The sequence below is a fragment of the Salmo salar genome, chromosome ssa17 (genome assembly GCF_905237065.1).
Source record: "Salmo salar chromosome ssa17, Ssal_v3.1, whole genome shotgun sequence".
In the NCBI taxonomy this organism is placed as follows: Eukaryota; Metazoa; Chordata; class Actinopteri; order Salmoniformes; family Salmonidae; genus Salmo; species Salmo salar.
The window spans coordinates 349,176-404,031 of NC_059458.1; the positions used below are offsets into that span (position 1 = coordinate 349,176).

General features: G+C 41.4%; 1 protein-coding gene across 1 annotated transcript; it reads left to right on the forward strand.

Annotated features, from left to right (window-relative positions):
* The first annotated feature begins 9,802 nt into the window (after nucleotides 1–9,802).
* Nucleotides 9,803–49,743, forward strand: LOC123728112 (CD44 antigen). Its single transcript, XM_045698697.1, has 8 exons — nucleotides 9,803–10,182; nucleotides 24,437–24,608; nucleotides 26,372–26,511; nucleotides 26,710–26,808; nucleotides 41,979–42,530; nucleotides 46,136–46,225; nucleotides 46,997–47,075; nucleotides 47,531–49,743. The coding sequence occupies exons 1-8, from the start codon at nucleotides 10,116–10,118 to the stop codon at nucleotides 47,742–47,744; spliced, it is 1,413 nt and encodes a 470-aa protein (XP_045554653.1). The 5' UTR covers nucleotides 9,803–10,115; the 3' UTR covers nucleotides 47,745–49,743.
* The last annotated feature ends 5,113 nt before the right edge of the window (nucleotides 49,744–54,856 follow it).

Below are 54,856 nucleotides of genomic sequence, written 5' to 3' on the forward strand. Positions count from 1 at the left end.
TTACAATAAATGTGGCCTCAGGATATGTGGTTTCCAGTTTGCATAGAGTCCAGTGTAGTTCTTTGAGGGCCGTTGTGGTATTGGCTTGAGGGGGGAATATACACGGATGTGACTATAACCAAAGAGAATTCTCTTGGGAGGTAATACGGTCAGCATTTGATTGTGAAGCATAGGACTTGAGTTTCTGTATGTTATCACAATCACACCATGAGTAGTTAATCATGAAACACACCCCCGCTCTTCTTCTTCCCGGGGAGATATCTTTATTCATGTCTGCGCGATGAACTGAGAACCCAACTGGCTGTATGGACTCAGACAGTATATCCCGAGAGAGCCGTGTTTCCGTGAAAGAGTATGTTACAATCCCTGATGTCTCTCTGGAAGGAAATCCTCGCCCTGCGCTCGTCAACTTTATTATCCAGAGACTGAACATTAGTGAGTAATATACTTGGGAGTGGTGGGTGGTGTGCGCACCTCCTTAGTCGGACTAGAAGTCCAATCCGAATACCTCTTCTCCGCCGGCAGTGTTTTGGATCAGCCTCTGGAATCAGTCAAATTGCCTTGGGGGGTAAGTACAAAGGATCCATTTTGGGAAAGTCGTATTCCTGGTCTTAATGCTGGTGAGTTACCGCTGCTCTGATATCCAAAAGTTATTTCCGGCTGTATGCAAAAACCCAACAAAAATTCTGGGCTAATAATATAAGAAATAACACAATTTTCAAAAATACTGTAAAGTTGCTTAGGAGCTAGAAGACTATCTGTCGGCGCCATCTTGGTCTACACCTGTTGTATTCGCCGCATGTGACAAATACAATTTGATTTGATTGGATCTTTAGTGACCACAGAGAGTCAGGACACCCGTTTAACGTCCCACCCAAAAGACGGTACCCTACACAAGGCAATGTCTCCAATCACTGCCCTGGGTCATTGGGATATTATATATATATTTTTAGACCAGAGGAAATAGTGCCTCCTACTGGCCCTCCAACACCACTTAATTTCAACCAATTACAACAGTCTTTTGTAGTAAAAGACACGTCACAGCCTAAAGGTCAGTCTACAGATGTTCACATTCATGCCTCCACCCACATGAAGAAATACTGCAGTATACTATGGTATAAATAGTATAGTATTCACTGAATACTATAGTATTTATTGTAGTATACTGTAGTATAATGTAGTGTTTACACTATAGTGTAAATACTGTAGTAAAAGAACTGTAAAGGAATATCTAGTCAGTTGTACAACTGAATGCATTCAACTGAAATGTGTCTATCTCATTTAACTCATCCCCTCTATAGTAATTAATGTTGTTTTTGTGCAGATTGTAGTATATTGTAGTATTTGGTGTAGTGTTTTTGTAGTATTCAGTAGTATTTACAGTAGGGTTTTTGCAGATGTAACTGTAATATTTACTATAACAATTTTGTTTTATAATATTTGACATAGATACTGTGTGGATGCTTTCGCCTTCTTTTCTATAACCTGTAGGGAACACTATATATGGTCAATACTTAGCATGTAGGTTTTCTTGGCACAAATTGCGATATGGGGGAGGGAAATGGGCAACATATATTTTAATGAAATACTGTAGTATTAAAAAAAATGTACTGTTAATGCATACATTACTAGTGTTTTGTTTGCAGATAAAACTGTAGTATATACTATACTACAACATTTTATAGTGCGTACTACACTTTTTTATTTTGTTATTGAACCTTTATTTAACTAGTAAGTTAGTTAAGAACAAAGTCTTATTTACAATGACGGCCTAACCCGTCTAAACCTGCATGACGCTTAGCCAATTGTGCGCCGCCCTATGGGACTCCCCCAACCATGGACGGATGTGAACCAGGGACTGTAGTGACACCTCTTGCACTGAGATGCAGTGCCTTAATAAACCACTGCGCCACTCGGAAGCCCACGATCGAGGGATGTAGGGAGGGGAATGGTCAGACTACAGTGTCTTGCGAAATATTCACCGCCCTTGGCATTTTTCCTATTTTGTTTTCTTATAACCTGGAATTAAAATAGATTTTTGGGGGGGTTTGTATCATTTGATTTACACAACATGCCTACCACTTTGAAGATGCAAAATATTTTTTATTGTGAAACAAACAAGAAATAAGATTTAAGTGTGCATAACTATTCACCCCCCCAAAGTCAATACTTTGTAGAGCCACCTTTTGCAGCAATTACAGCTGCAAGTCTCTTGGGGTATGTCTCTATAAGATTGCCACATCTAGCCACTGGGATTGTTGCCCATTCTTCAAGGCAAAACTGCTCCAGCTCCTTCAAGTAGGGTGGGTTCCGCTGGTGTTACAGCAATCTTTAAGTCATACCACAGATTCTCAATTGGATTGAGGTATGGGCTTTGACTAGGCAATTCCAAGACATTTAAATGTTTCCCCTTAAACCACTCAAGTGTTGCTTTAGCAGAATACTTAGGGTCGTTGTCCTGCTGGAAGGTAAACCTCTGTCCCAGTCTCAAATCTCTGGAAGACTGAAACAGGTTTCCCTCAAGAATTTCCCTGTATTTAGTGCCATCCATCATTCATTCAATTCTGACCAGTTTCCCAGACCCTGTAGATGAAAAACTTCCCCACAGCATGATGCTGCCACCACTATGCTTCACTGGGATGGTATTCTCGGGGTGATGAGAGGTGTTGGGTTTGCGCCAGACAAAGTGTTTTCCTTGATGGCCAAAAAGCTCAATTTTAGTCTCATCTGACCAGAGTACCTTCTTCCATATGTTTTGGGAGTCTCCCACACTCCTTTTGGCGAACACCAAATGTGTTTGCTTATTTCTTTTTTTAAATTCTGATTAATGCCCTCCTTGCCTGTTCCGTGAGTTTTGGTGGGCGGTCCTCTCTTGGCAGGTTTGTTGTGGTGCCATATTCTTTCCATTTTTTAATAATGGATTTAATGGTGCTCCGTGGGATGTTCTGATCTGTATTTCTCCACAACTTTGTCCCTAACCTGTTTTTGAGAGCTCCTTGGTCTTCATGGTGTCGCTTGCTTGGTGGTACCCCTTGCTTAGTGGTGTTACAGACTCTGAGACCTTTCAGAACAGGTGTATATATACTGAGATCATGTTACAGATCATGTGACACTTAGATTGCACACAGGTGTACTTTATTGAACTAATTATGTGACTTCTGAAGGTAATTGGTTGCACCAGATCTTATTTAGGGGCTTCATACCAAAGGGAGTGAATACGTATGCACGCACCACCATTTTATTTATTTTTTTGAAGCAGGTAATTCTTTTAATTTCACTTCACCAATTTGGAATTTTTTATGTATGTCCATTACACGAAATCCAAATAAAAATCAATTTAAATTACAGGTTGTAATGAAGCAAAATAGGAAAAACACCAAGGGGGATGAATACTTTGCAAGGCACTGTATATGGAAATGAAATATTGTAGTATTTATTATAGTTTTTGCGGATTGTAGTATTTTTACATTCCTATAGTGTTTTGTTTGTGTATATTACTGTATATAGTATTTTACAGTATACTACAACATTCTACAGTCAGTGTGCAAAACATAAGGAATACCTGCCCTTTCCATGACATAGACTGACCAGGTGAATCCAGGTGAAAGCTATGAACCCTTTATTGAAGTCACCTGTTAAATCCACTTCAATCAGTGTAAATGGAGGGGAGGAGACAGAATAAAGAAGGATTTTTATGCCTGGATTTTACTTAAACACATTTACTTGAGGAACAGTGCAGATGCAAAGTTGGGTAACAGAATGACAGTAAAATCTCCTAGTTTTTTATGTGACTACCTTTTCCCAAAACTTTGTTAAACATCTATTCCGAATTCAAATTGAAAGATATCTGCAGATACAGATGTAGGATCTTAATTTGAGCCAGTTTGCTACAGCAGGAAAATAATCCTGCAGAAAAACAGAAATGTGAATTATTACATGGATTGTAATTACTGGAACTTTTTGTAGGGGTCGATTACATTTTTTTAAATTGCAGTCATTCTTCAAAGTAGCCACCCTCTGCCTTGATGACAGCTTGCACACTTTTGGCAATCTCTCAACCAGCTTCACCTGGAATGCTTTTCCAACAGTCTTGAAGGAATTCCCACATATGCTGAGTACTTGTTGGCACCTTTTCCTTCACTCTGCAGTCCAACTCATCCCAAACCATCTCAATTGGCCAGGTTATCTGATACTGCACTCCATCACTCACCTTCTTTGTCATATAGCCCTTCCACAGCTTGGATGTGTGTTTTGGGTCATTGTCCTGTTGAAAAACAAATGATAGTCCCACTAAGCGCAAACCAGATGGGATGGCGTATCGCTGCAGAATGCTGTGGTAGCCATGCTGGTTAAGTGTTCCTTTGAATTCTAAATAAATCGCAGACAGTGACACTAGCAAAGCATCCCCCACACCATCACACCTCCTCCATGCTTCATGTGGGAACCTCACATGCAGAGATCATCCGCTAAACTACTCTGCGTCTCACAAAGACGGCGGTTGGAACCAAAAATCTCAAATTTGGACTCATTAGACCAAAGGACAGATTTCCACCGGTCTAATGTTAATTGCTTGTGTTTCTTGGCCCAAGCAAGTCTCTTCTTCTTATTGGTGTCCTTTAGTAGTGGTTTCTTTACAGCAATTCGACCATGAAGGCCTGATTCACGCAGTCTCCTCTGAACAGTTGATGTTGAGATGTGTCTGTTACTTGAACTCTTTGAAGCATTTATTTGGGTTGAACTTTCTGAGGCTGGTAACTCTAATGAACGTATCTTCTGCAGCAGAGGTAACTCTGGGTCTTCCTTTCCTGTGTCGGTCCTCATGAGAGCCAGTTTCATCATAGCGCTTGATGGTTTTTGTGACTGCACTTATGTCTTGAAGTAATGATGGACTTTCATTTATCTTTGCTTATTTGAGCTGTTTTTGCCATAATATGGACTTGGTCTTTTACCAAATAGGGCTATTTTCTGTATACCACCCTTACCATGTCACAACACAACTGATTGGCTCAAGAAGGAAAGAAATTCCACAAATTAACTTTTAACAAGGCACACCTGTTAATTGAAATGCATTCCAGGTGACTACCTCATGAAGCTGGTTGAGAGAATGCCAAGAGTTTGCAAAGCTGTCATCAAGGCACTTTGAAGAATCTAAAATCAAAAATGTATTTTGATTTGTTTAACACTTTTTTGGTTACAACATGATTCCATATGTGTTATTTCATTGTTTTGATGTCTTCACTATTGTTCTACAATGTAGAAAATAGTAAAAATTAAGGAAAAGCCTTGAGTGAGTAGGTGTGTCCAAACCTTTGACTGGTACTGTATACATACTTAAGCTAATAAGGCCCGGGGTGGTGTGGTATATGGCCAATATACCACGGCTATGGGCTGTTCTTATGAACGAGGGAACGTGGGGTGCCTCGATACAGCCCTTAGCCGTGGTATATTGGCCATATATCACAAACCCCAGAGGTGCCTTATTGCTATTATAAGCTGGTTACAAACGTAATTAGAGCAGTAAAAATAAATGTTTGTCTTACCCGTGGTATACTGTCTGATACACCACGGCTGTCAGCCAATCACCATTCAGGGCTCGAACCACCCAGTTTATAGATACATTTCAAAAGAATATTATTATATATAATTTTCCCATCACCCTACCACCCCTCCCCTAAATGGAGAAAACTAATGGACAACAACACTTTGGCTTCTACTTCCATCCTATACAGTACCTACTTTACGTACACAATGTATTTTACAATAGTTATCTTATTTCTTTTTGTTCATCCTTCAACTTCCATCAACCCCTTCCATCTATCTCTGAAGACCATCAAGTTTGATTTCTATTTTGCAATATCTTTTTGCACCTGTGCTGTTTCACAAAAGTTCTGAACACATATATATATATATATATAAAAACAACAAGATAAGTAATGTAAAATATTCTGTGTCTGTACAAATATATATATATATATATATATATGTTCAGAACTTTTGTGAAACAGCACAGGTGCAAAAAGATATGGCAAAATAGAAATCTAGTAATGTACTATATTTATATATATATATATATATATATATATATATATATGTTCAGAACTTTTGTGAAACAGCACAGGTGCAAAAAGATATGGCAAAATAGAAATCTAGTAATGTACAATATATATATATATATATATATATATATATATATATATATATATATATATATATATATATATATATATTGTACAGACACAGAATATTTTACATTACTTATCTTGTTGTTTTTAATCCCACCCTTCAGCTCCACTCAACCCCTCCTTTTTAGTAGGCTCCTTTTCCATCTGTGTGACAAGAAATCAAAGCCTTATTCAAACTCTTTGTTATGGCAAGCCTAAATAACTTCAGGAGAAAAAATGTGCTTAACAAGTCACATAAGTTGCATGGACTTTCTCTGTGTGCAATAAGTGTTTAACATTACTTTTTAATGGCTACCTCATCTCTGTACCCCACAAATACAATTATATGTAAGTTGAGCAGTGAATTTGAAACACAGATTCAACCAGGGAGGTTTTCCAATGCCTCAGAAAAAGGGCACTTATTGGTAGATGGGTAAAAATAAAAAAAGCAGACATTGAATATCCCTTTGAGCATGGTGAAGTTATTAATTACACTTTGGATGTTGTATTACAATACAACCACGTCTTTACAAAGACACAGGCGCCCTTCCTAAATCAAATGCCAGAGGGGAAGGAAACCACTCAGGGATTTCACCATGAGGCCAATGGTTACAGTTACTTAGTTTAATAGCCTTCTAGCCGTCTAATTTAATAGCCGTCATAGGAGTTATACTGAAAAAAATGTGGCAAAGGGATGAACTTTTTTGTCCTGAATAGAAAGTGTTATGTTTAAGGCAAATCCAATACAACACATTACTGAGTAACTCTCTCCATATTTTCAAACATAGTGGTGGCTGCATCATGTTATGGGTATGCTTGTAATCGTTAAGGACTGGAGAGTTTTTCAAGATAAAAAAGAAACTGAATGAAGTTAAGCACAGGAAAAATCCTAGAGGAAAACCTGGTTCAGTCTGCTTTCCACCAGACACTGGGAGATTAATTCACTTTTCAACAGGACAATAACCTAAAACACAAGGCCAAATCTACACTGGAGTTCCTTACCAAGAACACAGTGAATGTTCCTGAATGGCCAAGTTACAGTTTTGACTTAAATCTACTTGAAACTCTATTGCAAGACCAGAAAATGGTTGCCTAGCAGTGATCAACAAATAAATTGACAGAGCTTTAAGAATTTTAAAAACAATAATGGGCAACAGCAATCCAGGTGTGGGAAGCTCTTCGAGACTTACCCAGAAAGACTCACAGCTGTAATAGATACAAAGTATTGACTCAGGGGTGTAAATACTGATGTAAATTAGATATTTCTGCATTTCACTTTCAAGAAAAGCAAAGATTTCTATAAACATGTTTTCAGTTTTCATTATGTGGTATGGTGTGTAGACGGGTGATAAATAAAATCAATTTAATCCATGTTGAATTCAGGCTGTAATACAACAAAATGTGGAATAAATCAAAGGGTATTAATACTTTCTGAAGGCACTGTATTCACCGTGTATTGCTTTACACAATCCTGACTGTTTTACTGTTAGCATGTCAAAACTTTATCTTTTTACACAGCAAATACCTAGAGGGTGATTTGCCATTCACAACACTCCCACGCTGTTTCCTCTCACTGTAACAAGGCCAATCCTCTAGAGCTGCCTATACCCTTCTCTACCCTTCTCTACCAACCAATCACATCGAGATGGTGGGAGTTACAGCCATATTTCTCTGTACCATCATATTTTATTTGGTGTGATAAAGATAAACCATAACAATGCTCTCTTTATCTCTCCCTTAATGAACTGAACACGGTGGTTTATTTCTCACTTGTTCACTCTATTACCTCACATTGATAGATTATGTATTGTATATAGGATAAACGAATAGAGATATAACAAATCATAACTCCCCTAAAATGCTAACCTCCCCTGTTATTGGTAATGGTGAGAGATTAGCATGTTTTGGGGGCATGATCTTTGTGCATCTGTAACTTTCTCACTCAACATAATTCACGATTCAGTAATAATTATCTGTAATCATGGAGGCATCCACATTAATGTAGAAATGTTCAGAAACATATTATATTCTTATTTTCAATAAAAATGACTCCAAAATGACACAATACATTATTTACCATTAATTTCTATTGGGCACAACATAATCTGAAACACAACCAAAACAAACTGCAAATGCATCCAACACGTTTGTGAGTCACAAGCTTGATGTAGTCATTGTATGCTAGGAATATGGGACCAAATACTAAACATTTTACTATATTTAATACACTATAAGTACATTTGTACCAACACGTATGACACATTCAAATGGGTCGTCTAGATACATAATGTGCATTCATTTCTAAAAAGATATCTATGAAAATACCCTCAAATTAAAGGTGACATTCTGTACTGTCGCCACATATAAAACATTTGATCTCGAATACAAAGTTCTGTAGTATAGAGCCAAATTAAACATTTTATTTTCACTGTCCAAATAAATACACAGGGGAATGTACCTCATATGAATGAAGAATCACATTTTCAAGGTGTTTCACATAACCTACCCTATATACACGTGTTTAGTTTATTATCCTGAAAGGTGCTATGGATTACTGGAAATTATCGGCTGGGCCATCAGCTGGGCTTTTACAGCATTCTCTATACGTGTTTGGTTGAGAAGCAGAAAACAAGACAACTACAATAGGCCTCCATCTTTCATGTTGTTGACCTGCTGTAGGTACTTACTTGGCAATGTACAAAGATTTTGCCAGAGTACTTTCCTTTAGAACTGAAAGGACCAAGGACTTGAACATGAACAAAGATTTTGTCTGATTTCTTATCTTTAGACCTGAAAGGACCTGTGTCTTTTCAGTTGGAAGCTAAATATGAACATAGTGTTAATATAACTCCCATTGACAGCTTCTTTAATCATGGCATGGATGCCATCTAAATTCTATCTAACATGAGGTCAAAGCTATTTTTGGCCCTTCACAGCTGAGACTTGAGCTGGAACAAATCTTCATGAACATCAATGTAGTTTCCCTTCATGCTTATGTAGTCAGTCAGTTCATGGTTCTGTCTCATTAGGCTCTCCTTGAATTTTCATTGACCACTGATCTATAGGACTTAGCTAGGTGAAAGCAATATGAATATGGCTGAAATACCTCCAGTTCACCTACCAGTGAAAAGAGACTAGGATAGGTATTAGCTTGAGACAAAGCCCATGGTAAGAGTAGAAGTGATCTATATTTAATCCGATGACATAGTGGCAATCAATGTATCATTGTGGTTGTTGAGATTGGAGGGGGGGGGTTTAGATTTTTTTTGGAGAGAGGGAAGGAAAAGGATATTAATTGAAAGCAGAGCAGGGAGAAAACAAAAGACCAGATGCGCTCTCAGCAACTGTTGCTGTCATAGACAGAATGAGAGAAAGGTAGAACAGGGAGAGAAGGGGGAGAGGAAAGGGGATAGTTAGCAAAACACAAGAGAGGGGCACCTTCCAAGCTAATAAAAAACTGAAGAAGCAGACAGTGACAGGAAAGAGAAAAAAGAGCGATTGAGAGAAAAAATGGAGAGAGAGGCTGCGCAAGGTAGGGTGGGAGGGAGCAAGAGAGGGAGAGGCAGAAGGGTGTGTACACACATGCACCACCCTCTTCCCCAATCTGCCTGTCACAAGGCTCAGAAAGCCTCTCTCACACAGAATAGAAAAAAGTTGGGCAAAGTCTGTCTCAGCTCCAATAGCTACCAGACACCCACTCCCTTTAGAGGACCGGACTCTCCCTCTCTCTCTTTTTATCTCACACACACACACACACACACACACACACACACACACACACACACACACACACACACACACACACACACACACACACACACACACACACACACATACATACCCCCCCCCCCACACTCACTCCTGACACAGAGAAGATAGGACAACTGGAGAGACCATACACACTTCCTACTCATCCAGTAACTCACCCAGCCATCGCCAGACGCTAAGACCAAGATGTGGACTCTGCTCTTGGGGGTTACCTTTGGATTACTGGCCTCCTCCAGGTTGGAACCGGCTCAAGGTGAGGGTGTGCATCTTGCTCTGCCCAGCAGACACCTCTTTGTCTGTGGCTTTTTTTCTCTGCTTTCAGCCTGGAAACACTCTTCTTTGTTGGTAGATTTTATGGCGAGACAGTATAGTTTTTTTCATTCTCAGCACTTGATGAGCATGTATAGCGTGTGTATGTGTGTATGTGTGTGTGTGTGTAAAAAGAGAGTACGATAGGCTGAGGCAGTGCCTGTGGAATGGATGAGTAGACGCCAGTAAAGCGGTGTGCGCTAGGCTACACTAGCACAGACAGGCTTACGTCTGGCAGTCTGAGACTCATGACAGCACAGACACAAAGGAGAAAGTCTCTCTCTTTCTCTCACATACACGCTCACATACACACTCACCACTGAGTGTGTTAGGGAGGAGAACAATGAGCCCATGCCGGGCAGCTGCTCATTTCTCATGCATTCAGCCGGTTATCTTGGTATTGTATGGCCACTGTAGCCTTCAGAAAGCATCTATCTGCACTTCAATCAATGTGAGGATACGAAAGAGCTCTATTCATTGTCTGACCACAGCTGAGAGCTATACTGCCGTGCTTTTACGCTGCATTTTCTAAGGATATTCATTTATTCCTCTACCTTTCTCTCTCTTTCTCGCTCTCTCTGTTTCTCTCTCGCTGTCTTTCATTTTCTTTGTCTCTCGCTCCCTCATGCTTTCAGTAAGGGCTCTTGATTGGATTTGTGTCTCAGAGCGGCATCTTTCTGACAAGGGGAAGTTGGTGCTGAATCAAACAGGTCTGGGTTAGTCTCGCTCTCTTTGACTTGTCTGGGAGGGATCTCGCTGTGCCTCCTCTCTGGCTCTGTGCCAAAGCACAGCCAGCGTGCAGCTGTAAATCTGACCAGTTTAAAGACAAACAAAGAGGAGCTATAGGGTAGTATGTGTGTGTGTTCACATTTCCCCTGTGTATTCCTACAAGTTTTTGCCTCTTGGTTTAACTTTAGGGAATGAAGGGTTGTATGAAGATGATAGATGTGTGTGTGTGTGTGTGTGTGTGTGTGTGTGTGTGTGTGTGTGTGTGTGTGTGTGTTCACAGTAATTTGGTGTCTGGTGAGTTGAGTCCTGGGGTAGTTACAGCTCATCCTGCCCAGTCTTTGAACCCTAAATGTGCTGCAGTCCAGACATCCATGTAAACCAATAACCCATTAACAAGGCCTCTCCCATGATCGTGGATCCAATCCACATATGGTTCTGTAAATGACCAAAGCAATAGGACCCTGAAATTTGACCTTCAGAAAATACTTGCTCTCCTAGCCCCTGGATAATGCGGCCGTCCAATGGATATACTTTTTCAAAAGCAGTTTTTGCTTTAGACACACTCGCTCACAAACACACATGCACAAAACGACATCCATGCATAATGCTTACGTTACAGAAATATGAGCTTGGCATTAATACGGCTGTTCCCATTGCTGGGTTGTTTGCTCAGGGCGTCTTGGCAGTTGGCCAGCTTCACTCCGCTCCTCAGAGCACGTTAGACAAGGCCTGATTGATCAGATGGCTACAGGTATGCACAGGGCCAGAGCAGGCTGTGTCCGTCCAGGCTGGACACATGCATGCACGCACACACTCCCCACCGAGACCAGCCCATGCCTGTGGCTATATTTGCTCCCCTATCGTATCGACCCCTCCCGTAACTCTGGGTGTCTATTTCATAGGTGAGGGGTGGTGAGGGGTTCCTGTGGACCTGCACTAGGCCCTCACAAAGAGGCCTTGTGCCCATACACACTGGGACTACCGTCACCTGCCATCTGATCTGCATGGGCACTTGTTTGGCCCCTGTCCAATACCCCTCTACCCTCCTATACCCTTCTCTACCCTTCTCTACCAACCAATCACACGTAGGCCTCACAGCCGGCCACCACTAAGTTGAGCCGTTCCTCTCCTCCATCTCTCCCTTTCTCTCCAGTACTTTTGGTGGCCCCTTCTCTCAGTCAGAAGCTGATCGGCATTTAAACTGATCTTAAACGGGGTACCTCGTATTTCAGCACTTCTGTATCTTCAAGAACGCTGTTAAACCTATTAATTATGATTTAAAGCCTCTCTGTGAGTGTCAGGTTCCCGAGTAGCCAGGCTGTACCCCCGCCCCCTTCCTTCTCTTCCCTGCTCATATACACTGAAGTCTTTGTAGCCAAGCGAAAGCTGCTCCAAAGGCCTCTCTCTGAAATGTATACAGATCCTTACTGCATGAGGCAAGCCTGACCATCTGTAATACCCAACCAGACTACATTTTGTATCTGGGACCAATACAGCAGCTAAGTCTATTTTTTCACAGAGATGTCTGTGAGCTTTCACTGCAAGTTGGTAATCATGTAAGTGTTCAGAGGTTAGGATAGACACATGTAAAAGGTTGTATTGTGGATTTATCCACTAAAATGTTCTCTCAATTTTGATGTAAGATTTGGGAGCCTATAAGCTAAAAGTCTTTGAAAGACATAAGGGGGAAAATGAACGGGTCACTGAGCGAGAGATAGAGAAAGGGGGGAAAGAGGGGCAGGAGTTAGCCTTGAGCTAGGCCCATCTCCCGGCTAGCTGAAGAGATCCATCAGACAATTCCTGGGCTTCAATACCTCTTTTGCCAAATGGCCTGGACCCTTTGCTGCCGACCCAGAGCCCCGCCAATCCATCACGACTGGTCTGCCGACGTAACCGTCCGAGGGGGTTTTAACAGGCTCTTCCGTTGCGACGTCCCTCTGAGGCCCATCTGCTAGCCTGCTAGCCCCGGCATGCTAGCTGTCTGAATCGCTGTGCCTCCAGCTCGCCTAGCTACTCACTGGATAATAAGATCACTCGGCTACACATGCCTCTCCCTAATGTCAATATGCTGTGTCTATTGCTGTTTTGGTTAGTGATTTTTGTCTTATTTCACTGTAGAGCCTCCAGCCCTGCTCAATATGCCTTAGCTAGCCCTTTTGTTCCACACCCCCACACATGTGGTGACCTCACTTGGCTTAAATGGTGCCTCTAGAGACAAAACATCTCTCATCGTCACTCAATGCCTAGGCTTACCTCCACTGTACTCACATCCTACCATACCCTTGTCTGTACATTATGCCTTTCTTCAACGCCCAGAAATCTGCTCCTTTTACTCTCTGTTCCAAACGCACTGAACGACCAGTTCTTTTAGCCTTTAGCAGTACTCTTATCCTACTCCTCCTCTGTTCCTCTGGTAATGTAGAGGTTAACCCAGGCCCTGCAGCCAACAGCATCACTCCCATTCCCTAGGCGCTCTCATTTGTTGACTTAAGTAACCATAAAAGCCTTGGTTCCATGCATGTTAACATTAGAAGCCTCCCTAAGTTTGTTTAATTCACTGCATTAGCACACTCTGCCAACCCGGATGTCCTAGCCGTGTCTGAATCCTGGCTTAGGAAAGCCACCAAAGATCCTGCAATTTTCAACCCTAACTATAACATTTTCCAACAAGATAGAACGGCCTAAGGGGACAGAGTTTCAATCTACTGAGGAGATAGCCTGCAGAGTTCTGTCATACTATCCAGGTTGGTGCCCAAACGATTCGAGCTTCTACTTTTAAAAATCCACCTTTCCAGAAACAAGTCTCTCACCATTGCCGCTTGTTATAGACCCCCTTCAGCCCCCAGCTGTGTCCTGGACACCATATGTGAATTGATCGCCGCCCATCTATCTTCAGAGTTCGTACTGTTAGGTGACCTAAACTGGGACATGCTTAACCTCTTATTGCACCCGGCCATCCTACAATCTAAGCTAGATGCCCTCAATCTCACACAAATTATCAAGGATCCTACCAGGTACAACCCTAAATCTGGAACCATGGGCACCCTCTTAGATATCATCCTGACCAACTTGCCCTCTAAATACACCTCTGCTGTCTTGACTTCGGCCATGTCATTTACAAAATAGCCCCAAACACTCTACTCAGCAGCCATCCGTTTTGTCACCAAAGCCCCATATACTACCAACCACTGCGACCTGTACGCTCTCGTTGGCTGGCCTTCGCTTCATAATCGTCGCCAAACACATTGGCTCCAGGTCATCTACAAGACCCTGCTAGGTAAAGTCCCCCCTTATCTCCGCTCACTGGTCACCATAGCAGCACCCACCTGTAGCACGCGCTCCAGCAGGTATATCTCTCTGGTCACCCCTAAAGCCAACTCCTCCTTTGGTCGTCTCTCCTTCTAGTTCTCTGCTGCCAATGACTGGAACGAACTACAAATATCTCTGAAACTGGAAACACTTATCTCCCTCACTAGCTTTAAGCACCAGCTATCAGAGCAGCTCCCAGATCACTGCACCTGTACATAGCCCATCTATAATTTAGCCCAAACTACTACCTCTTCCCCTACTGTATTTATTTATTTTGCTCCTTTGCACCATATTATTTATATTTTAACTTTGAACATTCTTCAAACTACAAATCTACCATTCCAGTGTTTTACTTGCTATACTTTATTTACTTTGCCACCATGGCCTTTTTTGCCTTTACCTCCCTTATCTCACATCATTTACTCACATTGTATATAGTCTTATTTTTTCTACTGCATCATTGATTGTATGTTGTTTTACTCCATGTGTAACTCTGTGTTTTTGTATGTTGTCGAACTGCTTTGCTTTATCTTGGCCAGGTCGCAATTGTAAATGAGAACTTGTTCTCAACTTGCCTACCTGGTTAAATAAAGGTGAAATAAATAAATAAATAAATAAAGAGAGAGATTTTGCAGAAATGTATGGTGACAGTCTATATTTGTGGCTGTGGCGTTGTTTCTCAGAGAGAGTTTAATAAACACATACATCACAGAGAGAGAGAGAGAGGGGGTGTGAGAGGGAGAAAGATAGTAAGAGAGAGATATGCGTCTGAGAAAATCAGACATAGTTGATAAAGAGCAAGCTGTTTGGCTCTCAGGTCTGATAAGATGTAGCTAGACAGAGCACAGACTGCAACTTGACTGATGTTTTGGATGTGAGGCCAGTGTGTCAGTTCGTGTGGTACTCGTGGTGGTGGCTAGTGTATCAGTGTGTGTTGGTTTGGAGACCAGTGTATCAGTGTGTGTTGGTTGGAGGCCAGTCTATCAGTGTGTTTTGGTTTGGAGGCCAGTGTATCAATGTGTGTTGGTTTGGAGGCCAGTGTATCACAATGTGTTGGTTTGGATTCCAGTGTATCAGTGTGTGTTGGTTTGGAGGCCACTGTATCAGTGTGTGTTGGTTTGGAGGCCAGTGTATCATTGAGTGTGGTGTTGGAGGCCAAGAGTATCAGCGTGTATCAGTGTGTGTGGTGTAATGTGCTGTGTATAGCTACAGGAGAGATGAGAGAATAGCCTGTCTGTTCCAGTCAGTGCAGCTGGAGATTCTGGCATGCACTGTGTAAAAGCTCCCCTTTCTCCCAACTAGCAGCCTCTGTATTTCCAGACCCTCTGTGGCCTCTGGCCCTTTCAAGTCCATTAACTGACAATAGCATCTTTTCGAGAGTCACTGCTTTGGAATAGCAGGATCTTGGAGTGACAAAGTTGTGCATGACCACTCTCCCTGCATGCTAATGGTAACACCTCTGACTCATTGGTTACCCTCTCTTTTCAGCCATCTTAATGCTGTGTTCACTTTGATCCACTCTGGGCAGTGTGTGTGCGTGTGCGCATGCGTGCGTGTGTTTTCCTCTAATGCAGAGTTCCATGGTGAACACACAGCTACAGCTACACCTTCCGAGCCCAACCGTCACTAACGGTAAACTAACTTCCTGCTCAACCTCCTCTCTCTGCCAGTACTATCGTATTCACCAAAGTGCTGGGCCAGGCAGTTTTATTGATGCCATAAATGTTAAATGTTCATTTTCAAAATGTGATACGTCATCAGTTAACGTACCGGGTTGATAATTGAACTACTTAAATGCTATGACTCTCTACAACTCTGTGCTGTTGTCAAAGCAGACTGCAGTCAGACAGGTAGAAGATCAAAGCAAATTGTCAGACACACAAGTGGTGAATCATTGAGGCATCGAAACATAGAGCAATGTAAAATACTGTAGGCATTGAGACCATGTTACTCTGGTACACTTACTTGTCAGCAATTTAAAAACATAAAATCTGCATGTGTCTTGTTCCTTTTATAGAGTTCTGTGTTAAAATCTTTAAGTGTGCGTCAGTCTAAGTAACATAATAAAAAAATCCCTTTCAAAATCACCAGCTGGATGGTGTTTCCTCCAACACATTGGAGAGGCTGGCTTCCGGGTTAAGCGAGAAGTGTATCAAGAAGCAGTCAAGCTTGGCAGATTCGTGTTTCGGAGGATGCATGGCTCTCGACCTTCACCTCTCCCGAGTCTGTAATGGAGTTGCAGCGATGGGACAAGACTGAAACTAGCAATTGGATATCACGAAATTAAGGAGAAAAATGGGTAAAAGTTGAGAAAAATCATAATAATAACAATTTGTCTGTTTAATCTAGAGATATGTTTTTTGCATGGGCTGCGTCTCAGTCCAATGCATCTGTTTGTCAGACCATGAGACATTCCGAATATTGACCACCACAAGCCCCACGGGACTAGTCCGAAGTTGGTTTCGCTGATGTGCCAACTTCTGGCTGTAATGTCCGAACGGTTTTGCCAACACACTAGTATGACCACACTATGGAAAGATGAGACTCTCACAAACATGATGGCGTTCTCCATTTTGTGTCACGGGATTCGTCAGAAGGTAAACCATATAAATGAATGGAAGTATAGAGATAGTTTTGTGCCAACAAAAAATAAGAGGTCAAAAGTTACGGGCGGAGTTAAGATGGATGTCAGAGGTATTGCAATGTACTGTAAATATAATTTTAATTCCTCTGTCTGGATATTTCAAGACATAACATATGAGGGTGCAGTGAGATACCCGATGGGTTGGACGATACTCTTCTTATAAAGTATCTTTAAAAAACATATACTTAAACTGGAAATCAACCAATCCTCAGTCATTCACACAATGGAAAGGTCAAATGCTTTATTATTTGAAAATTTCCTTGCCTGTGCAATGGAGAGAAACAAAATTGTGCAGGTTGAGGCCATGTGCAGAAAGTGATAAGGCTGCTGGAGATGGGGTGGGGGCTAGTGGGTCTGGGAAGGTGTGATGTACTGATGTTTGTGTGATGTTGTCAATGGTGGGTGTAGCTGGTGCATGGAAGTCAGGCGCAGGAGAGCAGAGATGAGTGGACAAAGCACTTTACTTAGGCAATCATAATAACAGAACACAACCGCGTCACAAAACAAATGCCCAAAGAACAAGTAAGGCAGCACAAAGTACAAAACCCAAGTACAAAGTACCGGCTGCCATAAAGCACGGGTATAACACAAAACCCGGCGTAAACCAGCCGGAAGCGTGCCAACCTCGACAATAAACAATACCCCACACAGACATGGAGGGAACAGAGGGCTAAATACACATAGTAATGATGATGAAATGAAAACCAGGTGTGCAGGAAAATAAGAAAAAACAAATGGAAAATGAAAGGTGGAGCGGCGATGGCTTGAAGACCGGTGACGCCGCCCGAACAAGGAGAGGGACCGACTTCGGCAGAAGTCGTGACAGATGTAATAATTTGTATGTGTATGTTTTGCATTGTTTTATAAAAGTTAAATACAATCATATAAAATAAATCTAATAATTAAGGGGTTAAATATGTGTCCAAAAAAAACGAAAATATTAAGATGGTCGACACCATCCACAGTAAAACTGTCACGTGGTTGGCGATAGATCCTCTTATAATGAGATACATATGAAATGATAAAACAATACATTGTCGGTGTGTACTTTTGAAGTGACTCAGATGCATATCTGGTATTCCTAAGAGTGAGAATGACTTAATTTTTTAATAAGACAAGATAAGATTTATTACTACTAGCTCATTATCAAATGTATTGAAGGCAATATTCTCATTGCAACACAATCTGCATTGCCAACAGAGCACTTCCCTATTTTCTCTTCTATCACGTGACTTATTTCTTAAACAGCATCTAGATTTAGGCATCCTACCCCTCTGGGTACAGTTGAGCATCATTTTGAATATTGACAGATATAGGATGCTGTTTGAAATTAAGTTACTGGAAGTCATGTCGTGCCTATAGTGGAAGAGTGCTCTGTCAGCCTTGCCATTGATATGGTGATCTCTCTATCCAATCTGTAACAAGTTGCAACAACAAATCCATAAAATAATTGATCATGTTGATTCCTCAAGAATCATAAAATATGATCTAGGTTTACTTAAGAGTCCCCATGCTCTTGAGCCTCCAGTGTTCATCAATTCTCTCTGGAGTAGAGTGATATGTCTGAGAGTTGTGGTGATATATAGAAGTAGAACAGATGTTAAACTGAATAATTCAGTCTGTCCATTGATGTTCAAAGCTGTGTATAACCAAACCCATGAGAAGAGAGAGAGATTGAGGGAGATAGAGAGATGTAGACATTCACTGAGTCGGGCAGCTCAGCCCTGGGGACCTCTCTCTCTCATGGTCCCTCGTGTCCCTATACACTGATCCTCGTGCCCTGTTGCTCTGCCAGTGCCCAACAACCTGGAGACACGAGACTCAACATGATGCTCACTCGCACCTCTTTCACAACTAATGTTTGTGCCTGTCGCCATGGTTATCCTGTGTCAACAAGCATCATGGAAATAGAATAGCCGGGGTGTGATTTCCTGTGTTTGTGTGTGTGTGTGTGTGTGTGTGTGTGTGTGTGTGTGTGTGTGTGTGTGTGTGTGTGTGTGTGTGTGTGTGTGTGTGTGTGTGTGTGTGTGTGTGTGTGTGTGTGTGTGTGTGTGTGTGTTCATGATGTCCATGCTTCTGCAGTCTGTAGATAAAAAGGCCTTACATTCTAAGAAAATGTATTGAATATTTCTATAAATTATATTCTCACTATCTTTACAAACTTCATCAGAACGAGAATATCTATGTTATTTCAAAGTATTCTGAAGGCCCTTCTCTGTAGGCCTCCATACTTTTACATGTCATCAACCTTTGATAGCAGCCAGGTTGTACGTCACCTTGCTGATGAGGCTATTTTCCCTTTACCCAAAGTGTTTCCCACTGCTTGTATAGTCAGAAACACAGAGAAAGAGATAACATTTGACATTTTACGATTTTGGTCTGAGACTGAGAATACATGAGAGTCTTGTAAACAGGTCTGCCGCTCATGACACCTGCTCATGATGCCTGCTAAAGTAAAACTTTAGATAAGTGTGTGAAACTGACCACCGGTCCTGACAAGCGCAAAGGGTCACTACAGAGACAGGGCAGAGACAAGGTCACATGGTAATTCCCACTTGGTTGCCCCTAATCTGTTGTTTCTGTCTCTCATTTCTTTATGTCACAAGACTCTGGATGATTGTCACAGAATAGATTCTCACCCAGATGCAAATGTGCTGTTCAACTAGCAACTGACTGTGGAAAAGTGATTGGAAATCCACCTTAGTGTGTACATGTGAAATCTGATAATGATTAGTGTGTGTGTGTGTGTGTGTGTGTGTGTGTGTGTGTGTGTGTGTGTGTGTGTGTGTGTGTGTGTGTGTGTGTGTGTGTGTGTGTGTGTGTGTGTGTGTGCGCTACATCCTGTTCATTTGCTATTCAAAAAAGTGAAGTTGCCTCTTGTTTGGTTTCACTGACAGAAGATAGTTTCCCAGAACTCTCTGTTCTGTCCAATGAGTTAATCGGTTCCTAGGCAGAACAATGAAACTGTGTACCATCCAACAGTTGAATGTGTAACTATTAGTGATCCATCAATAATCAAACTGTCATCATAAGAGATTAAGGAAATGTACTGAATGCAGAGAGAAGTGTCCAGTTTCTCCTTTTCTCTACTGTGGTTCCCCTAACAGATAACATTGTTGTACTGTAAAATGAGGGACACACCACAGAGAAGAAACCGTATTGTAATTATCCTGTACATCATCTAATTTATTTAAAAGTGTTGTTGTGATTGCCGTTTTTTTAATGGTGTTTAGGAAGGTTTTAACTGTGTTTCTGTGAGTTACAGGTAGAGTCAAGTTACAGTGCCTTCGGAAAATATTCACACCCCTTGATTTTTTCCATATTTTGCTGTTACAGCCTGAATTTAGAATGGATTAAATAGAGATGTGGTGTCACTGGCCTAACAACAAAGTGGAATTATGTTTATTTTTTTATTATTAATTAAAAATGAAAAGCTGACATTTTATGGCAAGCCTTAAAACCTGTTAGGGACAGACGTTCCGCTAGCGGAACGCCTCACCAATATCCAATGGTATAGAGTGGCGCGAATTACAAATACCTCAAAAATGCAAAAACTTCAATTTTTCAAACATATGACTATTTTACACCATTTTAAAGACAAGACTCTCCTTTATCTAACCACATTGTCCGATTTCAAAAAGGCTTTACAACGAAAGCAAAACATTAGATTATGTCAGGAGAGTACCCTCCCAAAAATAATCACACAGCCATTTTCAAAGCAAGCATATATGTCACAAAACCAAAACCACAGCTAAATGCAGCACTAACCTTTGATGATCTTCATCAGATGACACTCCTAGGACATTATGTTATACAATACATGCATGTTTTGTTCAATCAAGTTCATATTTATATCAAAAACCAGCTTTTTACATTAGCATGTGATGTTCAGAACTAGCATACCCACCGCAAACTTCCGGTGAATTTACTAAATTACTCACGATAAACGTTCACAAAAAACATAACAATTATTTTAAGAATTATAGATACAGAACTCCTTTATGCAATCGCAGTGTCAGATTTTAAAATAGCTTTTCGGTGAAAGCACATTTTACAATATTCTGAGTACATAGCCCGGCCATCACGGCTAGCTAATTTGACCCCCACCAAGTTTGGCCCTCACCAAACTCAGATTTACTATAAGGAAAATTGGATTACCTTTGCTGTTCTTCGTCAGAATGCACTCCCAGGACTTCTACTTCAACAACAAATGTTGTTTTGGTTCGAAATAATCCATAGTTATATCCAAATAGCTCCGTTTTGTTCGTGCGTTCAAGTCACTATCCGAAGGGTGACGCGTCGGCGCATTTCGTGACAATTTTTTTTTAAATGTTCCATTACCGTACTTCGAAGGATGTCAAACGCTGTTTAAAATACATTTTTTATGCTATTTTTCTCGTAAAATAGTGATAATATTCCAACCGGGCGACGTTGTGTTCATTCAAACGCTGAAAGAAAAAATGGAGTCGTCTCGTGCACACGCGCCTCAGTGTCATTGTTCTCAGAAGGACCACTCACAAAAACCCCTGCTGTTTTTCGCCAAGAGACTGGAAAGCTCTCATTCCACTTTCTGGCGCCTTCCTAGAGCCAATGGAAACCTTAGAAAATGTCACGTTACAGCAGAGATGCTGTATTTTTGATAGAGATGCCCTTGAAGGAGAACAAATTGTCAGACAGGGCACTTCCTGTATAGAATCTTCTCAGGTTTTGGCCTGCCATATGAGTTCTGTTATACTCACAGACACCATTCAAACAGTTTTAGAAACTTTAGAGTGTTTTCTATCCAAATCTACTAATTATATGCATATTCTAGTTTTTGTGCAGGAGTAGTAACCAGATTAAATCGGGTATGTTTTTTATCCGGCCGTGAAAATACTGCCCCCTATCCCAAACAGGTTAATACTTTCAGGAGTAATATGTTTCTTAAGAAGTCACATACGTTGCATGGACTCACTGTGTGCAATAATAGTATTTAATTAACATGATTTTTGAATGACTACCTCATCTCTGTACCCCACGCATACAATTATCTGTAATGTCAAGCTGGGAATTTCAAATACAGATTCAATCAGATTCAATTCCACAGTTAAGTTATTAATTCCACTTTGGATGGTGTATCAATACACCTAGTCACTACAAAGATACAAGCGTCCTTCCTAACTCAGTTGCCGGAGAGGAAGGAAACCTCTCAGAGATTTCACCATGAGGCCAATCGTTACAGTTACAGAGTTTAATAGCCATGACAGGACAAACTGAGGATTGGTCAACCACATTGTAGTTACTCAACAATTCTAACTTAAATGACAGAGTGAAAAGAAGGAAGCCTGTACAGAAAAAAAATATTCCAAAGCAGGCATCCTGTTTGCAATAAGGCACTAAAGACAACTTTATGTCCTGAATACAAAGAGTTAGGTTTGGGGTAAAAACACAACACATCACAGCTTCATATTTACAGCTTCATATTTTCAAGCATAGTGATGGCTGCATCATGTTCTGGGTATGCTTGCCATCGGCAAGGTATACAGAATTTTCTATGATAAAAATAAATGCAATAGAGCTAAGCACAGGCTAAATCCTAGAGGAAAACCTGTCTTAGTCTGCTTTCCAACAGATATCGGGAGACAAATTCACCTTTCAGCAGGACAATAACATAAAACACAATGGCAAATATACACTGGAATTGCTTACCAAGATGACATTTAAAAAATAATAATGTGCAAACATTGTGTATAATCCAGGTGTGTAAAGTTCTTAGAGACTTACCAAGAAAGACTCACAGCTGTCATCACTGTCAAAGGTGATTCTAACATGTATTGACTCAGGGGGTTGAATACAGTGGCTTGCAAAAGTATTCACCCCCTTGGCATTTTTCCTATTTATTTTGCCTTACCACCTGGAATTAAAATGGATTTTTAGGGGGGTTGTATCATTTGATTTACTCAATATTCCTACCACATTGAAGATGCTAAATATTTTTTATTGTGAAACAAACCTGAAATTAGAAGAATAAAAATGGAAAACTTGAGTGTGCATAAATATATTTTTTTCTTTAAGTAATGGCTTTTTTTCTGGCCACTCTTCCATAAAGCCCAGCTCTGTGGAAAAAGTCAAGGGGTATGAATACATTCTGAAGGCATTGTGTGTTATAGCCCTGAAGCGACAATGAACAATGACATGACAGATAATTAGAAACTTGTGCTCATGATTTATGGTTGTGTGCATTCGTGCATGTGCGTATGTGTGTGTGTGTTTACTCCAGTGAAACAAAATATTGTGAAACAGAACCATACTGAGGTTAAAAAACGAGTGATATATTACATATATGAGTGATATATTACATGATATCTTACAGCACTTAGTCTGCATCGAAACCATTATGAAATGTAATAACTCATAGGAAAATGTATGAACATGACTAGCTTGAATACATTTGTAAGATGAGTTGTATTCATCTGTATGCTGTCTATTGTCTAGGAGCATAGTCATATGTATGCTGAGTGACACAATGGCAATCAACGACCTCAACAACTTTATAATGGCAGTTAGGGTTATTCAAATGTGCAAAATATGTTTCATTTTACAGTAAAACAGCCTCAAAATAGGCCTCTACAAAGCCTTGTAAAACCAAGCATGAATGAACTGTAAAGAGACTATTACAGGAAACCAGTGAATCTGACTGTAGCAGCTGGCCAGTTGGTATTTATTGAAGTATAGGCTGGGACATGTGTCTGTTTATAGGAAGCGAAACTCAAGAGCACATGCATACTAATTGTATACATGATTTGCATAATCTCTATGTATTGCAATGTGTTGAAAGCTTAAATGTAGGCTTATACAGGTGAAAAAGATAACAAAGACAAAGCTAACAGACATTACTATTTATATAGAGGTACTCAGGTTATGATAGTGCTGGATAAATACAAGTACGTCAGAGCTACAGTGAGGTCACAACTGGTCCCATATTTGTCATTTACTGAGTGATTGAGTGATATACTAGAAGAACTAGCTACTGATTTCAGAGGTATTTCCCAAGACCCCTATTCAACAACGATAAGTGTTAAGAAGTGTTAAGTGTTAAGAAGTTTTAGAAAAGCAACATAATTATGTCAGATTTCTTTTTCTGACGATAGGTGGTTGAAATAACATAATTACAAGGGAACTTGGCTTAACTGTTTTTACATTTTCTTGTAAACCCAAATTTGTGATGGGAACTTTATTGTGAACGCCAACTTAACTGCTAATGCCAGGGGGATATTAATTTGTTTCACCTACCTGTTTTGTTTGTCACCAGTTGGTCTTGTTGCTATGTACGTTGCTAGTGAATGCCTAGTTCTTTTCAGAACATATTGAAAAGTAACCTTTCTTCGTTGTGTTCTTTCATTTTCTTTGACGAAGTCTAAATATTATACAGTTTTTAAAATTCATAGTTACAAAATGTCCGCCATGCAGTCACAGTGTCTCACAGGCTGATTTCCTCAATACTAACCTCTCTCTCACCTTCTCTTCCTTCCCCCAGCTATAATAAAGTCCCGTAGCTGCAGCCATGCTGGAGTGTTCCACGTGGAGGGAGAAGCTCGCTACTCGTTGACCTTTGGCCTGGCCAAGAAACTGTGTGAAAGCCTGGGCGGCACCATCGCCAGCAAGGAACAGGTCACCGAGGCCCACGCCCAAGGCCTAGAGACCTGTAGGTGAGGTCACCCATCCATCTTTATGACTACACAGTGTCCTCTTTGGGACCCACATGATGTGCTTTATCAACGGGTAAATAATTAAATGGATATCAGCAAAAGGACTCCATAAGACTAAGTCACTGTTCCAATATCCACACGAGCGTACCATTTAGAATCAAGCAATGTATTGGATGTGTGTGGTATCCTAGCATGTATATTAAAACGGAAGTGTAAATCTTTCATGTGTTTTTTTATTTGTAGTAGACTACTTACTCATTGAATGACCTACATTAATTAAAACCAAAACGGTAATGGTCAAGAAATTGTATTATTATGTAACATTTTATCATGTTCCTTATCTCAACCTAAACACTTCTAGCAGTTTTGGTTGACTGTGTCAATACTAATAAATGTTTTACTACTTTAGTGTTTAATTACCTATTTAGAAAAGTACAAGGACATAGCAAAAAGCAACAGTCGTGTCGTAGATTACACTGAACAAAAATATAAATGCAACATGTAAAGGGTTGGTCCCATGTTTCGTGAGCTGAAATAAAAGATCCCAGAAATGTCCAATATGCACAAAAAGTTGATTTATCTCTAATTTTGTGCACAAATTTGTTTACATCACTGTTAGTGAGCATTTCTCCTTTGCCAAGATAATCCAACCAGCTGAGGTGTGGAATATCCATAAGCTTATTAAACAGCATGATCATTACACAGGTGCACCTTGTTTTGGGGACAATAAAAGGCCACTCAAAAATTTGCAGTTTTGTCTCACAACACAATGCCACAGATGTCTCAAGTTTTGAGGGAGCGTGCAGTTGGCATGCTGACTGCAGCAATGTCCACCAGAGCTGTTGCCAGAGAATTTAATGTTGTTTTTTCTACCATGAGCCGCGTCCAACCTCGTTTTAGAGAATTTAGCAGTATGTCCAATCGGCCTCACGACCGCAGACCACATGTATGGCGTCGTGTGGGAGAGCGGTTTGCTCATGTCAACGTTGTGAACAGATTGTTCCTTTGGAGCGGTGGGGTTATGGTACAGGCAGGCATAAGCTATGGACAACGAACACATTTGCATTTTTTCGATGTTAAGAGATACCGTGATGAGATCTTGAGGCCCATTGTTGTGCCATTCATCCCCCAAAATAATTTCAGGGCTCCCGAGAGGCGCAGCGGTCTAAGGCACTGCATCTCAGTTCAAGAGGCGTCACTGCAGTCCCTGGTTCGAATCCAGGCTCCATCACATTCGGCCGGGATTGGGAGTCCCATAGGGTGGCGCACAATTGCCCCAGCATTGGCCGGGTTTGGCCGGGGTAGTCCGTCATTGTAAATAAGAATGTGTTCTTAACTGACTTGCCTAGTTAAATAAAGGTTCAATAAAAAATAACCTCATGTTTCAGCATGATAATGCATGGCCCCATGTCCCAGTTCTTCCATGGCCTGTATACTCACCAGACATGTAACCTATTGAACATGTTTGAGATGCTCTCGGTCGACGAGTACGACAGCGTTTTCCACTTCCCGCTAATATCCAGCAACTTTTCACAGACAATAAAGAGGAGTGGTACAACATTCCACAGGCCACAATCAACAGCATGATCAACTCTATGCGAAGGAGATGTATCGCGCAGCATGAGGCAACTAGTGGTCACACCATATAGTGAATGGTTTTCTGATCCATGCCCCTACATTTAAAAAAAAAGTTATCTGTGACCAACAGATGCATATCTGTATTCACAGTCACGTGAAATCCAAATGCTAATATTTGATTTTAGATATGGTTGGATCAGCAACGGAAATACCACCATCCTCAGACAGAAGGCCCATGTTAACTGTGCCAACAACATGACAGGAGTCTTCTTCCACCATGACGCTCCGGACCAACCCTTTGATGCCTTCTGTTTCCATGCATCAGGTGAGTTTTTCTTTTTTCATAGTTCATAGTTCATATTGACCAGGTTTGGCATGAGCTCCTTGAGAGACAATCACTAAAACACTTGTACATCTTAATGATTCTTGCCATTCTTAGAACTTGAACAGTAACATGTGCTGGAGACAATTGCACATTTTTGCTTCATTTCTGATCCTTGATCCCAACCTCTGATTTTGACAGATTTGTCTGTGAAGAACTGTGATTTGGCCATCAACCCTGATTCAACAGGACCAGAGAGTGTTCAGTTGACAGATAAAGACCTTGCTTTTGATGCTGCAGGTCAGTCCCGTCTTTTTCACCATCTACATTATCAACACCACAATCAAGAGAATCAACAAAATCATGACATTTTCCATCTCCTCTGTATTTCATACAGTATGCCAATCTGCAGCTACACTATCTAATAAGTAAGCCCTGTCCGAGCCCATAGGGGCAGGAGCCTCCTGATTCTGTAGCATATGACAGCTTTCTTGTACAAGTCCAATCCCTGGACAGGAGGCTAGTCTGTCACAAGGTTTACACTATCGCTTAAGACCCGTGGATCTTTACAATACTCCCTTTTTGTTTACAAGATCCTACTTTGGAAACTTCTGTCTTATCTAACTTTGCTGTTGAAGTATAGACACCTGCGTTGCCTAACCTGTTCACAGGAGCTCTTGAGGTTCTAAGGGTCTCCACCGAGGTAAGTAAATCTGCTTTTATTATTAACATACCGTACTGCTAGATCAAAATTCTAAATACATTTCATATTGATGTTCTGGTGCCATTCGGGCAAGTTAAAGTATTGATCTGGGAATTATTTGTGGAGGAATTTGATTTTATATAAACTCTGCAAAAAAGAAACGTCCTCTCACTGTCAAGTGTGTTTATTTTCAGCAAACTTAAAACTTTTTAGGGATAGGCGGGACAATTGTAAATCATTGTCATGTCCTGACCAGCAGAGGGAGGTATGGTATCAGTTTTGGGTCAGGATGTGGCAGGTTTTTTGTATGTTAAGGGGTTTGTGTTGGTGATTAGACTCCCAATTGAAGGCAGGTGTGTTGAGTTGCCTTTGATTGGGAGTCTTACATATTGGTGTGTGTTTTTCTTTGGGGTTGTGGGTAGTTGTTTTTGCACTGTGTTTTGTATAGCCTGCAAAACTGTTGCTGTTGTGAGTATCATTTATTGTTTTGTTTTTTCACTGTGGATGCTTTGCGTGTGTCTCATTAACCTGTTTAGGATAGGGGGCAGTATTGACACGGCTGGATAAAAACATACCCGATTTAATCTGGTTACCACTCCTACCCAGTAACTAGAATATGCATATACTTATTACATATGGATAGAAAACACCCTAAATTTTCTAAAACTGTTTGAATGGTGTCTGTGAGTATAACAGAACTCAAATGGCAGGTCAAAACCTGAGAGATTCCTTTACAGGAAGTGGCCTGTCTGACCATTTCTTGAACTTGTTTTCCATCTCTATCATTTACTAAGGATCTCTGCTCTAACGTGACACTTCCCACGTCGTCCATAGGCGCTCAGAGCCCGGGAAAAAACAGAATGTCGTCATTCCAGCCCCAGGCTGAAACACATTATCGCCTTTCTCAAGTGGCCGATCAAGGGACACTGGCTTATGCGCGTGACCCCGACCGCCCCGCCTTTGGGATTTTTTCCTCTGTTTGCCGAAAAGGAGATTCCCTGTCGGAATATTATCGCTTTTCTACGAGAAAAATGTTGTAAAAATTGATTTTAAACAGCGGTTGACATGCTTCGAAGTACGGTAATGGAATACTTAGAATTTTATTGTCACGAATTGCGCCATGCGCGCGACACTTCTTTACTATTTCGGATAGTGTCTGGAACGCATCGAACAAAACGCCGCTATTCGGATATAACGATGGATTATTTTGGACCAAACCAACATTTGTTATTGAAGTAGCAGTCCTGGGTGTGTATTCTGACGAAGACAACAAAAGGTAATCAAACTTTTATAATAGTAAATATGATTATGGTGAGTGCTAAACTTGCCGGGTGTCTAAATAGCGAGCCCGTGATGCCTGGGCTATGTACTTAGAATATTGCAAAATGTGCTTTCACCAAAAAGCTATTTTAAAATCGGACATATCGAGTGCATAGAGGAGGTCTGTATCTATAATTCTTAAAATAATTGTTATGCTTTTTGTGAACGTTTATCGTGAGTAATTTAGTAAAATGTTAGCGAATTCCCCGGAAGTATGCTAGTTCTGAACGTCACATGCTAATGTAAAAAGCTGGTTTTTGATATAAATATGAACTTGATTGAACAAAACATGCATGTATTGTATAACATAATGTCCTAGGGTTGTCATCTGATGAAGATCATCAAAGGTGAGTGCTGCATTTAGCTGTCTTCTGGGTTTTTGTGACATTATATGCTGGCTTGAAAAATGGGTGTCTGATTATTTCTGGCTTGGTACTCTGCTGACATAATCTAATGTTTTGCTTTCGTTGTAAAGCCTTTTTGAAATCGGACAGTGTGGTTAGATTAACGAGAGTCTTGTCTTTAAATGGCTGTAAAATAGTCATATGTTTGAGAAATTGAAGTAATAGGATTTTTAAGGTTTTGAAAATTGCGCCACAGGATAGCAGTGGCTGTTACGTAGGTGGGACGAATTCGTCCCGCCTAGCCTAGAGAGGTTAACCTCTCGACCGACTGCCCGGAGCCGCCAGAGTGGCCCGACTGCCCGGAGCTGCCAGAGTGGCCCGACTGCCCGGAGCTGCCAGAGTGGCCCGACTGCCCAGAGCTGCCAGAGTGGCCCGACTGCCCGGAGCTGCCAGAGTGGCCCGACTGCCCGGACCTGCCAGACTGGCCCTCCTGTCCTCCGGCCCAGCCCGAGTGGCCCGCCTGTCCTCCGGCCACCCCGACTGGCCCGCCTGTCCTCTGGCCCAGCCAGAGTGGCCCGCCTGTCCTCCGGCCCAGCCCGAGTGGCCCGCCTGTCCTCCGGCCCAGCCCGAGTGGCCCGCCTGTCCTCCGGCCCAGCCCGAGTGGCCCGCCTGTCCTCCGGCCCAGCCCGAGTGGCCCGCCTGGCCTCCGGCCCAGCCCGAGTGGCCCTCCTGTCCTCCGGCCCAGCCCGAGTGGCCCTCCTGTCCTCCGGCGTGGCCCTCCTGTCCTCCGGCCCAGCCCGAGTGGCCCGCCTGTCCTCCGAAGTGGCGACGACGAAGGTGGAGCGAGGTCCACGTCCTGCACCTGAGCCACCTCCAGGATAGGTGGGTTGGGGAGGGAGGGTGTAGCACAGTGCCGTCGTTGACGGCAGCCACCCTCCCTTTCCTCCCTTATTGTTTAGGGGTTATTGTTAATTGTTTTTTGGGGGTTACATTTTTTGTTGTATTTTCTGTTGTTAGGTGCATTCCGGGGTCTGCACCTTGAGGGGGGGGTACTGTCACGTCCTGACCAGCAGAGGGAGGTATGGTATCAGTTTTGGGTCAGGATGTGGCAGGTTTATTGAATGTTAAGGGGTTTGTGTTGGTGATTAGACTCCCAATTGAAGGCAGGTGTGTTGAGTTGCCTTTGATTGGGAGTCTTATATAGTGGTGTGTGTTTTTCTTTGGGGTTGTGGGTAGTTGTTTTTGCACTGCGTTTTGTATAGCCTGCAAAACTGTTGCTGTTGTGAGTATCATTTATTGTTTTGTTTTTTCACTGTGGATGCTTTGCGTGTGTCTCATTAACTTCTTGGGGCTATGTGGGATGCTAGCGTGCCACCCGTGGTGCACCCTATCAACAGCAGGTGCATTTCAAGAGCGGCAAATTTGAAACCAAATAAATGTCAAAATTCAAATTTTTCAAACATACAACTATCTTACACCCTTTGAAAGATAAACATCTCCTTAATCTAACCACGTTGTCTGATTTCAAAAAGGTTTTACGGCGAAAGCATAAAGTTAGATTATGTTAGGAGAGTACATTGACAATAGCTGTGTGTAATGTTTTGTCAATTCAAAGACAGGCGTCACCAAAACCATAATACCAGCTAAAATGATGCACTAACCTTTTACAATCTCCATCAGATGACACTCCTAGGACATTATGTTAGACAATGCATGCATTTTTAGTTCTATCAAGTTCATATTTATATCCAAAAACAGCGTTTTACTATTGCATTGATGTTGAGGAAATCGTTTCCCTCCAATAACCGGCAGTCAAATCAGCACCACAAATTAAATAATTAAAATTAGAAAACATTGGTAAAATATTATATTGTCAATTAAAGAATTATAGATTTACATCTCTTGAACGCAATCAACTTGCCAGATTTAAAAATAACCTTACTGGGAAATCACACTTTGCAATAATCTGAGCACTGCGCCCAGAAAAATACGTGTTGCGATACAGACTAGACGTCATGTTGGGGAGATCTAAAATCGAAAATACTATGTAAATAATCCATTACCTTTGATTCTCTTCATCAGATGTCACTTCCAGGTATCACAGGTCCATAACGAATGTAGTTTTGTTCAAAAAAGCTCATCATTTATGTCCAAAAATCTCCGTCTTGTTAGCACATGATCTAAGCCAGCCGGACTTCTCGTCATGAACGAGGGGAAAAAATATATTTACGTTCGTTCAAACATGTCAAACGTTGTATAGCATAAATCATTAGGGCCTTTTTTAACCAGAACATGAATAATATTCAAGGTGGACGAATGCATACTCTTTTATAACGTATTGGAACGAGGGTACCCAACATGAACTCGCGCGCCAGGTGTCTAATGGGCCATCATCGTTCCATGGCTCTTGTTCGGTCAGATCTCCCTCCAGAAGACTCAAAACACTTTGTAAAGGCTGGTGACATCTAGTGGAAGCAATAGGAAGTGCCAAAATATTCCTCAGCCCCTGTGTTTTTCAATGGGATAGGTTTAAAGGTAATACAACACATCAGGTATCCACTTCCTGTCAGAAAATGTCTCAGGGTTTTGCCTGCCAAATGAGTTCTGTTATACTCACAGACACCATTCAAACAGTTTTAGAAAATGTAGGGTGTTTTCTATCCATATGTAATAAGTATATGCATATTCTAGTTACTGGGTAGGAGTGGTAACCAGATTAAATCGGGTATGTTTTTTTATCCAGCCGTGTCAATACTGCCCCCTAGCCCTAACAGGTTAAAGAATTATAGATTTACATCTCTTGAACGCAATCAACTTGCCAGATTTAAAAATAACCTTACTGGGAAATCACACTTTGCAATAATCTGAGCACTGCGCCCAGAAAAATATGCTTTGCTATACAGACAAACGGCCATGTTGGAGAGATCTAAAATCGAAAATACTATGTAAATAATCCATTACCTTTGATTCTCTTCATCCGATGTCACTTCCAGGAATCCCAGGTCCATAACGAATGTAGTTTTGTTCAAAAAAGCTCATCATTTATATCCAAAAAGCTCCGTGTTGTTAGCACATGATCTAAGCCAGCCGGACTTCTCGTCATGAACGAGGGGAAAAAATATATTTACGTTCGTTCAAACATGTCAAACGTTGTATAGCATAAATCATTAGTGCCTTTTTTAACCAGAACATGAATAGTATTCAAGGTGGACGAATGCATTCTCTTTTAGAACGTATTGGAACGAGGGTACCCAACATGAACTTCGCGCCAGAGTCTAATCGGCCATCACCGTTCCATGGCTCTTGTTCGGTCAGATCTCACAGTAAAAGACTCAAAACACTTTGTAAAGGCTGGTGACATCTAGTGGAAGCAATAGGAAGTGCCAAAACATTAATCAACCCCTGTGTGTTTCAATGGCATAGGCTTAAAGGTAATTCAACACATCAGGTATCCACTTCCTGTCAGAAAATGTCTCAGGGTTTTGCCTGCCAAATGAGTTCTGTTATACTCACAGACACCATTCAAACAGTTTTAGAAACTTTAGGGTGTTTTCTATCCATATATAATAAGTATATGCATATTCTAGTTACTGGGTAGGATTAGTAACCAGATTAAATCGGGTACGTTTTTTATCCAGCCGTGAAAATCCTGCCCCCTAGCCCCAACAGGTTAAAAGAAAATTATTATCCACCACTCTGCTGCATTTTGGTCCTCTCTCCAACACCACGACATAACCTGTGACAATCATGCAGCGTCTTGTGTCACGATCGCAGATTTTAGAAAAACAACAAATGCCGGTACATATAAGTGTCTTATAACTTGTTAATATAACTGCACTGTCCAATTTACAGTAGCTATTACTGCGAAAATCATTTCACTTGATCAACTCTAACATTGTCAAATAAGCACCAATCGGGGTCAAACAAAGCTAGCTAGATAGGCAATGAGCTGGGCTTTACGGGAGTAAACCCTGTATCTGTCACAAAATGTATTCAGAGTTATGAAATCTGGTTGTTTTGCAAATGTTGAACTTATAATATGGCTACTAATACTGGAAAAGCTAAATCAAAGTCCAAGTATACAGATTTTATGATATTCTTGCAGAAATATGTAATATGAATGCAAATATCTTCTCAACGATTTGCCCAAATGTACCTGGGTGACTTCACACTAAATGTCATGTTGTTCGCTCATACTTCAAGTTATCCATCTGAAACTTTGCACATACACTGCTTCCATCTTGTGGACACTATCGAAATTACCAGAGTGATGGCTATAACAGTGACCTTCTCTTGCATTTCAAAGATGGTGGTAAAAAAACACTGGTTGTTTTTTTTTTGTATTTTCTTCTACCATATCTACTGTGTTATATTCTCCTACATTCAATTTCACATTTCCACACACTTTACAGTGTTTCCTTTCAAATGGTACCAAGAATATGCATATCCTTGCTTCAGGGCCTGAGCTACAGGCAGTTAGATTTGGGTATGTAATTTAGGCGAAAATTGAAAAAAAGGGGACTATCCTTAAGAAGTTTTAAGACATTGAGGTCAGTCAATGCGGACATTTCAAGAACTTTGAAAGTTTCAAGTGCTGCCGAAAAAACTATCAAGCGCTATGATAAAACTGGCTCCCACGAAGACCGCCACAAGACCCAGAGTTATCTCTGCTGCAGAGGATAAGTTCATTAGAGTTAACTGCACCTGAGATTGCAGCCCAAATAAATGCTTCACAGAGTTCATGTAACAGACACAACTCAACATTAATTGTTCAGAAGAGAATGTGTGAATCAGGCCTCCATGGTCAAATTGCTGCAAAGAAACCACTACTTTAAAAAAGATATATTTAACCTTTATTTAACCTTTATTTAACTAGGCAAATCAGCTAAGAACAAATTCTTATTTACAATGACGGCCTACACTGGCCAAACACAGACGACTCTGGGTCAATTCTGTGCCGCCCAATGGGCACCTACTAAAGGACGCATATAAGAAGAAGAGACTTGCTTCGGCCAAGAAACACAAGCCATGGACATTGGACCGGTGGAAATCTGTCCATTGGTCTGGAGTCCAAACTAGATATTTTTGTTTCTTTGTGAGACGCAGTGTAGGTGAACAGATAATCTCCGCATGTGTCGTTCCCACCGTGAAGCATGGAGGAGGGGTGTGATGGTGTGGGGATGCTTTGCTTGTGACAGTGTGAGTGATTTATTTAGAATTCAAGGCACACTTAACCAGTATGGCTACCACAGCATTCAGGCAATACTCCATCCCATCTGGTTTGGGCTTAGTGGGACTGTAATTCGTTTTTCAACGCGACAATGACCCAACACCTCCAGGCAGTGTAAGGGCTATTTCCAGGTGACGTTGATTGAGAGAATGCCAAGAGTGTGCAAAGCTGTCATCAAAGCACTCAAATCACTTACTTTTAAGAATCTAAAATATATTTTGATTTGTTTAACACTTTTTGGTTACAACATGATTCCATATGTGTTATCTCATAGTTGTGATGTCTTTACTGTTATTCTACAATGTAGAAAATAGGACAGATAAAGAAAAACCCTTGAATGAGTAGTTGTGTCCAAAGTTTTGACTGGTGCTGTATATATATCAAATCAAAAACAAATTGTATTGTCACATGTGCCGAATACTACAGGTGTAGACCTTAACATGAAATGCTTACTTACAAGCCCTTAAACCCTTAACTAACAATGCAGTTTTAAGAATAATAAGAGTTAAGAAAAATATTAACTAAATAAACAAAAATAAAAGAGCAACAATAAAATAACAATAACGATACTATATACAGGGGGTACCGGTACCGAGTCAATTTGAGGGGGAACAGGTTAGTCAAGTTAATTGAGGGAATCATTCAAGGGAATGATGAACAGAGTAAAGTACAGAGAGATCCTTGATGAAAACCTGCTCCAAAGCACTCAGGACCTCAGACTGGGGTGAAGGATCACCTTTCAACAGGACAACTACCCTAAGCACACAACCAAGACAATGCAGGAGTGGCTTTGGGACAAGTCTCTGAATGTCCTTGAGTGGCCCAGCCAGAGCCCGGACTCGAACCCGATCAAAAATCTCTGGAGAGACCTGAAAATAACTGTGCAGCTACACTCTCCATCCAACCTGACAGAGCTTGAGAGGATCTGCAGAGATGAATGTGAGAAACTCCCCAAATACAGATGTGCCAAGCTTGTACCGTCATACCCAAGAAAAGTCGAGGCTGTAATCACTGCCAAAGGTGCTTCAACAAAGTACTGAGTAAAGGGTCTGAATAATTACTGTATGTAAATGTGATATCTCCTTTTGCTCAGGAAGGAGGTGTGTTCTGTCTCCTAGAGTCTTGTAAACCATGTTGTAATCTGATAGTATTAGAAACCAAAAGCTATTATATTGCTATTAAAATATACAGTTGAAGTCAGAAGTTTACATACACTTAGGTTGGAGTCATTAAAACTCTTTTTTCAACCACTTCACAAATTTCTTGTTAACAAACTATAGTTTTGGCAAGTCGGTTAGGACATCTACCTTGTGCATGACACAAGTAATATTTCCAGCAATTGTTTACAGACAGATTATTTCACTTATAATTCACTGTATCACAATTCCAGTGGGTCAGAAGTTTACATACACTAAGTTGACTGTGCCTTTAAACAGCTTGGAAAATTCCAGAAAATTATGTCATGGCTTTAGAAGCTTCTGATAGGCTAATTGACATCATTTGAGTCAATTGGAGGTGTACCTGTGGATGTATTTCAAGGCCTACCTTTAAACTCAGTGCTTGACATCATGGGAAAATCAAAAGAAATCAGCCAAGACCTCAGAAAAACAATTATAGACCTCCACAAGTCTCGTTCATCCTTTGGAGCAATTTCCAAACACATGAGGGTACCACGTTCATCTGTACAAACAATAGTATGCAAGTATAAACACCATGGGACTACGCAGCCGTCATACTGCTCAGGAAAGAGACGCATTCTGTCTCCTAGAGATGAACGTACTTTTGTGCGAAAAGTGCAAATCAATCCCAGAACAACAGCAAAGGACCTTGTGAAGATGCTGGAGGAAACAGGATCAAAAGTATCTTTATCCACAGTAAAACGATTCCTATATCGACATAACCTGAAAGGCCGCTCAGCAAGGAAGAAACCACTGCTCCAAAACCACCATAAATAAGCCAGACTACGGTTTCCAACTGCACATGGGGACAAAGATCGTTCTTTCTGGAGAAATGTCTTCTGCTCTGATGAAACAAAAATAGAACTGTTTGGTCATAATGACCATCGTTATGTTTGCGGAAAAAGGGGGAGGCTTGCAAGCTGAAGAACACCATCCCAACCGTGAAGCACGGGGGTGGCAGCGTCATGTTGTGGGGAGTTTTGCTGCATGAATTACTGGTGCACTTCACAAAATAGATGGCTTCATGAGGAGGGAAAATGATGTGGATATATTGAAGCAACATCTCAAGACATCAGTCAGGAAGTTAAAACTTGGTTGCAAAAGGGTCTTCCTGACTCTGTTACTCCAGCTCTGTCAGGAGGAATGGGCCAAAATTCACCCCACTTATTGTGGGAAGCTTGTGGAAGGCTACCCAAAATGTTTGACCCAAGTTAAACAATTTAAAGAAAATGCTACCAAATCCTAATGTATGTAAACTTCTGACCCACTGGGAATGTGATGAAAGAAATGAAAGCTGAAAGAAAGGGAATTTTTACTAGGATTAAATGTCAAGAATTGTGAAAAACTGAGTTTAATTGTATTTGGCTAAAGTGTATGTAAACTTCTGTCTTCAACTGTATGTTGACTTGGTGACAGTTATAGTGAGGGAAAAGGTATTTGATCCCCTGCTGATTTTGAACGTTTGCCCACTGACAAAGAAATGATCAGTCTATGATTTTAATGGTAGGTTTATTTAAACAGTGAGAGACAGAATAACAACAAAACAATCCAGAAAAACACATGTCAAAAATTGTATAAATTGTTTGCATTTTAATGAGGGAAATAAGTATTTGACCCCTCTGCAAAACATGACTTAGTACTTGGTGGCAAAAGCCTTGTTGGCAATCACAGAGGTCAGACGTTTCTTGTAGTTGGCCTCCAGGTTTGCACACATCTCAGGAGGGATTTTGTCCCACTCCTCTTTACAGATCTTCTCCAAGTCATTAAGGTTTCGAGGCTGACGTTTGGCAACTCGAACCTTCAGCTCCCCTCCACAGATTTTCTATGGGATTAAGGTCTGGAGACTGGCTAAGCCACTCCAGGACCTTAATGTGCTTCTTTTGAGCCACTCCTTTGTTGCCTTGGCAGTGTGTTTTTGGTCATTGTCATGCTGGAATACCCATCCACGACCCATTTTCAATGCCCTGGCTGAGGGAAGGAGGTTCTCTACCAAGATTTGACGGTACATGGCCCTGTCCATCGTCTCTTTGATGTGGTGAAGTTGTCGTGTCCCCTTAGCAGAAAAACCCCCCAAAGCATAATGTTTCCAACTCCATGTTTGACGGTGGGGATGGTGTTCTTGGTGTCATAGGCAGCATTCCTCCTCCTCCAAACACGGCGAGTTGAGTTGATGCCAAAGAGCTCCATTTTGGTCTCATCTGACCACAACACATTCACCCAGTTGTCCTCTGAATCATTCAGATGTTCATTGGCAAACTTCAGACGGGCATGTATATGTGCTTTCTTGAGCAGGGGGGACCTTGCGGGCGCTGCAGGTTTTCAGTCCTTCACGGCGTAGTGTGTTACCAATTGTTTTCTTGGTGACTATGGTCCCAGCTGCCTTGAGATCATTGACAAGATCCTCCCGTGTAGTTCTGGGCTGATTCCTCACCATTCTCATGATCATTGCAACTCCACGAGGTGAGATCTTGCATGGAGCCCCAGGCCGAGGGAGATTGACAGTTCTTTTGTGTTTCTTCCATTTGCGAATAATCGCACCAACTGTTGTCACCTTCTCACCAAGCTGCTTGGCGATGGTCTTGTAGCCCATTCCAGCCTTGTGTAGGTCTCCAGTCTTGTCCCTGACATCCTTGGAGAGCTCTTTGGTCTTGGCCATGGTGGAGAGTTTGGAATCTGATTGATTGATTGATTCTGTGGACAGGTGTCTTTTATACAGGTAACAAACTGAGATTAGGAGCACTCCCTTTAAGAGTGTGCTCCTAATCTCAGCTCGTTACCTCTATAAAAGACACCTGGGAGCCAGAAATCTTTCTGATTGAGAGGGGGTCAAATACTTATTTCCCTCATTAAAATGCAAATCAATTTCTATCATTTCTGACATGCGTTTTCCTGGATTTTTTGTTGTTATTCTGTCTCTCACTGTTCAAATAAACCTACCATTAAAATTATAGACTGATCATTTCTTTGTTAGTGGGCAAACGTACAAAATCAGCAGGGGATCAAATACTTTTTTCTCTCACTGTATGTTGTATGGGGAGGATGCTACCACACATGACAAGCCCACAAGGTAGGTGTTCACTACAATGAACCAACATAGCCTGACAATCATTGACAAGAAATGCCATAAACTTATTGGGGCTAAACATTAACTTTCCTTGATAGGCCCACTTCACCGTCAGTCCTTCCCTTAGGCAGTTACTAGAGACCATGGAACTGGACTTCCACATGTCAGGAGGCCATTCAACAGCCAAAATGCCATCTGGAAATTGCTGCCGTGCATTGTCCTCATATGTACCTATTTTGCTAACAACAATGGCTGGCCAGCCCATGTGGCACCTGAACTGGACTCACGTGAATCATGCATTGGTCTGGGAAACTGCAGTAATCCCAACATCCATATTAGAATTGACTGTGGCTGGGGATTGACTGTGAGATAGTGGTCTTTGAGCACCATGTTTGACAAGCTCCACCTCCTCTGCAAACCTTTTACTGTCCATCAAAGCCGAGGGATCACCTTCAAATGTACACTACCATTCAAAAGTTTGGGATGCTGGCCTTTTAGGCAGAGTTCCTCTGTCCAGTGTCTGTGTTCTTTTGCCCATCTTAATCTTTTCTTTTTATTGGCCAGTCTGAAATATGGCTTTTTCTTTGCAACTCTGCCTAGTAAGTCAGCATCCTGGAGTCGCTTCTTTACTGTTGACGTCGAGACTGGTGTTTTGCGGGTACTATTTAATGAAGCTGCCAGTTGAGGACTTGTGAGGTGTCTGTTTCTCAAACTAGACACTCTAATGTACTTGTCCTCTTGCTCAGTTTTGCACCGGGGACTCCCACTCCTCTTTCTATTCTGGTTAGAGCCAGTTTGCTCTGTTCTGTGAAGGGAGTAGTGCACAGTGTTGTACCAGATCTTCAGTTTCTTGGCAATTTCTCACATGGAATAGCCTTAATTTCTCAGAACAAGAATAGACTGACGAGTTTCAGAAGAAACGTCTTTGTGTCTGGCCATTTTGAGCCTGTAATCGAACCCACAAATGCTGATGCTCCAGATACTCAACTAGTGTAAAGAAGGAGAGTTGTATTGCTTCTTTAATCAGAACAACAGTTTGCAACTGTGCTAACATAATTGCAAAAGGGTTTTCTAATGATCAGTTAGCCTTTTAAAATGATAAACTTGGATTAGCTAACACAACGTGCCATTGGAACACAGGAGTGATTATTGCTGATAATGTACGCCTATGTAGATATTCCATCTGCCGTTTCCAGCTACAATAGTCATTTACAACATTAACAATGTCTAGACTGTATTTCTGATCGATTTGATGTTATTTTAATATACAGAAAAATGTGCTTTTCTTTAAAAAACAAGGACATTTTTTACTGACCCCAAACTTTTGAATGGTAGTGTGTGGAGCTGTGCTATGTCCCTTACAACCAACACTTCTTTGTCATAGTCTATGACCTAGCTACACTTTGACTAACCTCTAAGTAACCTGAGGTCACCCTCATGTCACTCTCCACAACTCCTGCTGGGCTTGCCCCAGTCTGTAATCAATGCCAACCACCCACAGTTAATATCGGCCAAATTATAATCATACCTGACTTCCAAAGGAATATAAAAGAAATATGTGGAACGTGACCTGTAGGACCTTCGTGACCTGTAGGACCGAAATTTAAAAAAAACTCCTTCCAGAGGCCAACTATGCATTGGAAAGATCTAAAGGCAAGTCTGTTCGTGACAGCCCTTTCACAGACTGTCCTTCACAACCAGACAACCAACCATTCCACTACTGGAGTATCCCCAGCATCATTCAGGCTGAGATAATATTCCAGTTAGTCAAAGGGTCTCTTTGGTATGCAAGCAAACTGTAGAAATGGAAACTGATCACTCCACAACCCCAATACCCCTTCCAGTCACACAGGAAGGATACTACACTCGTCGCTGTAGCTTGCTCAGATTGACCAGTTAGCTGTGCAAGCTGGTCAGGCCTGAGAACTACAACCACCACTGGCTACTTTGTCTCCTTACCCATTGAAGGACACACTCAACCTTGCTTATGTGGCCCACCCCTCCACCCATGCATTATTCTACACTGTTTGAGTTCAAGGGGTGTGTCAAAATATCTATCAATTTAACCACTTTTGCAGTTAAATTGTTTTAGTTAACCCAACTTCCTCCAGGGTCGCTGTTGATAATGGCAGAGCCTTGCTGTGATCGCCGAGGGTGTCTCAGGGGGAGTGGGATATGCAAAAAGCAAATTTACAATTCGCATATGCGTATTAATATACACGTGCACATATGTGAAATAGGACAAATATACTGTAATTTCCGGACTATTAAGCGCACCTGAATTTAAGCCGTACCCACTGAATTAAAACATTTTTTTTATTTTGAACATAAATAAGCCACACATGTCTATAAGCCGCAGGTGCCTACGGTACATTGAAACAAATGAACTTTACACAGGCTTTAACGAAACACGGCTTGTAACAAAAATAAATAGTCTTTAACGAAACACGGCTTGTAACAAAAATAAATAGGCTTTAATGAAACACGGCTTGTAAAAAAAAATAAAAAATTGCAGTAAGCTTTAGTTGTCTTTTTGCACTGAGTCAATTCCTCACGCTGCTGTTTCCAACGTCTTATCATCGACTCATTAAGACCAAGCTCCCATGCAGCAGCTCTATTTCCTTTTCCAACAGCCAGATCAATCGCCTTCAACTCGAAAGCTGCATCATATGCATTTCTCCGTGTCTTTGCCATGATGAGGGTGACAAAATGACTACCGTAATCAGAATGATGGGAAGTTTGAGAGCGCTCGATTTAATCTAAACAGTAAACAAAAAAGTTGTTTGACCTTAACCCATTCGGCAATTTCATTGGTCTAATGAAAGCTTCATGCCGCCAAAAAACTGAGCCCGTCACAGAATGTGTTTTTTTGGAGAAAAGAAAATTGAAAGCGGGAAAAATCCATATATTAGCCACGTCATTGTTTAAGCCGTGAGGTTCAAAGCCTGGGAAAAATGTTGCGGCTTATAGTCCGGAATTTACGGTACTGAAAACCACAGTCTTAATAATAAGGAGATAGATATGTATTGCTATCTCAACAGACATCTTTTATATGATATGATTTATTGGTAATTCGATCTTCCATGTTCTCATTTCCTACAGAAACAGTACAGTAAATGCATGTGGAAATGACTGTGTAACTCGTTGTAATGACCGGTAAACAGATCATTACACTCTGGTACACAACAGATGATGTCATAGGTTACATAATGGATGTCAAAAGATAGGCGTGAGATCGCTTATCACCGTGATGATATCCACTTGGAAACTTTCTGGCCAGGCAGTCTTGGCAGACACAAACAAAAGCTATCAATCACCTACCTGACAGGCCATTCATCTCCAGGTCAATTACAGGGCTGTCTCTCTAGTCTCCACAAGCTTCCTTCACTTCTCCATCCCTTTATGGTAATCACTGATCTATACAGTAGGTGATTGGACAGATGAAAGCATGTCTACCCCCCATTGCTTTCACCAATCCAACCTTGACAGATTTTGGATAACCTCTTGGAATGAGAGGATGTGTTTTGTGAATAATAGTTTTATATAGTTATAATTTTATATAGTTATAGTTTTATAATAGTTTTAATATCAGAACTGGGCTCATGCATCTTTCTGGTCTGTTTTCCCACAGGTGAAGCCACAGAGCAGTCTAAGACAGTGGAGGTCCCAGAGGAGAAGACAGACATCCAGACATATTCCCCAGCAGTGGTGGAGGACCAGGACCAGGTACAGCCAGAGGCCACAGAGGCAACCCCAGAGGACAGAGCCAAGCCTGAGGACAGAACCAACACAGAGCCTGACACAGTGGACACCACCTCCGCACCTGAGAAACAGGGAGCCGAGAGCCCCACTGAGGTAGTTGAGAAAGTGGACCCGACCCAACCTGCATCCACTGAGGCTAGCCCAGAGGAACCAACATCAGGGGCTGAGGGTGAGGCCTCAGAGGGGGCAGCCACAGAGATCCCTGACAGGGAGGAAGAGCAGACTGAGGAGGATGAGACCCAGTCAGCCGGCCACACTGGGGTGCTGGCCACTGAGATGGAGGACACCACCGGGTCTGGGATGCTACCGACTGTCACTGAGGAGGGGGCCTCTTCTATTGCACCACCTGTTGGACAGCCAGGAGAACCACAGGGCTCAGCCAGCGAGGAGAATGTGCAGGAGGAGGAGGAGGGAGGAGGGGGTAAGGAATTACTCTGTTTGTTACATTCATAATATCACATACAGAATACTGTTTTTTGCTTTGCTTTGTCATTCAGTTTGTTATCATGAACAATTATAATGACAATGTATTTAATTTAAATAGCACACTTTAAAATACAAATACATCTCAAGTAAATCATATATCATGTCAGAACAGAGAAACAGAAGAGGTACAAAACAAGTGCCTGGCATTACCCTGCAACAATCATACTTTTCATATAGGATTTATGTGACAGGATGAATCAAAAGCTTTCCCTGAGCCTAAAAATAGCAGTTGTGATACTCAAGGGCAGGAAGTCCCCCAGTACATTGTGGTCCTAATGCAGATGCCAATCATTCTGCTGCTGCTGCAAAATGTTGAACCAGCAACCATTGTCCAGTCAGTGTGGTATATATAAATGTTTACATGAGGTGTTCCTCTTTACACCCCCTGGTTACACCCCAGAGAGAGGAAATTGGTGGAATATGGTTAGGAAGCCTAACCTGAAGATACATTCTGTGTTTATCTCAAATAGCCTTTTTGCTTCCACACAAAGATGTATTTAGCTATGTTTTTGTAAACAAAAATATAATCACCACCAAAAAATGGACATCTCCATGATGAAACGTTTAATACTATGACATTCATCTATAATGACAGAAATAGTTTTAAAAGTTTTACAAAATGTTTAAAGATGTATCAACTGATGTGTTCATCTTCAGTCGTATCATTAATCAAAGCCATTTAATAACTGGCAGAGTCTAGCCAGAATCACGACAACACATATCTATATAACATCACTGCCCTCTGGCTATACTGTACTACTGTTACCAAGGCGACTCAAAAATCTGTGCTTTCAAGGTGATTCATTTAATCATATCAATCTCTAAATATACATCTCAGTGTTCATCATTCTCCACATTATCATGCAATCTCTAATACAGCCTTCTCTGACTGTAATAACTAGCACCATCTTTACCTGTTTTTATCTTTACATAAAAAGTGAGTATCCTTTACATTATCTTGGAAGTGCTAAGTCTGAGAACTCAGAGAAGGATTCTTGGAACAGATAGCCTACCATCCACACACAGCAAAGTTTGGTCCGACTCTGGGAAGTTAAAGAACTAACCTCGCCCCCTGGTGTTGGCGTGTGAAATAGATTGTGGATTAAAACTCCCATTTCCACTCTTGTTTGTAATGTAATATCCGTGTGCATTTAGAGTTATATAAGAAGACATCTGGCACTAGTTATAAAAACTTTATATACAAATATTCAAGCGCAAGGAATCATTTGCATAGTCAGCTCTGGTTGCTGAAAGAAGAATCTGTAAATGTAAATCTAAAAAACAAATGGTAAAGTTGTAGTTTGATGACACTTTCAAATAAAATAAGCACTCAGATTGACCACCATTCATGAAGAAATATTCCATGGAGGCTTGAAAGTTTGTCTTTCTCTGTGTGTCCTCTCCTCTGTGGAGTTTGTTTGAAGAAGGCTCCCCCTCTTGTGACCGGATGAGGGAGAGTGTGAAAGAGAGGAGAGAAAGAGAGGAGCACTAGTACACCACTGGCTGTGCCTCAGCATGACTCTTCCTCTCAACTCCCCATCTGTACTGGCTCAAATTCTCAATACAATAACTCTATATAAACAATCTCTGCATCCAGTGATTTAATGTAATACACAGACCCTTTTAATACAGTAGCTAATATTTGGGTTGAATGCTCCTATAGCGTATTCCTATGGGCCATCAACTTGTATTTTGAAGCACTGAATCATTCAGTCAAATCTATCTTAATACTGGTGTGTTTGTGCACTACTTTGCACCACTGAGATTCACATTAGTCTTGAATAGTGAATAGTGTAATCAAGAGGACCCCCAAGTTGTGTTATAATATAACAACTGCTGGCCCACAGTCTTTTATTATTCATTACATTATAATTGGATTCTTATTCATTAGATGTATTTCTGTATTTTGATCATTTAATGCAGGGGTGTCAAACTCATTCGACGGAGGGCAGAGTGTCTGCGGGTTTTTTTTTTTCTTTCAGTTAAGACCTACTGTAAACAACCAGGTGAGGGGAGTTCCTTACTAATTAGCGACCATAATTCATAAATTAAGTACAGGGGTGAGCGAAAACCTGCAGACGCTCGGCCCTCCTTGGAATGAGTTTGACACCTGTGATCCAATGAGACAGTTTAGAAGTAGAGGGGGAGACAAGGAGAGATATGACAGGAGACACAGTAGGAAGTGTGGACGTAGGGATAGGACAGGAGACACAGTAGGAAGTGTGGACGTAGGGATACGACAGGAGACACAGTAGGAAGTGTGGACGTAGGGATACGACAGGAGACACAGTAGGAAGTGTGGACGTAGGGATAGGAGAGGAGACACAGTAGGAAGTGTGGACGTAGGGATACGACAGGAGACACAGTAGGAAGTGTGGACGTAGGGATACGACAGGAGACACAGTAGGAAGTGTGGACGTAGGGATAGGACAGGAGACACAGTAGGAAGTGTGGACGTGGGGATAGGACAGGAGACACAGTAGGAAGTGTGGACGTAGGGATACGACAGGAGACACAGTAGGAAGTGTGGACGTGGGGATAGGACAGGAGACACAGTAGGAAGTGTGGACGTAGGGATACGACAGGAGACACAGTAGGAAGTGTGGACGTGGGGATAGGACAGGAGACACAGTAGGAAGTGTGGATTTAGGGATAGGACAGGAAACACAGTAGGAAGTGTGGATGTAGGGATAGGACAGGAGACACAGTAGGAAGTGTGGGCATGGGGATAGGACAGGAAACACAGTAGGAAGTGTGGATGTAGGGATAGGACAGGAGACACAGTAGGAAGTGTGGATGTAGGGATAGGACAGGAGACAGTAGGAAGTGTGGACGTAGGGATAGGACAGGAGACACAGTCGGAAGTGTGGATGTAGGGATCGATCTGGTAGAGGATGTATTGCTATGGGGGTAATGACACCCCAAAATGTGCACTACTTTCCACCAGAGCCCTGTGTGAGAAATAGGGTGGCATTGATTTACCCTATGAGATAATAATCAGATAAACTGTTCTGTTCTGTGCTAAGGTTGTGGGGGAGTTTACCATATTGTTCTCATTATAACACTTGGCACAATGTCACTTTAAAAACAACAATAACTCAACAATTACTTTGCAATGAAATGTTGGCATTCGCTCTCAGGTGCCAACTCTGCCCCAACGAGAGACAGTTCCACATTCCTTAGTAGGTTCAGTTCATTCCACAGCTATAACATCAGCCCTGTTGTAGCACATGATTCCTGGTCATCACATAATAGTGTTCTACATCATCACATGATATTGCACTAAATCACAGTCTGTCAGTGCTCATACCCAGGCCGTCTGTCTGATTGACAAGATGGACACAGGTCTTCATCACACTTCAGTGTGAAAACCAAGCACTATTATTGGGGTCTACTGCGCTCTCTCCAGGGGCTCTGTGTGTGTTACATGGGTGGACGTGTATGGCATCTGATGACACCAGTTGACATCTATGTGTAATTCATTTGTGAGGCATCAGAGATGTTTGTTTAACACTGCATCTCATTGTTCTCCCCATGTAGTCCCAGATCAGCCCATTCCCAGGGGGAGGATGAATCCAGGTGAGGGAGTAGCCCCTACTCCAGCCGGGCAGGAGAATAGTAGCACACCTGGTGAGTGGCCCACTACCCCTAATATCTCTACCAGTAGTATTAATACTATTGTTGTACATGCCATGAGTGATTAGTTGAATAATGGCCATGTAATTACAATGTATTATATGGTTTAATGCGGTGATTCTCAATTGGTGGGTCGTAAACCAAATTTGGGTCGCAGGAGGTTTTGTGTGGGTCGTGGGTGTCTGAGTTTTTTTTATGAAAAGAAAACCCAGTCTGAACTTGAAATGACTTAAACCAGGTAGAATGTGTGTAGAAATGATAATGAACTTACATGTTTAAACAATTTATCTTCAATCACAGTATTTTCAGTATAGCGCTATTAGCACCGTTATGGTTGAATGTGTGGTCTTAAATCAGTGAGTTTATTAACAGTCAACATCAAGAATATGGCCAAAATGTAGTTATTGACAATGAAAGAGGTGGGAATGTTGTTCCCTTGTCATACAGTTGGTACATTTAATATCAATATAGCATTACAAATATTTTTCCAGATTGTATTTTGCCGATTCTTTTTTAGCAATGCGAATATTGGGTCATGACTGAGACCACCTGGTTTAATTTGGGTCTCTAGGCAAAGCCAGTTGAGAACCACTGGTTTAATGGATTCATAAAGTATTAATAATTGAGCAAACAATTGAATTTATATAGCACTTTTCAAAGCACTTTGCATTGTAAAGGGGCATATGCTACACCTCCAAGTGAGAAACATTATAGACATGAATTATTAATATTATTCAACCTTTCTCATTTCTTTCCTCTGTGCAGATTGGCTGATCATTGTGGGAGTGGTTGTGGCAGTGGGCGCTATTCTCCTCGTGTGTGCTGCTGTGGCCAAGCGGAAGAGGTAGGTCTCATTTCACCAATTGGAATTCTGAACGAAAATGAACTGTGTACATTACTCCTTCTCTCTGTCTGTTAGCTGGTGGCAGTATTCTAATGTGTTCACTGCTCCCTTTCTCTGTCTGTTAGCTGATGACAGTATCCTAATGTGTTCACTGCTCCCTTTCTCTGTCTGTTAGCTGGTGACAGTATCCTAATGCTAATGTGTTCACTGCTCCCTCTCTCTGTCTGTTAGCTGGTGACAGTATTCTAACGTGTTCACTGCTCCCTCTCTCTGTCTGATAGCTGGTGACAGTATCCTAATGTGTTCACTGCTCCCTCTCTCTGTCTGTTAGCTGGTGTCAGTATCCTATTGTGTTGACTTCTCTCTCTCTCTCTCTCTCTCTCTCTCTCTCTCTCTCTCTCTCTCTCTCTCTCTCTCTCTCTCTCTCTGTCTCTGTCTCTGTCTCTGTCTGTTAGCTGGTGCGGTCAGCAGCAGACCCTGATGATCACCAACAAGGATGGTAGTGACGGGAATGGGGCGGCGGTGTCCGTGGCTAGCTCCCGGGCCCAGGAGAGAGAGCAGGAGATGGTGACCCTGATGAACAAAGAGAAGATCCAGGAAAACTGCAACACAGAGGAGTTCACCGTTATCACACTGGATGAGTCCCCAGAGAAAGGACAGCTGGCATGAGAGAGGAGAGGAGAGGAGGAGGACAAGGAGGAGAAGAGAGAGGGTTACAGAAGAATAGATAAAGATGAGTAGCTACGAGGGTGCTGATACTGGGGCAGGACTAGAGAAGGTCTGACTGGGGGTGGAGATGGACACTTTGGCCTGCTACCAAGCAGACAGACACATTGAACATGCCAGCTGGGGTTGGGTGGGGGATTTGTAAATGTAAGGGATGGTTAATACTCTATTGATTCTGGTGTTGTATTCTGGGGAGAATGGCTGGTTTGTCCCACCTTGTTACTAAGGTCCAACATCGGAAACTGGCCCTGTCCTTTGCCTGTCTCTCATGTGTGTGTGTGTGTGTGTGTGTGTGTGTGTGTGTGTGTGTGTGTGTGTGTGTGTGCGAGGGTGTGTGTGTGTGTGTTTGTGTATGCACAGTATGTACCGTATGTCAGTGTGGGTGTGAGTTTTTAAAGGTGGGGGGTGGGGGTCTTGGTTTGCCCACCAAGACCAGTAGGAGGTTGAGGTTTAGGTTGAGGGGAAGGACATTGTTGATAGTGTGTCACTTAAAGCTTTTGAGGCATTGAGTTGGAAAAACAGGCGCGCAGAAATGTGAAAACGAAACAGACGTCGTCAAGTCATTTGGCTGGATGTTCATGGGATTAATATTGTTTATTATGGATGGTTAAATGTGGGACATTGTGGCCCACTGATGTCTATGCTCTTTATCATTCCCCTGTTTTCTTTCAATATTACCCTTCTGTATATTTCAATTGTTTCATGTGGATTGGGATTTTGTTTTTTACAAGAAAACACAACGAGATGCTAGTATTTTAATTTATGCGGTTTTGATTTTTCTTTCTATTTTTGTTTCTGTATATAATGTACACGTATTTTCCAAATGCCTTAGCAACAGTTGTCATTCATCTTTTTTGGCATGCAATGCCCTTTAATGAGTAAATAAAAGCTGTCATATTTCAGAATTATTTAATCAAATTCAGAACCTATGGTCTTCAATTGTGATAGAACGTTTGCAATAGTCAGAGTAGATATTGTATGAATCAACTTCCTGTATAGTATTCAAGACTGTGCATTTTAAATACCTTTTTTTTATGATGTCTATTAACATGGTCTGTATAAATAATACATTCATGTTGAGTAGCGCACAGGATTGTATGGAATATCAACAGCTTTCGGAGAATAGAAGCAATGGTCAGATGTGGATGTTGGAGTACACGTATCACATGTACTTACCATATAAGTCACCTCATGCTATATTGACAAAAATGTGCCGTTTACATTGACCTAGCATTGTGTAGTAATGCATTACACTGTGATGGAACCTAATAACTGTTGTTAACGGCCAACATGAAAATCAATGTACAATCCTGAGGAGTGACTGTGTCCCTCACTGACAAAATAATTGATCTGGCTGGACACACTGACAACAACACATGATCTTGACACAGATATTACAGTAATGGGCAGAACAGTAGAACTCCAAGCACAACCCTGGATTCTACTTCTCTGGGCTCCTTTGTAACAAAGCAGCAGAGGCCATCATATTTCTGTGGCTCTCCCTGTTATGTGCACCAGAGAGAGGAAGGTTGATTAATTCTGGCTTGGAGCTCTGTGTCTCCATACTGATCCAGGTCCCAATGTGCCCATTGCTCCACACCTCCATGTGATTACGTAATCATCTTTATGCTGTCTCTTTCTTTCATAGGCAAATCACTTTTATGTGTGATTGTCTGTGGATATTATGAATCCTCCCATGTCAGTTTGAGAGTACATTTGTCATGCCTTTTGAATAAGCGGCATGACAAATGTGTGTCCCAGCTTTTTTGTGTGGCTTTTTGCCTCTGTTTTTGTTCCTCTCTGATCTTGCTCTCATTTGATTCACTTTGAGGAAAATTTGAAAATGTATTAGGGTAGGAGTGTGTAATGATGAATTAATTAAACATTGTTAATGAGAAAATATGTGTAAAGTCATGGATGAAATAAATGTGTATAGAGGAAATGTTTGATTGTGGTGTTCATTCAGCGGGCAGGAGGGAGGGAGGGAATGGAGAGAAAAGGGGTTGCTCGGGAGAAGGAGAAAGTATGGTTGCCATGGTATCCCAGTCATGATGCAAGAGTATGTTTTTACCCAGGCAAGACAGAGAGACAGTAAGACAAAGACAGCCATTTTGAAGGCTGGAAAGGCCATGTTCTTGTACGTGTCTGTGATTACATCTTGAAAGGTTAAACCAGTCTCATATAGCTACTTCAGCTAAATCAACTAATATTCTAAAATAGTATCAGTGCCTTGAGAAATGATTAACAACCTTTGACTATTCCACGTTTTGTTGTGTTACAAATGTGGGGTTAAAATTGACTGAATTGTCAAAGATCTACACAAAATACTTTGTCAAAGTGGAAGAAACATTTTATATTTTAATCTATTAATGGAAAATAAAACACAAATATATGTTGATTAGATATGTATTCAACCCCCTGAGTCAATACATGTTAGAATCACCTTTGGCAGCAATTACAGCTTTGAGTCTTTCGGGGTAAGTCTTTAAGAGCTTTACACGCCTGGATGGAACAAATATTTGCCCATTATTCTTTTTAAAAAATCATCAAGCTCTATCAAATTGATTGTTGATCATTGCTGGACAGACATTTTCAAGTCCTGCCATAGATTTTCAAGCCGATTTAAATCTAAACTGTAACTATACCACTCAGGAACATTCAATGTCGTCTAGGTAAGCAACTACAGGGTAGATTTGCCCTCACGTTTTAGGTTATTGTTGAAAAGCAGACTGAATCAGATTTTCTTCTAGGATTTTGCCTGTGCTTAGCTATATTCCATTTATTTTAGTTGTAAAAGAACTCCCTAGGCCTTGCCGATGACAAGCATACCCATAACAGGATGCACTCACCACCATTCTTGAAAATGTGAAGAGTGATACTCAGTGATATGTCATGTTGGATTTGCCCCAAACATAACAGTTTGTGTTCAGGAAAAAAGTTAATTTCTTTTACACATTTTTTGCGGTATTGCTTTAGTGCCTTATTACAAACATGTATTCTGTACAGGCTTCCTTCTTTTCACTTTGTCATTTATGTTGTTGATCCATCCTCAGTTAATTCTTATCTCAGCCATTAAACTCTGTAACTGTTTTGAGCTCATGGTGAAATCACTGAGCGGTTTCCTTCCTCTCTGGCAGATGATTTAGGAAGGGTGTCTGTATCTTTGTAATGACTTGGTGTATTGATATACTGTACCATCCAAAGTGTAAAATTAATAACTGCACCATGTTGAAGGGGATATTCAATGTCTGCTTTTTTTACACATCTACCAATACGTGCCTTTCTTTGCGAACCAAAGGAAAACCTTACTGGTTTTTGTACTTGAACCTGTGCTTGAAAAACACTGCTCGACTTAGGAACCTTACAGATAATTGTATGTGTGGGGTACAGATATGGGGTAGTCATTTAAAAAGCATGTCAAACATTAGGGTGGCTTGGGGTGAAATGTCCCCCAGGGTTAAACCACATTGTCACCAATATTTTTGTTTTAACAGTTTCCCTGGATGCCAGTAGTCTTGCTCGATTCAGTGTCATCTGTCTCATCTCAACTTTTGAAGTAACTCCAGCAAAATATGTTTTAAGATACATTGACGTAATATTTTGTCTTTTAGCAAAAGTTACAGTATATATGCATAATCTAATGAAGTTCGATCTATACTTATTGACTCAAGACATTTCAGCTTTTAATTTTGAATTTGTTTGTAAATATTTCTAAAAACATAATTCCACTTTGACATTATTGGGTATTGCGTGTAGATCAGCGACACAAATCGATTTTAAACACAACACAACAAATTGTGGAAAAAGTAAAGGGGTGTGAATACTTTCTGAAGGCACGTAGGTACCGTAATTTCCGGACTATTAAGCGCACCTGAATATAAGCCGCACCCACTGAATTAAAAAATGTTTTTTATTTTGAACATAAATAAGCCGCACATGTCTATAAGCGCAGGTGCCTACCGGTACATTGAAACAAATTAACTTTACACAGGCTTTAATGAAACACGGCTTGTAACAAAAATAAATAGGCTTTAACGAAACACGGCTTGTAACAAAAATAAATAGGCTTTAACGAAACACGGCTTGTAAAAACAAAAATTAGCAGTAAGCTTTAGTTGTCTTTTTGCACTGAGTCAATTCCTCACGCTGCTGTTTCCAACGTCTTATCATCGACTCATTAAGACCAAGCTCCCATGCAGCAGCTCTATTTCCTTTTCCAACAGCCAGATCAATCGCCTTCAACTTGAAAGCTGCATCATATGCATTTTTCCGTGTCTTTGCCATGATGAGGGTGACAAAATGACTACCATAATCAGAATGATGGGAAGTTTGAGAGCGCTCGATTTAATCTAAACAGTAAACAAAAAAGTTGTTTGACCTTAACCCGTTCGGCAATTTCATTGGTCTATTGAAAGCTTCATGCCGCCAAAAAACTGAGCCCGTCACAGAATGTTTTTTTGGAGAAAAAAAAATTGAAAGCGGGAAAAATCCATATATTAGCCACGTCATTGTTTAAGCAGCGAGGTTCAAAGCCTGGGAAAAAAGTTGCGGCTTATAGTCCAGAATTTACTGTATATTTTGGTAACACTTTACAGTTGACATTACATGTCATGACACCTATTATAACTAGCTTCATGGAATGTCTTACTGTATGTACCTGTTGTAAGGTTTGTTGAATGCCTTAAGTGCGGCTCCAGTAAACTGTTTCATTGTTTCTTATAAAAGAGGGAACTACTGCATCCTGATGTTAGATGTCCATACACAAGCCTAGCCCTCAATTTTCTGTGAAAGTTTTATAACTCCTGAGATCACCTTGTCAGAAGAACCTCACCTTACAAGAAAGAAAGATGAAAGTACGTTTGCTTTTTGATTTTATTCTTAGTCAGAATGACAGTGATATGCTGTGTTTAAATCTTCTCCTTCTGTAGGCTATAATACTGCTACGATCATCATAAATAAAACAGTGTTCTTTTTCTATAATTTAAGGATGGGGTGTATGAGACTTCCTGCAAGCGCTGCTCCTTATTTTAGCATACTTCACTGTCCCTTTGTGAAAATCAGGACGTTGGACTGGTTTCTGGTACTCCAGAAGCTTCTCTTCCATTTCCTTACTCTTATCCTCTGCAGAAAAGAAATATTAACAAGAATGACAACTATGCTGAAGCTTTATTATCTTCTGTGCACGATTATTACCTGTGATTAATCAACATTTGCATTTGTCATACTTGCTGTCATTTACTGGTGACATAAACTACAGGATATTTAGCTCTTTAGAATAGACAGTCCATGCCTGAGCAAAAGAAGGAACATTCTTGGTGCCATACTAACCAAAGTGCTGATATAAATAGTAATGCGCTGTAGATCTGGATCTACAGACTGAGCTCCTCTTGGTCTCCTCACAGCATGTGTATCTACCATCCTGGTAACTCTTTTCGTGGTTGATAATGGTCTCAAACTCATGCTCCAGACAGTTGGCATTGACCTGGGCCACCTCCTCTCGAAAGTGTCCCTTGCTGTCCTCGTCTATAATGCAATGGAAACCTCCCAGCAATGTTCCATAGAGCTCAAGGATTTCCACAGCAAGGAGATCATTGGTGATGTCCTCTGTTCCCAGCAGGTGGGACACCGCGTGGATGAGGGTGCCTGGTTTAGAATCCTGGCACAGGTCATCTGGTGCTGACCAGAATTCCTTGCACAATAGACCAAGTTGTACCCGTCTTCGGGACAGACGTAGGCAAAGGTCTCACTCTCCCCAGGGTCTGAGTCCTCTCTGAAGCTCATCTCCTTCATCATCTGCAGAAGGTCCCTGAGGAGCGTCTCCGTTGGGATGCAGCAGAAATGGTAGGAGTCCAAGGGCTCTGACCAGCTGTAGCCAAAGCTGACTGGAAAGCCATAGAAGCGCTGCTCCAAAGCATCCTCCAGTATCTCGTTGGTTGTCCTCCTAGCCTGCTCAGAAACCACCAACTTCTCTCCACTCTGCTCTGTGATGTAGGAAGACTTCTGCAGGGCAGAGAATACTAACATTTCTGCCATGGTGTTAACCTCTATGGGCTAGGTGGCACGTCACCGTCCCACTCAATTCAACAGCCAGTGGAACAGCGTGGCGCGAAATACAAAAACCTCAAAAATGCAGTAATTTCAATTTTTCAAACATACGACTATTTTACACCATTTTAACCTCTCTTGGGCTAGGTGGCACCAAATCGTCCCACCTACGTAACAGCCAGTTGAATCCTGTGGCGCGATTTTCAAATACCTTAGAAATGCTATTACTTCAATTTCTCAAACATATGACTATTTTACAGCTATTTAAAGACAAGACTCTCGTTAACCTGTTATGGCTAGGGGGCAGTATTTTCACGGCTGGATAAAAAATGTACCCGATTTAATCTGGTTACTACTCCTGCCCAGTAACTAGAATATGCATATAATTATTGGCTTTGGATAGAAAACACTCCAAAGTTTCTAAAACTGTTTGAATGGTGTCTGTGAGTATAACAGAACTCAAATGGCAGGTCAAAACCTGAGAGATTCCTTTACAGGAAGTGGCCTGTCTGACCATTTCTTGAACTTCTTTGCCATCTCTATCTTTTACAAAGGATCTCTGCTCTAACGTGACACTTCCTACGTCTTCCATGGGCGCTCAGAGCCCGGGAAAAAACAGAATGTCGTCATCGCAGCCCCAGGCTGAAACACATTATCGCCTTTCTCAAGTGGCCGATCAAGGGACTGTGGGCTTAGGCGCGTGCCCTGGCCGCCCCGTCTTTGTGATTTTTCCTCTGTTTGCCGAAAAGGAGATTCCCGGTCGGAATATTATCGCTTTTTACGAGATAAATTGCGTAAAAATTGATTTTAAACAGCGGTTGACATGCTTCGAAGTACGGTAATGGAATATTTAGAATTTTTTTGTCACGAATTGCGCCATGCGCACGACCCTGATTTACCATTTCGGATAGTGTCTGGGACGCACGAACAAAACGCCGCTATTCGGATATAACGATGGATTATTTTGGACCAAACCAACATTTGTTATTGAAGTAGCAGTCCTGGGAGTG

Bases quoted from the DNA above. Each gene is read 5' to 3' on its own strand.
- LOC123728112 (XM_045698697.1), top strand. From the start codon at position 10,116: ATGTGGACTCTGCTCTTGGGGGTTACCTTTGGATTACTGGCCTCCTCC. The intron at 24,609-26,371 runs GTGAGGTCACCC...ATTTGATTTTAG, and splicing joins CAAGGCCTAGAGACCTGTAG to ATATGGTTGGATCAGCAACG. The intron at 46,226-46,996 runs GTGAGTGGCCCA...TCCTCTGTGCAG, and splicing joins GGAGAATAGTAGCACACCTG to ATTGGCTGATCATTGTGGGA.